At 37.5% G+C, this 54,151-nt stretch overlaps 1 protein-coding gene across 1 annotated transcript; it reads left to right on the top strand.

The window, feature by feature from the left end:
* Positions 1 to 18,030: 18,030 nt before the first annotated feature.
* On the top strand, positions 18,031 to 38,798 carry LOC114491018 (phospholipid scramblase 1-like). Its single transcript, XM_036015836.1, has 6 exons — positions 18,031 to 18,065; positions 18,848 to 19,064; positions 21,244 to 21,405; positions 35,187 to 35,348; positions 37,678 to 37,829; positions 38,687 to 38,798. The coding sequence occupies exons 1-5, from the start codon at positions 18,031 to 18,033 to the stop codon at positions 37,693 to 37,695; spliced, it is 594 nt and encodes a 197-aa protein (XP_035871729.1). The 3' UTR covers positions 37,696 to 37,829; positions 38,687 to 38,798.
* Positions 38,799 to 54,151: the final 15,353 nt, after the last annotated feature.

Here is a 54,151-nt window from a genome sequence, read left to right as displayed (position 1 = left end):
TAACAGCAATACTTTCCAGAGACCAGAAAGGCCAATGGAAGCTAACTTTATGCTCTCCCTATCCAAACACAGGTCACTGATATCCCCAAAATGGAGAGTTTCTGCACATCTGGCATCCCCAGCTTTTGTGGCTACCATCCAGGAGACACATCTATTGATAGCCTGCTTACAGTAGCCAGCAGGGCTTGTATTCATGGATTCAAAGGGAAGGTAGCAAGAACCCTGGCCAGGTAGCTCAATCAAAGCATCATCCTGATGTGTCAAGGTTGTAAGTTCCATCCCTGGCCAGGGCACATATTAATACAAGAAATAACCAATGAATGCATAAATAAGTAAAACAACAAATCTCTTTCTCTCTTTTTTCCCTTTCTCCAAACTCAATCAATTTTTTTACAACTTAAAAGACAGTTACAGAACATTCCATCCAAAAGAGGGGAGGGTTGGGTGGGTGGGCTGGATTGGGAGTAAAAGGGAGAAAACTGTACTTGAACAATGATTAAAATAAAATTTTAAAAAAAGAAACTCTAAGGTAAAAAAAGTAACATAATATGCATTCTTCTCAAACACATGGAACATTCTCCATGAAACAGTATATTTTATGAAACAAAATAATTCATAATAAGTTGCTAATAAGGTCATTGAGTTAGTAATCAAAAATATTTCAACAAACATAAATCCAGGACCAGATGGCTTCACTTGTAAATTCTGCCAAACATTTAAAGATCAATTAATATCTACATTTCTCAACATATTCTAAAAATAAAAGGAAACACTTACAATCTCACTTTATGTGGCCAGCATTACTGTGATGCCAAAACCAAAGGCACTCCAAGAAAAGATAATTACAGTACAATATCCTTGAAAAGCATAGCTGCAAAAATCCTCAACAAACATAAGCAAATGGAATTCAACAATACATTCAAAGAATCATACATTATGATTTAGTGTGATTTATTCCAAGGATGCAAACATGTTTTAAGATCTGCAGATTCACCCATGATCAATAACATGAAGGATAATAATCATATGATCTAAGTAGATGCAAAAAAGTATTTGACAAAAATTGAACATCCAGTCACAATAAAAACTCTCAATAAACTCAGTATAGAGGGAATGTACTTCAACATAATAAAAGCTTGTCGTATATTGACAAGCACACAGTTAACATCATACTCAATGATGAAAAGTGTAAAGCCTTTTCTTTATAACTAGGAATAAGACAAATATGCCACACTAGCTACTTTTATTCAACATGTTACTAAATTCCAGGTCAGAGCAATTAGGCAAAATAAATAAATAAAAGGCATCCAGGTTGTAAAGATAAAAGTAAAAATCTATTTGCAGGTGGCATAGTATTATATAGAAAGCCTTAAAGACTCTTCCAATAAAATATTAGAGCTAATATATAAATTCAGTATAGTGGCAAGTTAAAAAATTAATATACAAAAATCAGGTTTTTTTATTCATTAATGATGAATTATCAGAAAGAGACATTTAAAAAACAATCCCATTTATAATTGCAGCAACAAGAATAAAATACCTAGCAATAAATTTAACCAAAAAGTGAAACACTAAAAGCTGTAAGATATTGATAAAAAAAAATAAAAAACACAAAAAATGGAAAAATTTTCTCACAGACTGAAAGAATCAATATTGTACAAATGTCCATACTGCACAAAGCAATCTACAAATTCAATGCAGTCCCTACCAAAATTCCAATGGTAGTTTTTACTAAAAGAAAATAACAATCGTAAAATTGTACAAAATTGCCAATATCCCAATATCCAAAACAATCTTGAGAAGAACAAAGCTGGAGGCATCACACTACCTGATTTCAAGCTGTATTACAAAGGTACAGTACCTCTAACAGTATGGCATTGGCATCAAAACAGACATACATTATTCTATTCTATTAGGAACGAACTAGGAAGCCCAGAAATAACCCATACATATAAGGTCATTTGATATACGACAAAGAGAAAGAATATACAATGGGAAAGAATAAGCTCTCCAGTAAATGGTATTGGGAAAACTGGACCACTGCATGCAAAAGAATGAAACTGGACCACTATTTTATGCCGTATGGAGAAATCAACGCAAAATGCATTAAAGAGTTGAATGTACAATGTGAAACCACAAAACTCCTAGAAGTAAACATAGAATGGTAAGCTCCTTAATATTGGGCTAAGCCAGGGGTGTCCAACCTTTTGGCATCTCTGGGCCACACTGGAAGAAAAGTTGTCTTGGGCCACACATTAAATGCATTGCAACACGTAATCACCAAAAAAACCCCTCATAATGTTTTAAGTAAATTTACGATTTAATTTGTGTTAAGCCACATTCACAGCCATCCTGGGCCACAGGTTGCAGATTGGATACACCTGGTATAAGAAATGATTCTTTTGGTTACATTACAAAAGCATCGGCAACCAAAACTAAAACAAATGGGACAGCATAAGCTAAATGTTTACAGCACAGAAAAATGAACAAAATGAAAAAACAACTTATGAAATGGGAGAAAATATTTGCAAATCATGTGGCTGCTGAGGGGTTAATATGCAAATTATATAAAGAACTCATACAATTCAATAGGAAAACAACAATTTATTTAAAAAGGTGAGGGGATCTGAATAGATTTTTTTTAAAGAAGACATACAGATGGCCAACAGGTACTTGAACGTGCTCTAACTCAATAATAATCAAGGAAATTTTGGCTGGAATGTACATTGGCACAGCCACTATGGAAAATAGTATGAAGATTTCTCAAAAAATTAAGAATAGACTACCTGTGATTCAGCAGTCCAGTTCTTAGTATTTAACCAGACTAAAAACAAAACAAAAAACCACTATCTTAATAAGATATCTGCACCCTTCCCCATGGTCATTGTAGTGTGTTTATAATAACCTAGACATAGAAATTCAACCTAAGTGTCCATGAACAGATAAATGGATGAATGGATGGACAGATAGATAGATAGGTAGATGGATGATAGATAGATAGATAGTGTAATATTATCAGCCATAAGAAAAGAAGGAGACCCTAATATCTGCAACAACATGGATACATGCATGGACCTTGAGGGCATTATGCTAAGTGAAATAAGACAGACATAGAAAGCAAATGCGGTATGATATCATTTATATATGTGTGAATTTAAAAATATCAAAATCACAGATACAAAGAATAGATTGGTGACTGCCAGAGATGAGGGTGGGGGTGGGGTAGTGGGTTATCAAAATGGGTGAAGGTAGTTAACAGATACAAACTTCCAGTTATAAGATAAATAAGCCCTGTGCATATGATTACAGTATGGTGAATACAATTAATGATATTGTAGTGTATATTTGAAAGTTGCCAAGAGAGTAAATCTTAAATGTCATCAAAGGAAGTTTTTATCTGGGTGTAGTAATAGATATTGAATAAACTTATTGTGGCCAAGACTTCACAGTATATACATGTATTGAATCATTACACTGTACACCTAAAAATTATACAATGTTATATGTCAATTACATTTCAATAAAGTATAGTGTAAAAGTATCATCTCTAAAAATTACTTATTATTGAATGTCAACCCTACTTGAAAAAATTAAAAATTAAATAAATTTTTAAAAATTACTTATACTCCTGGCTGGTGTAGCTCAGTGGATTGAGCGTGGGCTGGGAACCAAAGTGTCCCAGGTTCGATTCCCAGCCAGGGTACATTCCTGGGTTGCAGGCCATAAACCCCAGCAACCGCACATTGATGTTTCTCTCTCTCTCTCTCTCTCTCTCTGTCTCTCTCTCTCTCTCTCCACCCCCTTCCTTCCCTCCCTAAAAAATAAATAAATCAATAAAATCTTTAAAAAAAAATTACTTATACTATATACTGTTAGATAGTTATATGTTCTTGATTTTGTTTAGTTTCTCAAAACAAAATTTTATCTATAAAGGAGCTTTTTGATGTTTAATAATTTGTGTTGTGAATTTTTAAGTGTTTTATTCTAAGACATATATTGAGATTATAAAACCTGAAAGTATGTAGTATATATTTTACAGCCCTCTAATCATGATTTTATAATTAAAAACATTATGTGAAATATATATTTATTATGAAATATAATGTAAGTAGCAAAAATACTACTTCTTAATTCTTCAGTTTTTAAAAATGGATGTTTTGAATCTTTTTTCATTTATCTCTATATGAAAGTCTATATTATATTTTAGTATTAGGACAAGTAGAAAATAATGAAGATTACTCTTTATCTTTATACTTTAACTCAGCATAAGGTGATAAAGGTGCCTGGCTGCCTTCAGGAAGTCAGTGACTAGTGTAAAGGGATAAAGTTTATTTTTAGCATATAAGACTATGACAGGAACGTATACCTTTGCCCAGTTCAAAATTTAATAGACCAGGAAGCCTCTGGAAGTGACATCAAAGGAAGGGCAGCATGAGCTCCTCTTGGTCTCTCCCCTTAAATTATCAACAACTTGAACAGCTGTAATTCAACAAATGATTCACTGGTCAATATACAAACACTTCCGAGAGATCCATGTATTGAAACATCTGAAGTTGGGCAAGTGAGAGCAAACAAGAAAGGTGGGAAAGGAGAAGAACTGAGATGGGCCACAGACACAACCCTGCAGCCAGGGTTCACAGGCTGGAGTGCCCTGCAGTGCTCAGCCAGAGAGGGGAGAAATCAGGTCACTACCTGCATTCCCTTCAGCTGGGAGGAGCAAAGAGAGTCAGTGGTTATTCCTGCAAGAGTGGGCATAAGGAGCTGCATCTGAGTCCACTGACAAAGCACAGAGGTGTGACCTCAGTTATCTGGCAATCAGCATCATAGACAAAGAAACAAAGGCAGGAAGCCTGGCCACCCCCCCTCACTCTCCTAGAGCTCACCTCCTTTAATCCTCTCAGAGCTCATAGCAGACCCCCTGAAGAAGCTGTAGCAATGAGTCTATAAACCCAAGAACTGGTGTTACAAAAACAATTTTTCCCTGAGTGATGGGCACACTCGACAAATAATTCAGGAGTCATGTGGAGACACACAGGAGATGCCCCAGAGGTCTGGCAATCATCATTACTGAGAGAGCAAAGCAACAAAGAAAAAAGCCAAATCCCCCCAGTTCACCCCACTCCTGCACATCATAACTGCACTGCCAGCAGCAGCATCTGCCCACAGGGAACAACACTCAGATTTCACAGATTTGGAACACTACTGCCTGTCAAATCCCCAGTGAGGTTGGTCGCTTGGGACCTAGACCACCAAAACATAAAGGAGACACCCAAATCCCCAGGGAATACAGGATAATTTCCAACATACACACCCCATTTCACCCCAAGATCTGAAAAGCAATAGTAGTACTGAAGAGCTAAAAACCTTGGAGTTCAGCACCACCTACTGGAAAACAATAGAAAGACTTCATTTTATCGATCTACAAAAGTACCACTCATACATAGATGCATATAAAGAAGGAATCCACCAAATACCATGAATATCAATGTAATGAGGCAGTTCACAAAGCTAATAAAAACTTCCAGTTAAGATGATGTCATATGTAAACACGGTCTACCTCCTTGCACAACCACATCAAAGTTACAGCCAAGACTTCCGGCAAGATGGAGGCACAGTTGGACACACCATACCTCCACGCACAACCAAGATTAGAACAACAATTTAGAGGCAGAATAACACCCAGAACTGATAGAGAATTTATCTGAATGGAAGTCAGACAGCCAAGAAGTTGAAGTAGACCCACTCATCCAGACCGGTAGGAGGGGCGGAGAGGAGCAGCTGGACGTGGGCATGGGTCATGGCATGAGGAGAACAGGGAGAACTGGGTGCATAAGGCAACTGGAAGGGAGAGCATAAGGCATCTGGGGCACACAAGATCGCAGCGGGTGGACCCTGAGTACGCAAGCGGCAGCTGGCGGACCCAGTGAGGTGGCGACTGTGGACCAGGGCAGAGCGCCCAACCCAGGATCCCAGAGAAGGGACTGAGGTTCCAGGAGAATGGAGCTACCGCCATTGTTCCCTCCGCCCCCACATACCACGTCACAATCTAGTGACTGGGGTGCCCAGCCCTGGTGAACACCTAAGGCTCCGCTCCTCATATGTAACAGGAGCAACCAGACCAAAACAGAGAGAGAGAGAGAGAGACTTGTCTCAAACAGAAGAACAGCTCAATGCCCCAGGACTCATCCTTTTGAGCCACCAAGAGATAGCCAATTTATCAGATGCACAGTTCAAACCACTGGTGATCAGGAAGCTCACAGAATTGGTTGATTTTGGGCACAAATTAGATGAAAAGATGCAGGTTACCATAAAAGACATGAAGGCAGACGCATGGAGAACCAATAGTGATGGGAAGGAAACTGGGAATCAAAACAATAGAGTGGACCAGAAGGAAGTAAAAAACAACCAAACAGGAAAGAATGGAGAAATAAGAATTCAAAAAAATGAGGAGAAGCTTAGGAACCTCCAGGACATCTTTAAATGTTCCAACATCTGAATTATAGGGGTACCAGAAAGAGAAGAGGAAAAGCAACAGATTGAACACGTATTTGAACAAATAATAAAGGAGAACTTCCCCATTCTGGCAAAGGAAATAGACTTCCAGGAAATCCAGGAAGCTCAGAGAGCCCCAAAGAAGTTGGACCCAAGAAGAAACACACCCAGGCACATCATAACTACATTTCCCAAGGTAAAAATGAAGGAGAGAATCCTAGAAGCAGCAAGAGATAAGGGGAGAGTAACCTACAAACGAGTTCCCATCAGACTGTCAGCTGATTTCTCAAAAGAGACTTCCAGGCAAGAAGGGGCTGGAAAGAAGTATTCCAAGTCATGAAAGACAAGGACCTATATCCCAGATTACTCTATCCAGCCAAGCTTTCATTTAGAATGGAAGGGCAGATAAAGTGCTTCTCAGATAAGGTCAAGTTAAAGGAGTTCATCATCACCAAGCCCTTATTTTATGAAATGTCAACAGGACTTATCTAAGAAAAGAAGATAAAGAAAAAACACGTATAGTAAAAAGACAGCAAACTCACAATTATTAACAACCACACCTAAAGCAAAACCAAAAGAAACTAAGCAAACAACTAGAACAGGAACAGAACCACAGAAATGGAGATCACATGGAGGGTTAGCAACAGGGGAGTGGGAGGAGGAGAGAGGGGGAAACGGTACAGAGAATAAGTAGCATAGATTGTAGGTTGAAAATAGATAGGGGGAGGGTAAGAATAGTATGGGAAATGTAGAAGCTAAAGAACTTATAAGTATGACACATGAACATGACTAAAGGAGGATATGAGTGGGAGAGGATGTACAGCGTGGAGGTGAGTGAAGGGGGGGGGAATGGGACAACTGTAATAGCATAATCAATAAAATATATATTTTTTAAAAAAAGCAGAACAAAAACAAATCATATGAGTTCCAGCCATGATGGAGGCATAGGTGGAAATACTTCACTTCCTCACACAACCAAAAGAAGGATAACAACAAATTTAAAAACAATAAACAACCAGCACTGCCATAAAATCAAACTGCATCAAACCCCAGCAACCAAGGAGTTAAAGAAACATGCAGGCTGGTAGGAGGGGCAGAGACAGGCAGCTGGGCAGAGAGGACCTGCATCAAGGTGGTGGACTGTACAGGCAAGGCAGGACTGGCTAACTGGGAAACTAGAGTCTCAAAACTTCTAGCTGTAAAATACTGTGGGGGTTACAGTGGTGAGAGAAACTCCCAGTCTCACAGGGGAGTTTGTTGGAAAGTACAGCTAGAGCAGAATGAGCAAGTGGCATTGTTCCCTCTCTGACCCCTCCCCCACAGACAGTGCCAAAACACAGCAAAGAGGATTGCCCCTCCCTGGCAAATACCTAAGGCTCATCCCCTTACAACATAATAGGTATGTCAAGAAAAAGAAATATGGTCCAAATGAAAGAACAGAATAAAACCCCAGAAAAAGAGCTAAGCAATGAAGACATAGACAAGCTATCTGATGTAGAGTTCAAAACACTAGTAATCAGGATGCTCACAGAATTGATTAGCTCAGTCGCAAAATGAAGGAAGAAATGAAGGCTATACAAAGTAATATAAAGGAAGAATACAGGGAACCAACAGTGAAAGGAAGGCAGCCAGGACTTAAATCAATGACTTAGAACAAAGAAAGAAATAAACATCCAAGCAGAAGAGAATGAAGAAACAAGAATTCAAAAAAAAAAAAAAATGAGGAGGGGCTTTAGAAAATTATGGGACAGCTTTAAGCATTCCAATGTCTGAATCATAGGGGCGCCAGAAGGAGAAGAGGAAGAGCAAGAAATGCACAACTTATTTGAACAAATAATGTAGGAAAACTCCCCCAGTCTGGTGAAGGATATATACTTCCAGGAAGTCTAGGGAGCCCAGAGACTCGCAAAGAAATTGAACCAAAGAAGGAACACACCAAGGCACATCATAGTTAAGTTACACCAAATTAAAGATAAGGAGAGAATCTTAAAAGCAGCAAGAGAAAAGAAGACAGTTACCTACAAAAGAGTGCCCATAAGACTGTCAGCTGATTTCTCAAAAGAAACGTTGCAGGCAAGAAGGGGCTGGGAAGTATTCAAAGTCATGAAAGACAAGGACCTACATCCAAGATTACTCTATCCAGCAAAGTTAACATTTAGAATGGAAGGGCAGATAAAGTGCTTCCCAGATAAGGTAAAGTTAAAGGAGTTAATCATTACCAAGTCCCTACTATATGAAATGTCAAAGGGGCTTATTTAAGAAATAGAAGCAAATCAAAAACTCTGAACAGTAAAATGACAACAAACTCACAACAATCAACAACTGAACCTAAAAAAAGAAAATTACAGACTAAGCAAACAACTACAACAGAAACAGCATCACAGAAATGGATATCACAGGTAGGATTATCAGTGGGGAGGGGAAAGGGGAGAATGGGGGGAAAGGTACAGGGAATAAGAAGCATAGTTGGTAGGCATAAAATAGACAGGCGGAGGTTAAAAATAGTATAGGAAATAGAAAAGCTAAAGAACTTATATGAACAACCCATGGACATGAACTAAGGGGGCGGAATGCTGGAAGGTAGAGTGGGTGCAGGGAAGAGGGGGGATAAAGGGCAGTAAAAAATTGGTACAACTGTAATAGCATAATAAATAAAATGTACTTTGAAAAAAAAAACAGAGTCATAGATACAGAGAATATTTTGATGGTAGCCAGATGGGAGGGGGTCATGAAGATGGGTGAAAAAGGTGAAGGGATTAAGGAGTACATCACTACCAAATTAGTAGTTACAGAATAGTCATGTGGATGTAAACTACAGGATAGGGAATAACTAGCCAAAGAACATGTATGCAGGATGCATTGACATGGACAACAGTGTACAGATTGTCTGAGGGAGTGGGGGGCTTGCTGTGTGGAAGGGGACAAAGGAGGAAATTTGGGGACGACTGTAATGGTATAAAGAATAAAATATAATTTAAAGTGAAGACAATACAACATCTCCTGAAAATAAACTTAAATACATGGAAAAATGTCATTTAAATGACAAGATTTAAGATTGTGGTTCTGAAAAAAACTCAGTGAGATGAAGAAAACTCAGATGGGCAATTTAACAAACTCAGAAACAAAATCAAAAAACAAAATGAGTACTTTACCAAGGAGATCGAAACTTTAAAAAAGGAACCAAACAGAAATTCTTGAGATAAAGAACTCTGTAAAGGAAAGGGGTACAGGGGTGGCTAGAGGTGGAAAAGGGTATAGGGTAAATAACAAGTCATGGAAAAACTACAATACAAATGAACTATTAAAAAAGCTATCATGTTTTACCAACATTAAAATAATTATAAGATATATAAGGAATTGTAGAGGAAAAAAGAAGTAAAGAATAAACTACCCAGCATAGGAAATAGAGCTGACCATATAGAGGAAAGAATTAGTGATATCAAAGATAGAAATGTAGAAATAATGCAGAGAGAAAAAGAGACACACTTGAGCATAAAAAAAATGAAAGAACTCTCTGAGAACTGACTCCCTCAGAAAGAGCAATATTAGAAGAAGAAATGGAGAAAACAATGAAAAGCCTATTCAAACTGAAAGTTGACAACAACTCCCCAAACCTATGGAAAGAGCTAGATTCTCAAATCCAAGGAGCAAACAGAACAATTACTTCAATTCACAAAAGCCTTCTCCAAGGCACATACTATAAAAACTGTCAAAAATTAATGACAAAGAAAGAATTCTTAAGGTACTCATGGAAAGGAAGAAAGTAACCTGTAGAGTGAATCCCATTAAATTATCATCAGGCTTATCAACAGAAACCCTACAAACTAAAAGAGTAGAAACAAATATTTAAACTACTGAGAGAAATTACCAGCCAAGGATAACATATCCAGCGAAGTTGTTCTCTAGATATGGAAGAAAAGTAAAGACTCCTCTAGATACACAGAAGCTGAGGAAATTTACCACCAGAAAACCTCTATTGCGGGAAACACTCAGGGAAGTTATTCTACTTGAAACAAAGAACAAAAGGTCAAAAAACTATGAGTAAGATCAGCAAACTCACAGTGTAGGTAGGGATAATTTCAGATGACAAAAACATAAAAGGGGATTTTGCAAAAGGGTGGAGATTAGATAAATTCAAAATAAAAAGAGCTATTGTATATATGAAAATTTCTTTTACATAAACCTAATGGTAAACACACCAAAAATTCCAAAGCTGAGACACATAATACATACACAAAAAAAGGAAAGAGGGGAAAGAGTATGAAATACCACTAAACAAAAACAACAAATGGAAACACAATGGAAACAACCAGTGGAGGCACAGAGCTACCAGAAAACAAAAGATAAACTGGCTATAGGAAATCTTCATGCATCAATAACTACCCTAATTGTAAGCTGTAAATGCATTGAATTCAGCAATAAAAAGGCACAGGGTAGTAGATTGGATCAAAACACAAACCTCAACCAGATGCTGCTTTCAGGAGACACATCAAATCTTCAAGGCAAAATATAGACTCACTGAAGGATGGAAAATGATTGCCAAGCAAATGGCATAAACAGAAAAGCACATGCAGCTATACTGATATCTGAAAAAATAGATTTCAGGAAAACAAAGGTAATAAGAGACAAAGGTGGACATTTTATGGTAAAAGGGCCACTACAGCAATAACACTTACTTCTCTCTCCATATGCTTCCAATCGGAGAGCACCAAAATATAAACAGAAATACAAACAAAACTAAATGGAAAAACTGACAAAAACACAATCATAGTATGGGGCCTTAATACTCCATAACAACTCTAGGTAGATCATTCAAACAGAAAACCCATAAAGAAATATTGGCCTAGCCCTGGCTGGCGTAGCTCAGTGGATGGAGTGCGGGCTGGGAACCAAAGTGTCCCAGGTTCGATTCCCAGCCAGGGTACATGCCTGGGTTGCAGGCCATAACCCCCAGCAACTGCACATTGTTTCTCTCTCTCTCTCTCTCTCCCCCTCCCTTCCCTCTCTAAAAATAAATAAAATCTTAAAAAAAAAAAAAGAAATATTGGCCTTAAATGACATATTAGACCAAAAAGACAGAATTGGCATTTATAGAGCCTTTCATACCAAAACATCAGATTACACATTTTTCTCAGGTGCACATGGAAAATTCTAAATGATAGATCATATGTTGGGCCACAAAAGTAGCCTCAACATATTTAAGAAGCCTGAAATCTTACCAAGCATATTCACAACCACATTACTCTGAAATTAGAAATCAACTACAAAAAATACACAAATATGTGGAGATTAAACAACATGATAATAAAAACATGACAGTCAAAAGAGAAATAAAAGGTAAGATCAAAATATATGTAGAGATAAATAAGTACAACAATATGACATATCACAATTTCTGGAATGCAGTGATAAAAGGGAAGTTTACATCATTACAGGCCTATCATCTCAAGAAACCAAAAAATCCCAGAATAAACGATATAACATTATATCTTTAAAAAAAAACAAACCTAGAAAAATAACAAAAGCAGCCCAGGACAGCAAAAGAAAAATAAATATTAGAGCAGAAATGAATGAAACAGAGAACAAAAAGGCAAGCAAAAAATTGATACAATAAAGAGTTGGTTCTTTGAAAAAATTAATAAAGTTGATAAACACCTGGCTAGACTCACTATGAAAAGAACAGAAAAAACTCATATAAACAAAATCATAAATGAAAGAGAAGTTACCTCAGACATCACACACACACACATATATATCAAGGGTCATACTAGAATATTATGAAAGGCTATATGCCACAAAATTCAATAACCTAGAAGACACACTTAAGTTCCTAGAAATATATAACATTCCTAGACTAAATCATAAAGAATTGGAAAATCTAAATAGAGTAATCAACAGTGAAGAAATTGTACCAACCATCAAAAACCTCAAAAAAAAAAAAAAATCTAGGACCAGAGATGTCTTGACTAATGAATCCAACCAAACATTCACATAAGATTCGATACCTGTTCTTCTCAAAGTCTTCAAAAAAATTGAAGAAGAGGTGATGCTTCCTAAAATATTTTATGAGGCCAACATAACCCTGATACAAAAATCAGGCAAGGATAACACTAGAAAAGAAAACTACAGACCAATAGCTCTGATGAATACAGATAAAAAAGTCCTCAACAAAATACAATATTAAAAAGTATATATAAGGTCTGCCCAGAAGGTATCCAGCCATATAATACAAAAAATAGAGATATTTATTTAAGAAAATACAAGAAACATTATACACAGAGCAGTGAAACCTCAGTCCTCTTCAAAGTAGGCACCTTGGGACCTCACACAGTTCTCCCAATAGCCATCAGCTCCCTTGTCATATTTTCCTGAATATCATCAATGATCTGAAATCTCTTCCCTGTCAAAGATGATTTTAGTTTTAGGAAAAACCAGAAGTCACAGGGTGCAAAATCTGGGATGTAGGGAGTCTGGGTCACCTGGATGATTTGATGTTTCACAAAAAAACTCTGCATAAATGTGATGCATGAGTGGACATGTTGTTGTGATGAAGCTGCCAATCACCAGTTTCCCATAGCTGAGGCCTGAATCATCCAAATGGTTTTCACTGAGGAAATGTGGAAACTTAATAATGTGGAATGCTTAACTCAAAATCTGATGTAGATTTGCTGTTCTACTCACTCAGTCATTTTGAATGCTATAGCCACACAGTACACATGCTCACTCAATGGTATCTACTGCTGCCACCGACTAATACCATGAAGTTGTCATTGTTCACCCGTGGGCATTGCAGTGCTCTCCTTGGCTGCCAGGTTACACTGATGTCACAAACCATTTTCATTATGTTAACAATGGCTGGACTTTTTCCAGACAGACCTCATATGCCACGATGGAGTAGGGTTCATTCCAGTGGCACAAGGAAGTTTCAACATATGCAAACTGATCAATGTAACATACCACATGAGCAAAACAAAGGAAAAAAATCATATAATCTTACCAATAGATCAGAAAGAGCATTTAATAAGGTAAAACACCCAGCTGTGATAAAAATACTCAATAAAATAGGAATAGAAGGAAAGTATCTCAACATAATACAGGCCATATATTGACAAACATTCAGCATATCACACTCAATGGTGGAAAACTGAAAGACTTTCCTCTAATATCAGGAACAAGACAAGGATATCCACTCACCACTCTTATTCAACATATTACTGGGTATCCTAGCCAGAGTAATCAGACAGGAGAAAGCAATGAAAGGCATCCAATTTGGGAATTAAGAAGTAAAAGTAGTATTTTTTCAGGTGACTTGATTCTATATATAGAAAACCATAAAGACTCCATCAAAAAGAAAAAAAAACTATCAGAAACAATAAACAAGTGGTAAAGTCGCAGGATACAACATCGATTTATAAAAAACCACTGCATTCCTATATACTAACAATGAAATTTCAGAAAAGGATATTTAAAAAGTCCCTTTTGCAATTACAACAAATAAAATACCTAGGAATAAACTTAACAAAGAATGAGGAGAACCTACATAATGGAAACTCAAAGCATCATTAAAAAGATTTAAAAAGACACAATAAAATGGAAAGATATTCTGTGTTTATGAATTGGAAAAATAAACATAGTCAAAATGTCCATATCACCCAGAGCAATATACAGAATTAATGCAATCCCTATCAAAATCCTAATGGCATTTTTTAAAGAAATAGAACAATAACAAAAAACTTACCACATTCATATGGAACCACAAAAGACCCTAAATAGCCAAAGCAATTCTGATTAAAAAAAAAAAAACCAGAGGTATCATACTCCCAGACTGCAAACTAGACTACAAAGCCACAATAATCAAAACAGGTTGGTATTGGCAGTAAGAAGACATATAGAACAATGAAACAAAATTGAGATCCCAGAAAAATACCCACATACATACAGGCAAATAATTTTTGATAAAGAAGCAAAAATATACAATGGAGAAAAGAAAGACTGTTTAATGAATGATGCTGGGAAAATTAGAAAGCCTCATGCAAAAGATTGAAACTAGATACACTTTGCCCCCATTTACAAAAATTAATTCTAAATGGATCAAAGGCCTAAATATAAGATCTGAAAAAATAAAGTAATAGAAAACATAGGTACTAAGCATGGGTCTTGCTTTTAAAGACTGTGTGACTTTGACTCCAAATGCAAAAAGTAAAGTCAAAAATAAATGAATGGGACTATATCAAGCAAAAAAGCTTCTGCACAGAAAAGGAACCCATCAACACAACAAAAAGGCAACCAACCTAATGGGAGAATATATTTGCAAACAACAGCTCTGACCAGAGGCTAATATCTAAAATATATTAAAAAGTCATACAACTACATGGAAAAAAAACCTACCTAATTCAATTTAAAAATTGAGAGAGGACCTAAACAGACATTTCTCCCAAAAACACATACAAAGGGCCAATGGATATATGAAAAGATGCTCAACTGGACTAGCTACTAAGTAAATGCAAATCAAAATTACAATGAGATACCACTTCACACCTATTAGAATTACCATGTCCCAAAACAGGTAGTAACAATTGTTGAAGAGGTTATGGGGAAAAAGAAACCCTCATTCACTGCTGGTGGGAATGTAAACTGGTGCAACTACTATGGAAAATAGTATGCTGGTTCCTCAAAACATTAAGGATAGAGCCACCATATGACCCAGCAACTCTATTCTGGGTACCTACTTGAAAATATTTATTCTTAAAGTAATATGCACCCCTATGTTCATTGTAGCATTATTCACAGTGGCCAAGACATGGAGACAACCAAAGTGTCCTTCAATAAATGATTGGATAAAGATGCGGTACATGTATACAATTGAATACTACTCAGCCATAAGAAAAGATGAAATATTGCCATTTGCAACAACACTGATGGACCTTGAGCTTACCATGCTATGTGAAATAAGTCAGCCAGAAAAACTTAAGAACCATATGATTTCACTCATATGTGGGATATAAAACAAGAAAAACAAACAAACAAAAAACTCCTACACATACCCAACAGTATGGTGGTTACTAGAGGGAAGGGACATGGAGAGTATAGTAAAGGGTAAAGGGCTTAAAATATATGGTGACAAAAGATGATTTTACTTTGGGTGGTGGGCACACAGTGCAATATGAAGATCATGAATTGTAGAAATGTACACTTGAAACTTATATAATCTTTTTAAAGTATTTTTATTGATTATGCTATTACAGTTTTCCAAATTTTTCCCCCTTTATCCCCCCTCCACCCTGCCATCCCACAACCCTCCAGCCTTAGTTCATGTCTATGGGTTGTACATGTAAGTTCTTTGAGTCCTCTGTTTCCTGTATCATTTTTTTTTATTTCCCCGTGTATTTTATGCCTACTAATTATACTTCTTCCCTGTACCTTTTCCTCCCTATTCCTCCCACTGAACACCCTGTGTAATGTCCATTTCTCTGATTCTGTTCCTGTTCTGGCTGTTTGCTTAGTTTTTGTTTTCATTTTCTTTTCTTTTAGGTTCATTTGTTGATAGGTATGAGTTTGTTGTCATTTTATTGCTCATACTTTTTATCTTCTTTTTTGTTAGATAAGTCCCTTTAACATTTCATCTAGTAAGGGGTTGGTGATGATGAACTCCTTTAACTTTACCTTATCTGGGAAGCACTTTATCTACCCTTCCATTCTAAATGATAGCTTTGTTGGATAAAGTAATCTTGGGTGTAGGTCCTTGCCTTTCATGACTTCAAATACTTCTTTCCAGCCCCTTCTGCCTGTAAGATTTCTTTGAAGAAATCAGCTGATAGCCGTATGGGAACTCCTTTGTAGGAAATTGTCTCATTTTCTCTTGCTGCTCTTGGGATTTTCTCTTTGTTTTTAACTTGGGTAACATAATGATGATGTGTCTTGGTGTGTTCCTCTTTAGTTACAACTTCTTTGGGATTTTCTGAACTTCCTGGACTTCCTGGAAGTCTATTTCCTTCACCAGACTGGGGAACTTTTCCTTCATTATTTGTTCAAATAAGTTTTCAATTTCTTGCTGTTGCTCTTCTCCTTCTGGCACCCCTATAATTCAGATACTGGAACATTTCAGGTTGTCCCAGAGAGTCCTCAGTCTCTTCATTTTTTTGGATTCTTGTTTCTTTGTTCTGATCCAGTTGGATGTTTATTTCTTCCTTTTGTTCCAAATCATTGCTTTGAATCCTGGTTTCCTTCCTTCCACTGTTGGTTCCCTGGATATTTTGCTTTATTTCATTGTGGGTATCTTTCATTTGTTCTTTCATTTTTTCAACCAAGCTCAATCAGTTCTGTGAGCATTTTGATTACCAGGGCTTTAAATTCTCCATCAGTTAGGTTGCCAGTGTCCTCATCGCTTAGTTCTGAGATTTTGCTGTGTTCTTTCATTTGGGCCATATTTCTTTGTCTTGGCACAGCTGATAAGTTATAAGGGGCAGGGCCTTAGGTATTCACCAGGGCCAGGCAACCTCCTCTGCTGCACTGCCTGTGGGGGAGGGGCCAGAGAGGGAGCGATGCAGCTTGCCTGCTCCTCTCTAACGCACTTTCCAACAGACCCTTGAGTCGGACTGGAAGTATCTCCAACCACAGCAACCCCAGTCAGCTCTGAGTCTCAGTTTCCCCCTTAAGTCAGTCCATCCTGAGCAGCTCCAGCCCTCAGCTCCCTCTCCGCTGTTTTTCTGAGTTGACCACCCTGCGTGATTCGCCTTAACTGGTCTGGTGGTCCTGGTTGATTTTTTCTTTAGTCCTTGGTTGTCAGAGTTCCATGCAGTGTGATTTTCTGGTGCTTCTGGTTGTTTATTGGATTTAGATTGGTTGTTATCCTCCTTTTGGTTGTGAGAGGACACGAAGGGTTTCTACCTACACCTCCATGTTGGCCGGAACTCTTCCAAAATTTATATAATCTTATTAATGAAAGTCACAGCAATAAATTTAATTAAAAAGAAAAAATAAAAACTGTGAAAAAATTTAATGGACCATAAAGGTATAGCCATAGAATTGTCTGGGTTTTTTATCTTTTATTTTTTAAGTAACAAAAAATTTAGATATTGTATGAGTCCTTTGATCTCATTTTACAGATAAACAAGAGGATTTGTGATATTTAGCTACTTAATGAAACACTTAGGTAATAAATTCCACTTCATAAATTAGTTTAAAAATTTTTATGAAATATTTGACTGGCATATGTTTAGGTGAAGGGTGATTCTTATAAAAGTCAAGTCCAGGGCCTGTGTGAGTCAGAACAAAGACATTTAGTGGAGATCGTGGTGCTAGAATTTGTTCAGGAAGTCTCTATCTGAATCAAAATCCATCCATATGGATATTAGAGACTATTTTTCATCTTCATATATTTCTTTTAATCACTTTTTATATGAGTGGCTTGTGATATCCTACAACCCAAGTTAATGAGGGCTCTGGTGAGTGGGAACGTGAGTTGCTCCTTCCTGGCTCTGAGTGAGAAGCAGTTTCCAATGTGTGGTTCAGTCTGGGAAGACTTTCATAAGATATCAGATGGGTGTCAGTAGTGAGCATATCTCTTTTCCCAGGTAAAGAGATTAGCCTCCTCTAAGGTACAGAGGTCACTTAGGATGACAGAGGCTGAGATATTCTGTGAGATATGGCCATGGTTGGCCAGGCACCTCCCCACTACTCCCCCACACCTTCAGCTAATACCACCTCCCACCTCTGAACAACTACTGCTGCATTAAACAAGGATCCTCTGGGCCCAGCGTGATGTTCTAACCCACCTTCCACTTTCACGGTCTCCCTTTTTTCATGCATGCAAAGGGAGTAAACACCTTTATTACCTTCCCTCATTCACTGCAAAAAGATAAGCCATTAATGTATTACAAAATCTCAAGACAATGTATTTAATGTACTATGTTTACTTAATACAGCATAAACATGGTAGTCATCCTCTATCCCCTCCCTGATTGAATATCTGAAAACAGCACCATGCAAATGGACATGACACTGTACACACCTAGCACAGCTGTAACCATCTGCAGCACGGCCCATTGCTCAGCAGCAAAGTCGCCTTTTCTGACACGAGTCTGTAGAATTAGGAAGATAAGGATTTTCTTTTCCATGTCTCACAGAGGAACTCTCAATTTTAACTTCACACCCTCTCCTGCTTCCCTTACTTTGCCTTTTTTCTGTGTGGACTCTAGATCATCTCTAAACAGCTTTCCTTTTCATTCTCCCTATGTGACATTAAGTGTCATCTAAGTATTGAGATATTATAAAAAATATTTGATTTTTAGTATTTAGATACATTATATTTTAAAACAATGGTGATTAAGATTTTCTCCTCTTTGTTTTCAGTCATAATAAAAATTGAAACAAATAATAAATATGAAATTAAGAACAGCCTTGGACAGAGGATTTACTTTGCTGTGGAAGATACTGATTGCTGTACTCGAAATTGCAGTGCATCTTTTAGGCCTTCTACAATGAGAATTTTTGATCTTATGAGCCGAGAGGTCATAACTCTGGAGAAACCACAAAGATGTACCAGCTGTTGTTGCCCATGCTGCCTTCAGGAGGTCTGTGAGCTATTACCTGAGTAATTTGTAAAGTAGCTCAACAAGAATTTTCACACTGTCATTGAACCTATATAATCATATGAGATTTTCTAAAAATTGGTCCAGGAGCTGTTGTTTTATACTTGATAGTAATTTGGACAGGAAGGATGGCAGGTGAAAAACAGTGACCAGTTAGCCCCATGTCCCTGAGAAGTTTGTCTTGTGGGATTGAGCATCTGCTCAGAGACCAGACTTCCTAATGTTTGAGGAGAGCTGAGAAGATGAGGCACCTTGGTCAAGTCCCTTACTGGGAGTGACCAGCAGAGAGGCCTGGCCAAAGCCAGAGGAGGGAAACACAGACAGTATCCTAGAATACAGTTCCAGGAGCAAGTGTGCAGAAGAATGAGGACAAGAACATATAGTCATCTCACAATTTTGGCCAACATATTATGGAACATACCTAGGAGAGACCACCTCTAAGAAATCTCAACTTCTGTGCTTTTAAGTTAACCATTTTTAAAAACTAATGTATTTGAGCCTCTGTCACAGAGGTATGGGTACCTTCAGGTCTGGAAAGACCAGATGTCTGTTTCATATTCCTTGTTGTCCCACTGATTTACAATGTGGATTCAGGGGAGACACCAGGGCACAGAGAGTTTCTAGGAAAGTTGGCCTTTGCCTACATCCCCCTGGCCTGAGACCAGCCCTTGCCTGGCTAGTCATTCCAGACAAGCAGCTCTGAGTCCATGATACAGAGGCACAAGCACATAGACATTTGAAGTTTCATGCTGCATTTACTTTAAACAGTTAACTGAAGCTATTCCTACTGAATTCTTTTGTTTTTTATGTCATTTGAGTTAGTACTTGTCCATAGGAGTGTCTGAGGAAAAACAGGGTTTGAGGAAATATGCTCTGAATGTAAAGAGCACATTAGACTATTGATCTTAGAAAACAGTCTAGGAAGGCATCGTTTACAAAAGACTGTACTGTACTCTTTAGGTCACCCAGCTAACAGCAAAGCCAAGATCCTCCTTATTTTCCTTATAGAACCATTGCCACTCATACTGGAAAATTGCACCAGTGATCAGAGCTCTGTTCATACATGTAAACAACTGTTTTCAATCAAGTATTTCAAGAATAGTATCTTATGCTTAGAAGTAGGCAAAGGAGCTGAATAGGCATTTTTCTAAGTAAGACATAAAAATAGACCACAGATATATGAAAACCTATTCCACATAACTAATTATTAAGTAAATTAAAATAAAAACTACAATATGATACCACATTATACTTGTTAGGAATACTGTTATAAAAAAAGACATAATTTGGCAAGTGTGTGGAGAAAATGGAACCCTTGTACACTCTTGGTGGGAATATATATAAATTGTTACTGCCACTGTGGAAAAGAGCATGCAGGTTCATATGATACAGCAATCTCACCTCTGGGTATGTATGCAAAGGAAATGTGACGAGGTCTTCAAAGAGATATCTACCTTCCCATATTAATTGAAGCATTATTCAAAATAATCAAAATATAGAAATAATCTAAGTGTCTGTTGATGGATGAGTGGATAAGAAAATGTAATATAAACATAGGTATGTACAGTGGGATATTATTCAACCAAAGAAAAGAAGAAAACCATGCCATTGAGACAACGTGGATGCACTTAGAGGGCATTACGCTAAGGGAAATAAGTCAGACAGGAGCAGGCAAGTGCTATATGGTATCACTCATATACCAAATATATAAAAAAATATCTAACTCATAGAAAAAAAGATTTGAATAGTAATTGCCAGAGACTGGGAAAGGGAGAATGGGAAAAATGTTGGTCAAATTGTACAAACTTTTAGTTATCACATGAATGAGTTCTGAGTATCAAATGTACAGCATGGTGACTATGCTATATATTTGAAGTTTGCTAAGAAAGATCTCAAGCATCACTATATGAGGTGACAGATGTGTTAACTAACTTGATGACTGTGGTAATCATTTCATAATGTATATGTCATCACGTTGTACACTTTAAAAATATTATAATTATACTTGTCAATTATACATCAATAAAGCTGGAAAGGAAGAATATTGCCACTGCGATAAAAGTACTCATTAAGTGAGAGCTCATATTATTATTATTATGATAACAATAGTGATAAGGACAACAATGATAATTGTGTGTTACATATTCTTTTGCTTTTGTAGATAGAAATCTACTCTCCTCCTGGTACACTAATAGGTTATGTTATTCGGGCTAGGCACCCATATCAGCGTAAAGTTACAATTCAAGATGAGGATAAAAAGGATATGCTCAGAATTATTGGCCCATTTTGTGCATGCAGATGTTTTAAAGATGTTGTTTTTGAGGTAAGAGATGTAATCACTCTAATAGAATTTGATTTACAAATATAAGGAAAATATAATATGGTAACATGTTACAAATATATTAAATAAATATGTGTATCCTAATATCTCACGAGGGAGACAGTGGATTCATATATGTGATGTTGGTCAGAAAGGTACCTATTAATCTCATTGAGCTTCAGTGTTGATTATGATCATGGAAAAAAAGTGAAGCAGAGCCTTATAGTCAATAAATATAAGTAAAACAACTAGCATTTAAATGTGGTGATTTCTGTGTGGCAGTGCTATATATTATGTATTTTAAATACAACATTTACCTTGTCATCAATGTCTGACTGCCAAAGCCAGTGAATCGATCCTTAGTCTTAAACACAGGCTGTTGGTGGCCTCAGCCCTCTTCAGAAGGTCGGACATCTTTGAGTTCCTACAGGAAGCCCAATGAGGCAAAGAGAGTTTTCAGGAAGGTAGTGCAAACTGTGCCACCCAGTTATGCTTCTCTGTGGTCTCTGCTTTATCTTTCTATTAAATTTGATTATTAGAAACCATAATATATCTGTGTACTTACTGTATGAAGCAATTTCATTACTGCAGTTTTCCAACAGATGTTCTGGCTGTAAACCCAAATTACTTAGTTGTAAATGTGTAAAAATCAGGAGACTTTATAAGATAATCTTGGTATTATGATTCTCTTTGAAAATTATAAAATCTGTTAAACTGAGCCCACATTTCCACAGAAAGGGCAAAAGTCTACAACTGAGCAGGGATACCACCCTATAATAAGATGTGAGAATTCTGCCTTTTTCTCAACTTTCTCAGTTTCCCACTCTCCTCTTTATTTTTTAGTTGTATGATTTTCAGTTCCCTAGTTGTATGATTTTCAATTCTTTTACTCCCTGGTTATATAAAGATGAATCATTTCCTTCACATGATTAATAGATTAATGAAAGAGATGGATGATTATAAGAAAACACACATAATGTAAAGAACCTTTATAAAGGCTCTTTTAAAAGGATATAGATAATGTGTATGTTTGTGTGTGTGTGTAATAGGTATGTATAAGAACTTTATATAGGGTTATATATAACAATAGTTCCTCATGTAGGGTATGGCATACTTATCACAGATCCAGAAGAGTGGAAAGATAATTGTTCATTCAGAGAACAATAATAACAGAAGTTTACCTGGCATGTATTATTTTGGAGGAATTGGTTAAAACACTAGGAAAGCATTGTGAAATTATTATATTTAATGCTAACAAATTTAGATTTTATCCAGCAAATTTTCACACTAGTATCCTTGGAGAATTCATCATATGTAATAAACTAACTTCTCTCCTATGTATCCAGAATGGTGATAACTAGGTACCATCTTTCAGAGCTTTGAGAAATAGTCATTCGAATCAATTTGTGATGGCAATAGTGACACTTTAAATTTGGAATTTAGAGTATGAGAGACTGCTATGGAACATGAATTGTGCCATCATTGTGTCAGTAGTTATGGAAACTTGGAGTAGAAAAAAGATAAAAGCCCAAACACAGCGGGAGTCATTTTATAGGAAGAAATAACAGAAATTTTGTAAGTAGACTGAGTGGAGCTGTCTTATGAATATGATGTCCATTGAGAATGAAAGAAAATCTAGAGATGAATCTGATGTCTAAGAATTAAAAAACTGAAATAATGCCTTTCACAAAGATGATAATCTTAAAGGAGAAATAGTTGATTTGTGGGAAGCTAGTGATTTGTATTTGAGTTATGTTGAATTTTACACATGTAAAGTAAAATACTGGGGACTCTTCAGCATACACATGGTAGTTGAGCCTGTGAGAAGATTGTCCCAAATGTGAAACAAAGACACGTAGACTTTCCTCTCTATCCCATGGAGATTATAAGGGCATCTGTCTTCTTCCAGGGAAGAAGAAGTCTACGTGTCTTTGGTAGGGAAAAAAATATGCATACATTAAACTGATATCCCAGGCCCCTCTATGAATATGAAATCTGAATTGTCAAAATCACTATGGTATGTTTAGGAATCTCAAAACATAAAAATAGATGCTGAGTGGTGATACTGATAGCAGGATCAGATGCTAAAGTGTTACAGCACAGACCTGGTCAGGGGGGCGATGAATGATATACTATTACTGAATTGACCACCCTTATGTTCTGGGGATCCCCCACACTATACTAGGTTCGCCTTGCCTGCCACCAGGAAAAGATATCTCTCGATGCCAGAGATTAGTGAAAAGGAAAGGGATTACTTATTTAAAGAGTTATACAAACTTACGAGTAATGACTTAATGTCTTCATTGAGATCCCAAAGTCCTTTAGAATACCTACAAATGCACAGTCCTTCCTCCCCCCTCTTCCCAGTCTGGGGCACTGTATCTCAGAAAAAGAAATAGAAGTCTGTGGTTCTTCTCTGCCCAAGCCGCATGGTCCCAAAAAGACCCCATATGGCCGCTGTGCCTGGGTTTAAATCCCAGCGCCAATCTTCCTCTGCTGCACCATTTCCAACTCCTCCAACAATTGGCCACAGCAGCCAGCATTCCCATATTTCCAGTTTTACTGGGCTGCCATAGTAAGTCCAGGCAGGTGTGGCCCTGTGGTGTGGAGCCAATCATCTCCAAGCTCTTATGCAGGCTCTGTAACCAGGGGGAGTTGCTTCCCAGTTACATCATGGGTTGAAGTCACTCCCATCTCCCTGGCTCAAAGCATCGCCACAGCTGTTTAACATATCTATGAAACCAGTTAAAAGTTATAGAGATGTTAAACGACTGTTCTAGCAATGGCCCTGCTTCATGCATCCCATTCTCCACCTCAGACTTGTGGGATGAAGGCATCCTATATATATTTTTCTAACATTTCCTGGACACCGAGTTCTAGACCCCAGTATAAATCCCTACTGTCCCCTGCCTTGGCTGCACCCTGTTACAAAAGCACACTAGAAGGAGATTAATCACCAAGGGCACCCTCTATTTATACAGGAAAAAAAACCCCTATCTTTACATGAGCATATTCAAAAGTTACATAACTGAACTTCTGGCGAAGTTGGAGGCATAGGTAGATACACTTTGCCTCCTCACACAACCGAAGGATGACAACCACAAATTTAAAAGCAAAAAATAATAACCAAACTGTCAGAAAATTGAACTGTATGGAAGTCCACTACAACCAAGGAGTTAAAAAACATTCATTCAAACTGGTAGGAGAGACAGAGATGGGCAGCCAGAGCTGAGAGGACACTCAGCAAGGCAGTGGCTAGAGGGCCATACGGGTAAGGCAATAGCTGGTGGGTGGGACAGTCCCACATTTGCATGAAGATAAACTAGGAGGAACAACTGGAGAGCAAGACAGACTGTGAAACTCAGAGTTCCAGCGCAGGGAAATAAACCCTCAAAACCCCTGGTGGTAAAAACCTGTGGGTGTTGCAGCAGCAGGAGAAAATCTCAGCCTCACAGGCGAGTTCACTGGAGATATGCACAGGGTCCTAGAATGTACACAAAAGCATCCACCCAGGAATCAGCATCAGAAGGGCCCAATTTGCTTGTGAGTAGTGTGGGAAGTGACTGAAGGACAGTGGAGAGCTGAGCAAGCGGCATTGTTTCCTCTCCGACCCACGCATACAGCACCACAACACAACAACATGGGTTGCCCCTCACTAGTGAATACCTAAGGGCCTGACCCTTATAAGGTAAAAGGTGTGCTGAGACAAAAAAAAAAAAAATGGCTCAAATGAAAGAACAGATCAAAGCTCCAAAAATAAAACTAAGCAATGAAGAGGTAGCCAGGCTATAAGATGCAGAGTTCAAAACACTGGTAATCAAAAAAACAAAACAAAAAAAACCAACAACAACACTGGTAATCAGGATGCTCACAGAAATGGTTGAGTATGGTCTCAAAATAGAGGAAGCAGTGAAGGCCATGCAAAATGAAATGAAGAGAAATGTATAGGGAATCAACAGTGAAGGAAAGGAAACCAGGACTGAAATCTATGATTTGGAGCAGAAGGAAGAAATAAACATTCAACCAGAACAGAATGAAGAAACAAGAATTTAAAAAAATGAGAAGAGGCTGAGGAACCTCTGGGACAACTTTAAATGTCCCAACATCCAGATCAAAGGGGTGTCAGAAGGAGAAGTGGAAGAACGAGAAACTGAAAAGTTATTTGAAAACATAACAAAAGAAAACTTCCCCAAGCTGGCAAAGGAAGTAGACTTCCAGAAAATCCAGGGAGCTCAAAGAGTTCCAAAAAATTTGGTCTCAAGAAAGCATACACCAAGGCACATAATTAAATTACCCAAGATTAAAGAGAAGGAGAGAATCTTAAAAGTAGCAAAAGAAAAGGAGACAGTTACCTACAAAGGAGTACCCATAAGGCTATTAGCTGATTTCTCAAAAGAAACCTTGCAGGCAAGAAGTGGCTGGGAAGAAGTATTTAAAGTCATGAAAGGCAAGGACCTATATCCAAGATTACTCTATCCAGCAAAGCTATCATTTAGAATGGAAGGGGAGATAAAGTGCTTCCCAGATAAGGTCAAGCTAAAGGAGTTCATCATCACCAAGTCCTTATCATATGAAATGTTGAAGAGACCTATCTAAGAAAAAGAAGATGATCAAAACTATGAACAGTAAAATGATAACAAACTCATAAGTCTCAACAAGTGAACCTAAAAAAAAACGAAACAAACAAACTAAGTAAACAACCAGAACAGGAGCAGAATCACAGAAATGCAGATCACATGTAAGGTTACCAGCAGCAGGCAATGTGGCGGGGGGGGGCGTGGAGAATGGGGGAAGAGGTACAGGGAATAAGAAGTATAAATGGTAGGTACAAAATAGACAGGGTAAGGTTAAGAATATTATAGAAAATGGAGAAGCCAAAGAACTTTTAAGTAGGGCCCATGAACATGAACTAAGGGGTGGGGGATTGCTGGTGGGTAGGGAGTGCAGTTCAGAGGAAAATAAAGGGGATAAAATGGAACAACTACATTAGCATAATTAAAATTTTTTAAAGAAAAAAAAGACAAAAGTTACATAACTCTCTAGGAGCTAATCCAAGAACAAACAGCATGTAATGAAATAGCTTGCAATGAGATAAGAAACACCTAAATAAATAGTGAAGAAACTAAACAAAAAAGGGAAGAATAAAACTAATGATAAAGAACAGTATGACTTGAAGACAAGTCAGAAATGAAGAATAGTTATTAATAAACCTCATTGGAAAGGGTAAGCTGCAAATTAGAGATGAAGAGAAAGTTAGTGAACTGGATTATCAATATGTAGAAAATAAACAGGAGGGGAAGAATTAAAAATCTGAAGGAACAAAAGAATTGAAGGGACATGGAACAATAAACTACTCTTGCATATGACAATGAACCACAGTGAAAGGGAAGGCAGAGAATGCACTGAGATGTTATTTCAAAGAGATAAATGACAGATTGTTGCTGACCTGATGCCATGGAACCTCAGATTCATAAAGTAAAAGGAGACCTGATTGGTGTGCCTCAGCTGGTTGAGTCATCCCACAAAGCAAAAGGTCACTGGTTCAATTCCTGGTCAGAGCATATGCCTGGGTTGCAGCCCAGTCTCTGGTTGGGGTTCATCTGAGAGGCAACTGATTGATGTTTCTCTCACACATCAGTGGTTTTCTCCCTCTCTTTCTCCCTCCCTTCACCTCTCTCCAAAAGTGAATAAATAAAATCTTAAAAAAAAAAATAAAGCCCAAGGAATTCTGTCTGTGAAAAAACTTTGACACCTAAATATAGCTTAGGTAAACTGGAAACTTCAAATTAAAAAAGAAAATCTAAAATATGCAAGTTGGAGGGTTCTGCTCAAGATGCCAGCATAGGTAGAAGTGGGACTTGAATCTTCTCACAACCATATCAAAACTACACTAAACTGCAGAAAAACCAGTGTTCAAAACTGCCTGAAATCTAGCTGGACAGAAGTCCAACAACTAAGGCTATAAAGAAGAAACAATATTGAGGCTGGTAGGAGCAGCAGAGACTCAGAACCAACTGATCCTATACCCAGTGTGGTAAATAAAAATCAGAAGGAATATCTCAGATGCAGGGGTCCTCCCTGTGGAATGAGGTGTTCCAGCCCTCTCCCAGCACCCCCAGGCCAAGGTTCCAGTGCCAGGAAGAGAAGTCCACCATAACTTTTAGCTGTGTAAACCAGCAGGGATTGTGGCTGAGTAAGATGGAGGGCTTCTGGGGCCCCAGCTGTTCCTCTTAAAGATGTACATGTACTTACTCAGACTCACTCACTATGATCTCCAGCATTGGAGCACCAGTGACATACAGGGAAGAACTGGGTTGTCTAGCATCAGGATGAGACGTGGAGGGGCAGTTCCTTCCATACAGGGTTCTGACAGAGACCACTGTTCCTTTTCTGGGCCCTCCTCACTCAGAGCCAGCAGGCAGGCAACATATCTGAGCCTCCATCAATTTGGTTAACACCATTCAAACAGTTCTGGTGATTCCATGGAACCACACCCCACCCAATTTGTGGGCCCAGCCCAAGCCATCTGCAGTGGGTTTTTCATAAAAACAGCCTGTTTTAGCTAATGCTTCTGACTTGACTAAAATCTCTCAAACAAGCAGCATATGGCCTCAGCATGCCCCATACCTATCGCTAAGTAGTCCCAGGCCCAGCACTAGTGGCAGCTGACCTTGATGTGTACTTGGGTCTCTCCTGGGCACCTATAGACCCAGCACAAATTGTAGCCAATTTCAGATTGCTTTGTAGCTTATGCCAGGTGGCCTCAGGCAGGGTACAGGTAGCGGCTGAACTTGGCCTGTACCTCCCAGGAGGCCTCAGAGTTGGTTAACCTGGTGGATAGCTTCAGGCCACGTTGAAGCATCATCCAACCACCCCTACAAGTGACACGCTCAGCAGTTACCAAGGTTCTGCTGAAGTAGTTCCTGCTCTATGGTGTCAGTTCCTGCATAGCTGATGCTCCACTGTGGTCATAGCCAGTCCTTGCAGCTGATTGGCCTTGGGGTTAATCCTCCCACTGATGTGTCAACAGCAATCAAAGTTCAACTACAACAAGAGGGTATATGTGGTCACACAGGTGGTGCACCTGGAATGCCAAGCTCAGGTGATCAGTATAGCTCTGCCACTGGATCCTACAGGGCATCTGCTACATAAGGCCACTCTACCAAGCCTGGGAGATGTAGCAGCTCAAATACACAGAAATAGACATATGGTGAGAGGCAAAAAGAGGAGACAAAAGAAATACGTCCCAAATGAAAGAACATAAAACTCCAGAAAACGAACTAACAAAACAGAGATAATCAAATCTACTACATGAAGCATTCAAAACACTGGTAATAAGGATGCTTAATGAACTTAGAAAAAATAGATGAACTTAATGAGAACTCTGACAAAGAGAAAGAAACATAAAAATGGAGATAAAATACAGGAAAAAGAACTGGCTAGAAATGAAGATTGCAGTGGTTGATATGAAGACTACATTACAGGGAATCAATAATAGAGTAAATGAAGCATAGGATCAAATTAGAGATTTGAAAGATAAGATAGTGGAAAACAACCAATGAAAACAGCTAGAAGAATAAAGAATCAAAAAATAAATAAGGATAGTATAAGGAGTCTCTGGGACAACATCAAGTGAGCCAACATCAATCACATCATGGGGGTGCCAGAAGTAGAGGGAGATCAAGGAATTGAAAACCTTTGTGAAAAAAATAATGATGGAAAATGTCCCCAACCTGGTGAAAGAAATAGGCATACATTCAAGAATCAGAATCCCAAACAAGATGAATTCAAAGAGGTATACATCAAAACACATCATAATTAAAATGCCAAAGGTTAAAGATAAAGACAAAATATTTAAAAAACAACAGGAGAAAAGCAGTTAGTTATCTACAAAGGAGCTCCCATAGAGTGTCAGCTGATTTCTCAACAGAAACTTTGCAGGCCAGAAGGGATTGACAAGAAATACTCAAAGTTGTGGAAAACAGGAATTTACAACTAAGATTACTCTATCCATGAAAGCTATTATTTAAAATCAAAGGATAAATAAAGAGCTTTCCAAACAAGAAAAAGCTAAAGGGGTTTTTCACCACCAAACAACTATTACCAGAAATGTTAAAGGGTCTTCTTTAAGAAAGAAAAAAATAAAGATAAAAAACATAAATAATAAAATGGCAATAAATGCATATCTATCAACAATTACTTTAAATGCAAATGCATTAAATGCTTCAGTTAAGATATACAGTAGCTGAATGGATAACAAAACAAAACCCTTACATATGCTGTCTATAAGAGACTCACTTCATATCAAAAGACACAGAGACTGAGGGTAAAAAGATGGAGACAGATATTTCATAAAAAGTGAAACAAGCAAATGAACAAAAGCTGGGATAGCAAAACTTACATCAGACAAAATATATCTAAAAAACAAAAGAAATGAACAAGCATGACAGAAAAAGTTACCATATGGGAAGAGGGTTGGGGGGGATGAGTGAAAAATTTGAGGGGATGAAGACATGCAAATTGGTTATTACAGATAGTCACGGGATGTTAAGTACAGCAATAGGGAATATAGTCAATAATATTGTAATAACTATATATGGTATCAGATGGGTATTAGATTTACTAGGGTGATCACTTAAACTTATGTTGTGTGTAATCACTGAATTGTACACCTGAAACTAATTTAATATTGTATGTCAACTGTAACTAAGAAATAAAAAAAAATATTTCAAAATAAATGAATAATACTGGCTAATGTGGACAGCAGCTCTAGTCGCAATAGCCAAAAAGCAGAAACAAGCCACATGTCCATTGACTAATGAAAAAACAATATGTAGTAATACAAATCAAATACACCAATCAGGAAGGGGGAATCTTATCTCCACTTTAACTAGTAATTCCTTGCCATTACGGATTTGAGCATTTACTTTAAGTTATTGGTTACTTGTATTTACATTTTTTGCCTTGACTATTAATATCCATTACCTATTGTTTACACTTTTCTTGCCAACTTTTAAAACTAATTTGTTTGTTGTAAACAATCTTGCATCTATCCTCTGATTTACATTTCCACAATCTACTCTTTATTTTAGAATATATATACATTCTATAGAATACCATACAATATGGTATAACCATACCATCTGATATGGTCAAGTACATCTATTTTCATTGCTTCTAGTTACCTTAATTATGAAGGTTTCTCCAAACCTTCTATTTTATCTATTTTTCATAATAAAGTTTTAACTCACCAGGAAACTTATTAGTACAAGATAGAAACAAACTTTATTTTCTCGTAATGACTAGAGACAGTTTATCATCAGAATTTATTAAGTATATTATTTATTCCTTGCTAAATTGATTACCATTCTTGCCATATATTAAATTATCCCAAGTAATAAGATGTATTTCTAAATTCTCTCCTTTGTTGACCTGAAAATCCAATATCTGTTTTTACAGCAATGCCTTATGTTATGTTTATGGTGACTTAGTGATAGGTCTTCTGTCACAGCAAAATGATCACTCATTCTTCTCTACATATATTGTTGCTATTAACTTGTTTCCCTTATATAAACATTAAGATTCTTTATTCAATTTTTAGAAGTTAGAATTTAATCAGAATTATGTTAAATCTATTACTTTTAAAATGAACATATTTATGATACTAAACTTGTACCATTCCAGACAGGACCATATAGGTTCATCATATAGTACTTCTGCGTTTTTGTTAAGTTTATTCCTAAGTAATTTATAGTCATTATTACAATAAGGAGGAATATTTATATTTTAGGTGCTTATTACCAGTATTGAGAAAATCCATTTATCTTTCTTTACCTTTTATCTAGCCATATGACATTAATCCAGTACTAAATTTAGGTGTTTGTGCTTCATTTATATGGTTTTTCTAGGTATAAAATCACAGTGCAAATGAGATTATGAAAGCTTTTTTTTGTTTCCATACTAAATGGTTCATTCTTTTCCAGCCTGAACAACAAAAATTATAATGATGATGACAATAGTGGGAATACCTACCAAGCTGATGGTCTCAAAAGAGTAACAAATATTTTATAATTTAGAAAAATATGCTATTCAAATATTTCATAATTTAGGAAGTTTTTTAGCATTTCATGTCATTTTCTTTTCCTACTTGCCTAGAACAAGAATCATCACACCTTTAGTTGTAAGAGGGCCATACAGAAAATATTTAAGGTTTCACGGGGCATATGGTCATTGTCACAACTACTCCACTCTACAGTTGTAGCATGAAAGTAGTCACAGACAATACATAAATGAATGGATATATTTTTGTGCTAATAAAACTTTATTTAAAAAATGGAAAGGAGCAGATTGGCCCAGTAACCATAACTGCTGACTCCCAGCTGAGAATTTTATTCAGAATTGATTACATAACCTTTAAAAAGGATTTCTAGGGGGGAGGAGTTATTAGGGGATTAAATGGTAATGGAAAAAATACAGTAAAGATTAAATAAAAAAGAAGAAAAAAATTGTAAAAAAGAGAATATCATAATGGTTTAGACTACAGACTTTGGAGATAGAATAGCTGGATTTGAAACCCATCTCCACAATTTCTTATCTGTATAATGTTGGACGAAGTACTTACCCTTTCTTTGCTACATTCTTTTTTCTTGTGAAAATTGCACATAATAATATCACGTATTCTGCAAATCGTTATAAGCATCAAAACCTATCAATCATAAAGTTTTGTATATCATGCATATACTAGTTGTATAAATGCTTAATTAGTAAATAGTAACATATCTTTTTGGTAGCCATTGATATGAGCATGTTTTAAATTACATTGATTTTCTAGTGGTTTGTATTTTATTACAGTATATTATTTTTATACTTACCTAAGGATAGTGCTAGTGTTCTATTTTTTCATTATATTTATATTATAGGTGAATCTATAATTTTCATTTTATAATATCTTTAACACATATTAAATTTATGCATTTATAAATTAATTCAAATATAATATACCATAATGGTAGCCACACTTCTGACACAAAATGTATGGAGGGGGGCTGGTTCCCATACCAAACATTTTCAAACACCAACTGTTTGTACTACAACTCAATTCAATTCTGACATGAACTATTTGGAGTTGATGCAGACCCCCACAGGTATTGGGCTCAATCCCACTGACTGCCCTACTTCAGTGGCTAATCACAAGTCCTAGACATCCTGTACTTCTGACTTCCTGCCATAAATCTGGGGAGCTCATGACCCCATCCTCAGATTCAATAATTTGCTAAAATGGATCATAAAGCTCAGAAACATACTTTATTCATGTTTACAGGCTTTCTAAAGGGTATTATAAAGATAAAGATAAACAGCAAGACGAAGAAATATACAGGGCAAGGTCTGGAAGGGTCCTGAGTTCAGGAGCTTCTGTCCTGTGTAGTTAGGTTTACCACCCTCTCAGAACATAGATGCATTCAGCAATCAGGAAACAGTCAAACCCCATTATCTAGGGTTCTTAAAGAGGTCATACATAGGGATGAATGGTTAAATCATTGGCCATTGTTGATCAAGTCAAATGCTAGTCCTTGTCTCCTCCGCAGAGGTCAGGAAAGGGGGTCAAAGTGCAGTCTTTAATCATTGCTTGGACTTTCTGAACAGTCGCCATCCTGAAGCAGCCAGGACCCACAGCTAACAGTCATTTCATTACCTTACAAAAGAATTTATCACTCAGAGAGAAACTAGGTTTTTAGGATCTGTGTGCCAGAAACCTAAGACAAACACCAAGTATTATTTCTTTTTAAAAAGCCTCTTCCTATAATTTTTATCATTTAAAAAGGTAGAAGACTTTTAGATCTTATGTCAGAAACCAAAGAAAAAACTAAGATATATTTCTTATGGTGTCACAAATACCAATTTATATTTTAATGTGTAAATAACTTTATTACATGGATTTCTGTTTAAAAAGGTTATCTAGGAATTTAGCTAAAATTACCTAGTTCTGATAACACTTTAGTTGTCATCATTCACATTTCTGATACTTTCCATTAAAAGAACTGTTTTTTACTTTTTGCTTGAATATTTATGAAGTTTAAAATTTCTTGTTATAAGAATAAAAAAAGGGAAATATTGATAACAGTTAAATCTAGTGTGGTATTTTTGTGCAAAGTTATCTTCTATATTGTACATTTCAAAATATTCCAAATTAAAAATAAATTAAAAAATAAAATAAGATTACTCTACAAGCTATGAATACTTAAATGACAGGTGTTAGCAAATAAAACAATACAGGGTTTGAAAGATTTGTGTTAGTCTATTTTTCCACAATAATGTTACATGACATAAAACCTCCAGAGCTCAGTAGCTTAGACAACAGGCATTTGCTGTCATGCTCATGGGTCAGCTGCTTCTCAGTGGATATTCATAGGCTCAGCTAGGTGGCTCTGATTTAGGCTAGATGTTGGCCCCAGCCCTGCTCCAGGTATGCTCATACTAGAGATGTAGCAAGAACAACTACCTTGATCATGGTTTCCTAATGGCTGATCATTGGAGAGCAAGAGCCAGGCCAGACCACTTAGCCATGTTTAAGGTCTCTGCTCATTGTCATGTATACTAACCTTCCACTGGTCAAACAAGTCACATGGACAACCCTAATTATTAATGTCCAGGGAGGCATACTGGGCCTACAGTGGGAGGGGTGAATGAATATTGATGAACAGTAATCCACACTATCACAGTTTTCAGGCGAAAAGTTTATTTCAGGTTTGTTAATAACTTAACCATTCACAAAGGGCTGAAGGAGTAAACAGTGTTTAATTTTCCCACCTTTGCGTAGCATCTCCCCGCCTAGCTAGGGCTTCACAGGGTGTTGCTGGCACATGTGCTACCTTGTGTACACTTCAGAAAGACGCTTCTCTTCCTGGCATTGACACAACCCTACGTGTACATGCCATGGTGAGTATGGTTACCTACAGCCCCACATGCCCACTAGGTGAGGTGCATTTGTCCAGCTACCATCTTTTCATGATGGGCCATCTTTCACTCTTTCACCCTTTTCACTCAGGGCCATCTTTATGATAGCCTTGGAGTTTCCTCAGGCAGAATTGTGAAATTAGAAAACTTTTACTTTAGCACTTTTTTGCATATGCCCTTCTCTTTTGTTGTTCCCCACGCTCCTGTCATCCAGCCATACCCCAACCCTGGACCATGGGCATCCCATCAAGTTACTTACTGGAAACTTGTCTTCACTCAAAACTTGCCAGTCCTCTTTTCCAGGCCCTTAGTATTCCTGGTTGCCTACTGCCAGTGAGTGTTAATGCCTGTCCCATCAGCCTATGTAAACTCTCTGTGCTTGTCTTAAAACACATGTGTCACATGGGGTTTAGTTTGCCACCCTTCTGATGGCTTGTAGAACTTCAAACTTCATCAAAGAAACATTTTGTGTTTGTGCCTTTTCATGCTTAAACTTTGTTTTAGGTCAGTTCAAATGTTTTATTACCATCTCCCTAAATGTACAAAATGTTAAATATTTCAATAAATCTGTTTTCATACATTTCTCTGTAGCAAAGAAATATTTTTTTCATGTATATTTAAATAAATACAGGAATTTATATGTATCTAATGAGAGATATAATGTTCATAGTTATGTATTTTTATCACACATAAGTTTAATAGTGTATTTGCTTCATTGTGTTCCAACTTTGAAAGTATAATAGATTTATTATTTTCTAGAACTCTTTGCTATTTATAAGAATTAATAATCCTTTATTATTTCCTAAAACTCTAATTTTTTTTCAATTTAGATTAAATCTATTGATGAAGAAAATGTGATTGGCAAGATTTCCAAGCAGTGCACTGGTTTTGTGAGAGAGGCATTAGCAGATTACACTTATTTTGATATTCATTTCCCCTTAGACCTTGACGTGAAAATGAAAGCTGTCATGATTGGCGCGTGTCTCTTCATTGTAAGTCTATTCTTGTTAATCTTGGGTACTTCTCTAGTATCATTCTGTAAAGATTTAGTAAATTATATATTTTTAAATGATCTGCTTAAATTTATAGGTTTTATTCAAAGGGTCCCATTCAATCCTAACTCTGAAATTTCACTTTCTCCTGATAGTCTGGATTCACAGGTGACCAGTTTCTTGGGAAATTCTATTCAGTTTCATACGGCAGTAAAAGGACCTTGTGTGTTACAGAGAGGCCCTGGTCTTTGGGGCTTCTATTTAAAAATTGAAACAGGTGCTTTGGGTAAGACTTCAAACATGAGCTTACATGGAGCACAACTCAGTGAAACAGGGAGATTTCATCCTGATTCATTCTTCAGTTAAACCTTCTACTGCAGGAGGGTGAACTGCAGTAAGAGTATGCATCCGATCAAGCCACCAGATGGAACTGGCAGTTGAAAGGAAACACATAGGATAGACAGTGATCCTGAACTTGTCTTCCATTAAATCACTCAGGGAGAGTTCAAAAACCCCAAGTACTAAATCACACCCTCACTCAAGTAACTCAGAAGTTTGTGAGACTCCCCAGGTGATTCAATATGCAGCCAAAGTCAAGGACTCCTGGGAGAGAGCAACAACTCCTTAAATTGCACAGTAGAAACAGCTTGGGTAGCTTTTCAAACCTCCTGTGTCAAGAGTGCACCCAGATATTGAATCAGAATCTCTGGAGATGGCACCACGCCTGCTAACCATTTAGGTCACTCCCGCATGATTCCAGTGTGCAAGCAAGGTTTGGAACACAAAAGTTGACCAAGGGAGCTAATTTTTTAAAAAGTCAAAGGTGAGAGAGTGTACAGAAAAAGAATAGTTATTTCAGAAAATAAATGTCAGGAAAATAAAAATATAAAAATAAAATGAAAAAGGGACAAACTATCAACATAATAGTTTGTTGGCCATGTTTGGATATTGATTCTAATTAATCAATTTAAAAACATTTACAACACATTTAAAGAAATTTAAACATTGGCAGTTTTCCCTGGTCAGCGTACCTCAGTTGTTTTCACTGTCATTCCATAGACCAAAGGGTCGTGGAATCCATACCTAGTCAGGGTGCATTCCCAGGTTCCATTCTTGGCCCAGGCGAGTAGAAGGCAACCCATCGATGTTTCTTTCTCACATCGATGTTTCTCTCCTCTCTACCCCTTTCTCTCTCTCTAAAGACAGAACGATGTGAAATATATAGTGTCTTCAGGGAAGAGAGAGTATTCTAAAATGTTTAGATCAATGGGAAATGGGGCTGGGGTGATGTTTGGCTTACTCATAAATGACTAAGGGCTTCAGCTAAAGGATCTTCAAAGATCAGGCAACTTTTGCCCTGATTGGGTGGCTTGGATGGAGTGTTTTTCCAGTGCACCAAAAAGGTTGCAGTTTTGATTCCCATTCAGAGAACATACTAGGTTTTGGGTTCAATCCCCAGTGGGATGCGTTTGGGAGACAACTGATCAATGCCTCTCTTTCTGCCCCCCACTGCCCCTCTCTCTAAAAATCACTAAACATATCCTTTGGTAAGGGTAAGGGGAAAAAGATCCAGCAACTTTTTATAGAGAACTGTAATTCATTGAGAATTGTTTCATTTAATGTTGATTTTAAACTAGGTTTAACTATAATAGTTATAAATCAAAATTTTAGAAAGATAAATCCTGGTGTCTATGTGAGGAATAAATCTGAGAAGTAAAATTGCAATAGTTCATTTGCTAGTCATTAGCAATAAGGATAAAATTATTTCTGTTGACAATATAAAGGAAAATGAGTGAAAGAGATAAATTCCATAGGATGTGGCTGAAGTCATAGGGGTAGATGTCTGTATAGACACTGATGAAATCAAACAAACTGGGGGACATAGTGGACAAATTTGGAAGACAAATGAAACCAACACCAAAAAAAACTCTGCTTCTTAAAATGGCTGTCATTCTTATACATTTTTTTAAATTTTAGATGGAACTCAAGTTACAGAAAAAGTTCTATTACTAGACAGGAATGAAAAAGTTGAGTAAGATAGATTGAAAGAGGAAGATTTCTAGGGGACTAGAAGAGGCAAAATATATTGAAATTACCAGATGATAATTAAATTCATGCAGATGTCAACAAATAAATAGAATTATAGGATTTAATTGCTCAAAATGGAAAGCTAAAGTTTATGTAGCTGTAAACTCTTCCCAGATTTACTCAGAGTTTTCTTGTTTAACAGATATATTACTGTTTTCCTCAGAACCTTTAGAATTTCTATATCAGAGAATTGTCTGTTTTGCTGTTGAAAACTCATTTCTGTATTTTTTGTTTTATCTAGGATTTTCATGTTTTTTGAAAATAATTGTTGTCCTAAATATTGTATACACTCCTGAGAGCAATCCTGTGTTAGTGTATTAATGAATGTCGCAGGATTTGAAGCGTCTGTGCTTGGGACATTGAAGTGATTGGGACTGTCTAAAAGGACAATCAGTGTGTTTCTTAAAATAATTATACCATGTTTAAATTACTCTGTGATGCCTTGTAGTCCAGGTATATGATTTCACTTTCAAATCATATAGTTTATTTTCTGTATCATGCTTATAAGTGTTTTTATACATTTTCTCTGAATGTTCATTGTGTATTTGGGAGAAATTACAAAGAACATGTTACCTTAGGAGAAGTTAAATATAGTGAAAATATCTGAATATAAAACATACAAATTTTACCTTTTTTCCTGATAATATGCATATTAGTTAATTATTATTTGAACATAATCATAAAGGAGACTGAAATTATGTTAATATTTAACTATGAATATACAGTATTTGCAGAATACACTAGTTGTTACAGAGGAAGTAAATTATAGCTAGATTTATATATAACATAATAATTTTATGTTATAACTACATTAATTATCTATTTGGGTATAAAAATGTTAAAAATTAGACTATAATTCAAAAACAGTTTGCATGAGACCTGCCCGGTTCCTGTCCCTGTCCCTGCCTATGCCTTAGCTAACTAAATTTCTTAGGCCAACATTCCCGCCACAGACCTTTTCTCTTCCAAGCTGCATCACCACCTATATCTTCATTTCCTCAACTGTCAAGTGGGATAACAGTGTCTACTTTATTAGGTCAAGGTTAGGATTAAATGTTTTAACCTAGTCAAGGCACTTGAGCAGTTTCCTGTGGGAAACCAAAGCAGAAAATGAAAAATGCTTTAGTGTTAATAATGATCATTGGTTTTAAAATGAGAGAGTGGCTCCATCCAACATGCAAAACTTAAGTTAAATTGTATCTCTGTATTGTGGCTTTAAGTGACATATACAAATTATTCTGAACCCACAGATGAAGACTGGTTCCCTTCTTGGAAGAGAAAGGATGTCTTTATATAAAATGCCAAACTGGGGAACCATTCTCATTTCAGAACAGCGTAGAACACCATCTGGGTCCTGAGGCCTTGACTTCCTTTCTTAGCTTCATGGCCTCCAAATATGGTAAGTCATGAAAGAAGGAGGCAAATATCTGTAGCATGAGACCAGATGAAATATTGTTAACTGACAATACAGGATTTGAACTAGAAGTTCTGGATTTATAAGCAGAATAGGCCATAATACCCAACAGTCAATTGGCTATAGACTTGCAAACTTACTTCTCCCTATACTAAGCATGCAAGTTAAACTTCAATCTACCTTTAATTTTATGTAGAATAAAGTTGCTTAATTGTGCTAAGGGATAGCTTGCCAGCTTCCATGGTCATGTGAACCAATTCCTTAAAAACTTACCATTTTCCTCTTTCCCTCCCCCTGTTCCTCTCCCTTATTCTGATTCCCTGGATAGCCCTTATTAATACACTGACTTTATAATGTATCTTTCAGTAAATATTTCTGTACGTGTTTCCTTCTATGCATAAGAAGAGGTTCTCTGGGGCTATTGCTATTATTAGAATTTCAAATTCTAAGGGTATGAACTCCTTCATTGACATGAGAGATTGTAACATTGCTCTGCCAATTGGTTACACCAATTAACTGTTTTAACAGTAGTGTATGTGCATTGCTGTTGTTTTACATACCACCGCATCTTGATATTGTCAAGTTTTGTCAATTGACATCTTTAGTAGGGAATCTCATTGTTGTTGTAATTTGCAATTTATAAGATTTCTAGTGAGACTGAGTATATTTTTGTTCATTCAATGTCCGTATTTCCTCTGTCAATGTAAAATATGTTCAAGTCCCTTACTTGGTTCAAAGCAGTTTACAAATGTCCAAGACTGTCATGCTGTCTATAGGAAAGTTTTGACAGGAAAATAGATTTTATTATACTGGTAAAACATAAATACTATCTAACCAGAAAAATGTGGAAACCAGAGCTCAAAATGGATAAGGTTCAAAACAGTCAACTCATGCAAAAGAAGCTCACATAATTTTCATTCCTTTTAAAGGGCCAATATACACTTTTTAAAGTATTTTATTGATTATGCTATTACAGTTGTCCCATTTTTTCTCTACTTTATCCCTCTCTGCCCTGCACACTCCTCCCACTGTATTCCCCTTCCCCTGTTTAGTTCAAGTCCATTGGTTGTACATACAAGTTCTTTGGCTTCTCCATTTCCCATACTATTCTTAAATTCCCCTTGTCTATGTTGTACCTACCATTTATGCTTCGTATTTCCTGTACCTTTTGCCCCACTCTCCACCCTTCCCTGCGATAACCCTCCATGTGATCTGCATTTCTGTAATTCTGTTCCTGTTCCAGTTGTTTCCTTAGATTGTTTTTTAATATATTGTATTGATTATGCTATTACGGTTGTCCCATCACCCCACTTCATTCCCCTCCACCCTGCACACCCTCTCCCACCCACATTCCCCCCTTTAGCTTATGTCCTTGTGTCATAAGTTCTTTAGCTTCTACTTTTCCCATACTATTCTTGCCCTCCCCCTGTCTATTTCCTACCTACTATCTATGCTACTTATTCTCTGTACCTTTTCCCTCTCTCTCCTCTTCCACTCCCTTGTTGCTAACCCTCCATGTGTTCTCCATTTCTGTGGGTCTGTTCCTGTTCTAGTTGTTTGCTTAGTTTCTTTTGGTTTTGCTTTAGGTGTGGTTGTTAATAATTGTGAGTTTGCTGTCCTTTTACTATACATGTTTTTCTTTATCTTCTTTATTAGATAAGTTCCTTTAACATTTCATAAAATAAGGGCTTGGTGATGATGAACTCCTTTAACTTGACCTTATCTGGGAAACACTTTATCTGCCCTTCCATTCTAAATGAAAGCTTGGCTGGATAGAGCAATCTTGGATGTAGATCCTTGCATTTCATGACTTGGAATACTTCTTTCCAGTCCCTTCTTGCCTGGAAGGTCTCTTCTGAGAAATCAACTGACAGTCTGATGGGAACTCCTTTGTAGGTTACTGTCTCCTTACCTCTTACTGCTTCTAGGATTATCTCCTTCATTTTTACCTTGGCTAATGTAATTATGATGTGCCTTGGTGTGTTCCTTCTTGGGTCCAACTTCTTTGGGACTCTCTGAGCTTCCTGGAAGTGCATTTCCTTTGCCAGATTGGAGAAGTTCTCCTTTATTATTTGTTCAAATAAATTTTCCATTTGTTGCTCTTCCTCTTCTTCTTCTGGTACCCCTATAATTTGGATATTGTAACATTTAAAGATGTCCTGGAGGTTCCTAAGCTTCTCCTCATTTTTTTAAATTCTTATTTCTCCATTATTTTCTGTTGGTTGTTTCTTTCTTCCTTCTGGTCCACTCTACTGTTTTGATTCCCAGTTTCCTTCCCATCACTATTGGTTCCCCATGCATTTTCCCTCATTTCTCTTATCGTAGCCTGCATTTGTTCATCTAATTTGTGACCAAAATCAACCAGTTCTGTGAGCATCCTGATCACCAGTGCTTTGAACTGTGCATCTGATAGGTTGGCTCTCTCAGTCACTTAAAAGTATTGGTTGAGAGGCTTTCAATTCTGTTTCAGCCATCTCCCCCCACCCCTTTGGTCTGGTTGCACCTGTTACATATGAGGAGTGGAGTCTTAGGTGTTCACCAGGGCAGGGCACCCCAGTTGCTGGGTTGTGACACTGTATGTGGGGGCAGGGTCCAAGAGGGAACAATGGCGCTTGCTCTGCTCTCCATTGGACCTCAGTCCCTTCCTCTGCTTCTCCCAAGCAAACTGGGCCCCTCTAGTGCCAATTCCCATGTGGGTGGGCTTGTGCACTCCATGGGACTTTCCAAGGACCTCTCCTGTGAGTCTGGGAGTCTCTCCCTGCACCTCAACTCCCACAGGTGTTTTCAATCAGTGTCCTGAGGCTCTATTTCCCAGCGCTGGGATCCTGGGTTACTCATAGTGCCTTGCTTCACAATTCCCGCATTGCTGGGTCTGCCGTTCGCCACCCCACAGCTGGGGTCTGCCAGCTGCCTCTTACGCACTCTGGGTCCTCCCGCTGTGGTCTTGTGCACCCTTGATGCCTTACTCGCCTGGTCCCAATGCTCTCTGCTCTCCACACCTCAACCTGTGCCCAGCTGCCTGACTCCGCCCCCTGTACTGGTCTGGATAAATGGGTCTATTTTAACTTCTTGGTTGTCCGACTTCCATACAGTTCAATTTCCTGTCAGTTCTGGTTGTTACTCTATTTCTAAATTGTTGTCCCTATCTTGGTTGTGTGAGGAGGCACAGTGTGTCTACCTATGCCTCCATCTGGCCAGAAGCCCTGTTTTTGTTTTGTTTTTTTAGTTTTAGCTGTTGATAGTTGTGAGTTTGTTGTCATTTTACTGTTCATATTTTTGATCATCTTCTTTTTCTTAGATAAGTCCCTTTAACATTTCATATAATAAGGGCTTGATGATGATGAACACCTGTAACCTTGTCTAATCTGAGAAACACTTTATCTGCCCTTCCATTCTAAATGATAGCTTTGGTGGCTAGAGTAATCTTGGATGTAGGCCCTTTCCCTTCATGACTTTGAATACATCTTCCCAGCCTCTTCTTGCCTGAAAGGTTTCTTTGGAGAAATCTGCTTATACTCTTATGAGCACTCCTTTGTGGGAAACTCTCTCCTTTCCACTTGCTGCTTTTAAGATTCTCTTTTTATCTTTAATCTTAGATAATTTAATTATGATGTGTGTTCCTCCTTGGGTCCAATTTCTTTGGGACTCTCTGCGCTGACTGGGCTTCCTGGAAGTCTATTTCTTTTTCCAGGTGGTGGAAGTTTTCCTTCATTATTTGTTCAAATAATTTTTCAATTTCTTGTTCTTCCTCTCCTTCTGGCACCCTTATGATTTGAGTGTTGGAACATTTAAGGTTGTCCCAGATTTTCTCCAGCATCTCCTCATTTTTTGAATTCTTGTGTTTTCTTTCTATTCTGGTTGGATGTTTATTTCTTCCTTTTGTTCCAAACCCGCCAAACAACCCCATTAAAAAATGTGCTAAAGACTGGAACAGACCATTCTCCAAAGAGGATATACAGATGACAAAAAGACATATGAAAAGATGCTCAGTGTCACTAATCATCAGAGACATTCAAATGAAAAACCACTGTGAGATAGCCCCTCACATCTGTCAGAATGGCTATCATCAATAAATCAACAAACCACAAGTGTTGGCAAGGATGCAGAGAAAGGGGAACCCTTGTGCACTGTTGGTGAGAATGCAGACTGGTGTAGCCACTATGGAAGGCAGTATGGGGTTACTACAAAAAAATGAGAAATGAAACTGCCTCATGAATCACAGATTCCACTATTGAAATTTATCCAAAGAAACACAAAACACAAATTCAAAATAAAATTCATGGACAAAGACAACACTGTGTTGTGGGGGAGGGGTGGGTGTAAGTTGAAGAGGGTATGGGGGTATAAATGGTGATGGAAAATAAATAATTAGATCAATATAATATAATTGAATTTTTAATGTTTATTTTTATATATTAATGTCTTTCAAAAATTAACAGAGATGCAAGCAAATAATTATATATAGTCTAGTACATAGCAATGTATATTCTATATGGAAAACTTGAATAAATAGAAAAAAGTTAAAACAACCTAAAATTTAGAGCATGAAATATATTAAACACACTATGAGATATATCTAAAGAAGAACACTAAAGACTCAAGTCTTCAGTAAGTTAACTCTAATGAAATGGATACTCAGGGTATACCAGACAAAGAAAATGGCAGGCTATAAGCATGTTATAATGTCAACTGTGTATTTGTGAGAGGAATTTGAACAAAATATTAATGCTAGATTTTGGCAGGATTTCACATATAACTTTTTTCCTTCTCTAGTGTTACACTTTCCTATATTGAATATCTGACTAAAAATATATAGAAAAAACCAAAATGAGGTAGAATTTGTTTCTGTTCTCTAAAAGACTTTAAATTCAAAATTATTATTTGAGTGCATACAAGGGTAGCAAACAATCATTCTTATGCCCTTAGAAGTTGGATGCTTATTGATATGATCACCAAAATGCTGTTTTAATGTGTTTATAATCATGTTATAATAAACCAGATGCAAAAAGCACTGTCATAACTAAGGTTTGTACCTATTTCTACTATTAGGCCAACCTAATTACATTTATTTTTCATTTCCTTTCTAGGACTACTTGTATTTGAAACCTTGGTAATAAAAATCAGCCCGAAAGAGTATGCCAGAGATAACCAGCATTATGTTCTGACACCTCTAAGCAAAATTAAACCACTTTCATGGAGAATATCTAAATAAACTTTTATTTCAATAAAATTACTTGGATGATTTTTTTCAGCATAATAAAGCACACCAAACTTCAGAACTTAAAATGATCACTTTATTTAGATAAGAATCTTGCTGTAGAGTTCTCCTGGTCAAGACCTGTCTCACCTGTGCATGTCTAGTCAGTAAACAGATTTGCTGGGGACTGTCTTATCCCAGACAGCCTCATTCATAGAAGATTATTGTTGTCTGTGGCAATGGGGGCAACAAACCACAAATCTTTCATTATCTGGGAGGCTAGCCAAAGCTTTTACACACAAAGACTATGTAACAAAAGCAGCAAAAAGGCAAGCTCAAATGTTCAAGTTCATTCCAAGCCTCTGATTTTATTATATGAATTACTGTTCCACTGGCCAAAAGAGGTCAAGATTCAAGGAATGGAAAAAATTTTTAAAAATTCAATTTCTTCATGGGAATTGCTGCAAAACAGTATGACCTTCTCTGCCCTCCCATCCCAATATACTATTGTCCACCCTCTGGTCACAATTATTTCATTCTTCCCACATGTACAACACCCCCAACCCTGTCAGGAATCTCTGGAATCTTTTTTTCAATTATGCATCAGGTTCTGTCTGGTGTTACGTGATCTTCATCTTTTGTGAGTATAAGTTAGGATATTTGGATGCAGCTCCTCTTGACTCAGAGATTTTAGGAATAAAAAGATATACCCAATGTTCAATAGTGAACCAAAGTCAAAGTAACCACAATGAACAAATGGAGTCCTCTTAGCAGTCAACAGTCAACAGCTCTTTCAGGACTGAGATGGGCACATGTTGTCAGTTCTACTCACTCTGGGGACAGAGAAAATTTAGCCCTCTGGCAGAGTCCATCCTTCTCCATGGCTGTGTCTTCTGGCATTTGGGCTCTGCCTTCTGAGACATTTTTGAAATGGCCATATTTTTAATTGAGTAGCTTATAGTTGGAGACAGAAGTCCCTTTTTGTTTTAAATTGTTTTAAATTGTCCCAGTCTCTTTTACTCTGTGTTGGTATAATTCCCTAAAAACTGTGTCACTTTCCATGTATTGGGTTTAGCTCACTCCATTCTAAAAAGCCATACCCACCCTTTTTCTCTGGACAGGCTTCTGTCTCTGGACTTATTCGTAGCTAGCCTAGCTTGATTGTATGATGACTGGCTTCTACAAGCAGCCAGCAAATACACCCTCATGCACAAGCGCTTTTCAATCCTCTGCTTGCATCAAGTTTTTTAATGTCCATTGGGGAAATTCAAGTCACATGGCTAAATCCACATTGAAGGGATATTGAAAGAGATCCTATTCCTTGAAATGAGGTGCTAAAATATTGAGGATATTTTTTACAATCTACCAGGTTGCTTAAAGGTGAGTTTTATTTGTATTTACTCTAGACTAAGTGTTTTTGTCCCCCAAAATTCATGTGTTTAAACCTAATCTCCAATGTGATAATATTTGAAAGTGAGGTCTTTGGGAGATGATTAAGTCATGAGAGAGGGACCCTCGGGAATGGGATGGGTACCCCTTATAAAAGAGACTCCAGAAAGCTCCCTTGCCCTTTCACCACTTGAAGTTATAGCAAGCAGATGACCAATCATAGTCAGGAGGTGGAACCTCACCACACATTTAATCTGCCAGAATGTTGATCTTGGTCTTCCCAGCCTTCAGAACTGTGAGAAATTAATTTCTGTTGTTGATAAACCAAAATGAGTAAGACAGTGTTACCTAAGAAATAGCTTTTAATCTGTGATTTATGTTTCAATTCTATCTCATTGTGTAAATAACTTATAATTATTCATGATGATTTTTAGATATATTTGTTCTCAATAAAAGGTAAGTTCCAATGAACAGGTCATCTACATCAGAACTACAAAGACACTGTCCTAAGAGGACCAAAAACAGATAATGACTCAGTGAACTATATTAAAATAAGGCTTGAATATTTCCACACAAAGGCTACTCTCTCTTCTTACAGAAGTGTCTGAGTAGAGCATCCCTTGGCATACAAGGGCTGCCATTTCATATTCTGGACAAATCTTGTGCTAGTGGCAGAGGTTTCTTTCCACAAAAGAAAATAGTAGGGTTTTGCTTTTGTTTTTGTTGTTTTGCAAAATCTCATGCTTGGAATGCATATGACCTAGAACATATTAGAAAGAAAAACATGTAAGGAGTCAGAAGTGGTTTATTTAAAGAGAGGGGTAGACTTGAGGGATACATTGACAGGGGATGGGGATTGTGAGTAGGTGACCAGTCCAGAGGTAAATGGAACCATGCATATGCCTAAAGGTGTTTATTGGGTGCTTTGGCCTGGGAAATTCATATAATAACCCCAGGTTCTGTCCTACTCTGGAGGATATGGAAGCTTACACCTTCTGAAGGACTACGAGACATTGGCCTACGAAGTTCTCCTGAGTTTTCTATGCTTTCTAATATTCATTAGGAGTCTTTTATGACCTTTAGTAGGAAAATAGCACACACACGCAAAAATATATGAGACTAAAACTCTAGCATATTGGTGAGAAGAGACTTAGAACCAAATTAAACTAAAGAAAAAATTCATAGTATGATTTTTTTCTCCCAAATTTTGTGAAGCAATTTTATTTCCAAATTATATTATTCACGGTTCCTTCTAGGAAACTTATCTGCCTACAGTTCCTGGAAGACACATCCACTTTCCCTCTACATCCAGGTCTGATTAAATAAGGGTTTGGCACCATTGGTACAAAGTACTCAGCTCTTTTACACTGTGTATATGGTAAAGTACTTACTTAAAGTATTGTTTGGAACATAAAATTAGATAACTTTTAGCACAGTGCATGGCACATTCTGAATGCTTAATATATATTAGACAGTGTTTTTATAGCCATATATAATTAAATGTTGATAGTTCAGATATCCACATACGCTCAATGGAATATCATATGGAAAAAGTTGAAACTTGTTCACACACTAGTATCTAGTTAGACTCCATTTATATAAATATCAACATTTTATTTAGAGGACAAAGTTTTGTTTGAAGTTGTTAATAGAATGTGCAAATTGAATGTTTTCTCCTTTTGTCTTGGTCAGGCTTTCAAAGGCTAAGCATAAAACATTAAGATTTCAATGCTTACATTGCAGAACAAGGTAGCAAACCATTTACATGGTATATGTTAGAAAAAATAAATTTATCTACAGCTCACAACTTGTCAAATATGTTTAATGCAATAAAATGATTACAGGAGGAAGAGAAAGATGAAGTGTAAGCTACAGTGTCTGAGTCTCATCCTCTGTGATTTGGGCACTGTGGGCCAGAAGCTGGTACAATTGACCAAGAAGAAATCATGTAAAACAGGTGAAATTGTTCTCAGAACAACATTTAGTCCTACCTCAGTAGATTATTTGATGCTCTTCTAACACACTGACAGCACCTACACCCAACATCCTTGGTACAAAGTTTTTCATAACAGCTCATGGCCCAGGTAAGGTTTCCTCAGATGACACTGGGGAAGGATAAGTGGAAGTAAGAGCAGAAGAAATAGAGAACAACAAGCAATGTGGAACTAAGATAGACTGACTCTTGAAAACACTTGAAATGAAATGCCTTTGAAGTATATTCTCTGGGATGACATGGTGAAATTATGAGGGGAGCATTAGGAGAATAGGGGGGCTCTGCCAAAACCCAGTAGGGAGCTATTGAGCCAGTCAGTATTTGTTGTTATTGTTATTGTTATTAATACTCTAAAGAGTGTTTAATTTCTATCAGTTTTTAAAGATGACTGTACTGGAGTGGTTTTGTGGTTGTTTTATGTTTTGTTTTCTGAATATGAAACTTTCAAGAAACTTTGGGGCCTCTTTTTTCCCCAATTATTGAATATGTGAATATGTGGGTTCACATATGTGCCCAAAATTATCAACCAGTAAATACTTTGGATAGGAAGCAAATGAGATTTTCAAAGTCCTTGCAGAGCCAATCCAATAGAATTTTAGAGCAAGCTAACTAGAATTTTTAAATGTACTTCAACATATGTTACTGTACATAAAAATACATTACATGTAAGTCTCACCAGCTCTGTAAATGGATGTGATATCTTGTTGTAATGGGTAGGTCGGAGGTCGGACTGGAGATTGCTAGAGAACAGGGGAGACCCTGGTCCAGGGGAGCTCCAATCCAGCACAGGAGGCTGCTCCCCATCCCACCAGGAAAAGGAAGGGGGCTGAAAGAGCTGTCACTGTGGCAAATTAAAGTAACCTGCCTCCTCCAAGGCAGGGGCTGCAGAAGAAGACACATTGCCCAAGGCAGACTATTAACAAAGGCAGCCATCAACTGTAAACAGGAGAGCACAAGTTGCCAGGACAACCAAGCAGCCCTTGCCTTCTCAGCAGAGGGGCTGTGGGAGAACTGCCTCATGCAGTATCACTAGGTGTGCAGTTAGCCAGAGAAAAGACAGCCTGGGGTTGCACCAGAAGCTGAAGCTTGATAGCCCACAGCTTGGAGGACCAAACGCGGACACACACTGGTTTAAAAAGTGGACACTCCCACTAGCTTCCTGCCTGTGAGATTTTAAAAGGAATCTTTTAAAAACAGAAAGGCTAGACATAGAGGTGTTTTGGGCTCTAACTTGTTTGCCTTGCATCCCCAGTTGGTGAACCCTATGGGAGCACTTGCAGGACCAGCACAAGCCAGGCCACTGGGCAGGCACTGACCCCGCTTAGGGCTTAGGCCTCACAGGGTCAGAAGCCAACTCCCAGAGGTAAAGTCCCACACTGGGACACGTACCTCGAATGCTGGGAGGCTCCAACCCTTGCGCAGCATGGCAGCCTGGACTGCTTCCATTTTTTCACCCTGAGAGTAGTGCACAGAGGTTGAGAGTAACCTGAGAATGAGCAAAGGTCCTGGGGGCAACAGCAGCTTTGGGTGCTGGGGCTCCATGGATGGAGCCTTTCCTGCACAACCCTGGCTGGATAGAGAGCTCCAGCAGGGCAATGGAGACAGAGAAAGAGAGAGGGAGAGAGAGAGAGAGACAGAGAGAGAGAGAGAGAGAGAGAGAGAGAGAGAGAGAGAGAGAGAGAGAGAGCGAGCTGGAAAATGAGCTCCAAAAGGACAGATAAGCAATAATGGAAAACTTCTGAGTTTGGTTTTGAACTTTAATCTTCCTCAGATTGGCTGGTTTATAGTGCTTTGCAAATGAGGTTGGCTTGAAATGTTTCCAGTCCTCTCAAATCAGGTTTCCTCTTAATAAAAACCTATTTCCTTCCTCACAAATCTTTGTGATATGTGTATACATGGTGACAAGTGGCCAGACCCCATGATGCATGGTTACACTGTCATGCTAATAAAGTAGATTATGCTAGAAAATGTTTTCCAAATCATCCACCAAAATAATTCACTAACAGATGGGTGCTGACATTTTTGGGAAACTTCAAGGTTCCTGGTTATTAATTTTTGGTCATTCATTGAAATAGCATTATTCAAAACTTAGCATGCATCAGAATCACCTAGAGGGATTTTTAAAACACAGAGCACTGCACCCCACCTCTAGTGTATATGATTCAGTACGTCTGGGCTGGGATCTGATAATTTGCATTTCTAACTAGTTCCCAGGTGAAGCTACGCTGATGGGGACCACACTTTCAGAACCTTGGCACTAGAATAAATTCCCAGATTTCAGTCAGAATTCTGAGACCTACTGAAGGGACTGAGTTGAGCAAATCATGAAGGCTTATTAAATTTTTATGGAATCACCAAAATCATCCAAATTGCCCCATCTTCAAACATCATCATTGGGGATCTTCAGGTATATCTACAGAATGTATCATTTATTTAATGACATCATAACAATTATGTTAGCTTATGAGAACTATCACTGGGAACACTTCTCAGAACTGTTCCACACTATCTGTAGGAATAATCATTTCTAGTGCAACTAGCGATAAAATTGGATGTGTTTCAAAGAAGCAGAATAATTTGAGACAATCATCAGTATTCAAACTACTGGATGACCAGAGAAGTTTTGGGTTTGGATTAATTTGGTTGAGATTGGATTCCATAGCCCCAACATCTATTGAATGACTGCCCAAAAATAATTCTTACTTGAAAGCGCTTGTGACAATTCTACACTGCCAGTACTAGACTAAAATGCTTGAAGTGACCATAGCAGACCTTCCTTAATTTCCTGCAAATCTACCAACAAACTCATTTAATTTATATTCATACTTTCTTTTTTTCCTCCTTGTCACAAAGGAAGAAGCACCTGCCTTTCCTTCCATTGAAAAGGCAACTGAATCACTGGTGCTCTAGATGTTTCCATCATCCCAAAGAACCTTTCCTTTACCTTTAACCTCTCTCCCTAGAGCAGAGTATTACTCTAAGTGTGATCTTTGAGTCAACAACATTAATATAATCCAAGAGCTTTTTAAAAAGATAAATTCATGGGCCCCACTGTAGACCTACTAAGTCAGAAACTCTGGGATTGGGGTCAGGAATCTGTGTTTTAACAAACTCAGGAGAATTTTAATCGTCACTAAAGTGTGAGAAGCACTAGAGCAGTGCAGTGGGTCTCAGTTATCTACACATTGGAATCCTCTGGAAACTGAAAGGCTATTGATGTTTTTGTCTGATCCCCTTTAACTGTTTCATTCATCTAAGGTACAGCCTGGGCACTGAATTTTTTTCTTTTTTGAGCCACTGTGTTTAAGTGTTTTTTATTTTATTTATTTATTTTATTCCCATTTTCCCTAAGCCCTCCCCTTTGACAACCATGAGTTTATTTTGTATGCCACTGGGCTTTTTTTGTTTGTTTGTTTTGTTCATGCATTTGTTTTGCTTTTTTAGATTTCATGTATAAGTACAATCATATGGTATTTGTCTTTGTCTGACTTCACTTACTATAATTCCCTTTTGGTCCATCCATGTTGACACAAAAGAAAAGATTTCATTCTGTTTAATTGCTGAATAATATTTCACTCCTGCCATTGCTAATATAACAAGCATGGCTTGCATGATATTGATGTAACCTGGCAGCCAAGGAGGGAAGACTGTTAGGTCAATGTGCATGTGTGAACATGACAACTTCACTGTACTAGTCAGTGGGGGTGGTAGACACTGTTGAGTGAGTACGTGTACTGTGTGGCCTTCACATTCAAAATGACTGAGCAAGTAGAGCAAGAAATCTGCATCAAATTTTGCATGAAGTTTGAACATTCCTCCGTGGAAAGTATTTGGATGATTCAGAAGGTGGCAGCTTGGGCAACTGGTGATTGGCAGCTTCATTATGACAATATACCCAATCATGCATCACATCTAGTGCAGAGTTTTTTGGCAAAACATCAAATCACCCAGGTTACTCAACCCCGTTACAGCCCAGATTTGATGCCCTGAAACTTCTGGCTTTTTCCAAACCTAAAATCACCTTTGAAAAGGAAGAAATTTCAGACCATCAGTGAAATTCAGGAAAATATAACAGGGCAGCTGATGGTGAATCGGAGAACTGTGTGAGGTTCCAAGGTACCTACTTAGTAGGGGACTGAGTCATCATTGTCCTATGTACAATGTTTCTTGTATCTTGTATCTTCTTAAATAAATGTTTTTGTTTTTCATTATTACATAGACAGATATTTTCTGGACAGACCTCATCCATACATACATATATACACACATGTATGTATAGTAATATGTATATATATGTCACATCTTCTTTAATCATCCATCGATTGATGAACATCTAGGTTGCTTCACATCTTAGCTGTTACTATCAATGCTGCAATGAACACAGGAGTGAACATGAATTTTTTTTTAAATAGACTTCTTTTAAGAGCAATTTTGGGTTCAAAGCTCAGAGATTTCCAATATACCCTCTGCCCCCACATACACACATGCCTCGGAAACTTCTACACTCTCCAGGTGATTCTCATGTGCAGACAGGTTTCAGAACCACTCATAAAAATATTTTTCTCATCAATATTTAGACATGTTCTGGATTCTATTATTTTTCCTCTAATATCCTTCAAACACATGTCTACCTCTAGCTCTTTGTTGTTCTTTCATGTCTAACCTTGACTTTTCTCTTCCTTTTTCCACTTCCTCATCTCCTATTTACCACCCAGTTTACTGAGGTTTCTCTTGTACTTTCACCATTCCCTCATTTTCACCAAGGGATCCTTTTAAAGCTTATCTTGCTTGACTTCTCTAGGGCATTTGGAGTTGCTGACAATTCCTTTCAGAATTCTCCTCTTTCACTGATTTCTAGACATCCCATTCCCTGAAGTGGATTCCCCACTTCTTTGCACTTAGTCTCTATTGTTTTTTCTCCTGTGCCCATGCCTTAAAAGCAGATGAGTAAAAAAGCTGTGGTATGTTGCACAATGGAATATTACAATACTTGGCCATGAAAATAAAGGAAATCTTACCTTCTGTGACAGCATGGATGGACCTGGAGAGTATTATGCTAAATGAAATAAGCCAGTCAGAGAAAGACAAATACCATATGATTTCATTTATATGTGGAATCTAATGAACAAAAAAAAAACTAACAAAATAAAAACAGACTCATAGATATAGAGAACAGTCTAAGAGCTGTCAAATGGGAGGGATTTGGCTGGGCTGTGTGAAAAGCTGAAGGGATTAAGCAGTACAAATTCATCACTGCAGAAATGCCACAAAAATGTTGTTTGCAGCATGTCAAGATAGATGGGTATGGGGCCAGGTGGATACTTGGGGCAGCAGGGGACAACTAACTAGAGCACATGGTTTTCTGACCAATTTGCTGTGTATCTGAAACAAGTGGGAAATAGTACTGAATATAAACTGTGGCTGAAAAGTTAAAAAATTAGATTAATTTTTATTTATCAATAAGTAGCATATGAATAGTCTAAAAAGTCAAACACTCCTAAAAGACTTAGGAGTCTCTGGCTACTCCCCTCCACCCATTTTTCACAAAAACAAACAAAAAAGTCTTATTGGAATTTCGTTTGGAATTTTATTGAATCCATAGACCTAACATAAAAATATTGAAACTTCCAATATGAAAGCATGGTATATCTCTCTTTTATGTAGGTCTTTAATTTCTGTCACTTAAGTTTTGTAATTAATACAGTAGAGGTCTTACGTATTTCTCATTACCTTTTTTCTCTACATATTGAATGTTTTGATGCTGTTGTACAGGCATCTTTTATTTTTTTAAAATACTTTATTAATTATGCTATTATGGTTGTCCAGTTTTCCCCTCTTTACTCCCCTCCACCCTGTACACCCTCTCCCACCCACATTCCCCCCTTTAGTTCATATCCATGTGTCATACTTATAAGTTCTTTAGCTTCTACATTTCCCATGCTATTCTTGCCCTCCCCCTGTCTATTTTCTACTGCTATCTATGCTACTTATTCTCTGTACCTTTTCCCTCTCTCTCCTCCTCCCACTCCCCTGCTGCTAACCCTCCATGTGCCCTCCATTTCTGTGGTTCTGTTCCTGTTCTAGTTGTTTGCTTAGTTTCTTTTTGTTTTAGGTATGGTTGTTAATAATTGCAAGTTTGCTGTTCATTTTACTATACATGTTTTTGATCTTCTTTTTCTTAGATAAGTCCATTTAACATTTCATAAAATAAGGGCTTGGTGATGATGAACTCCTTTAACTTGACCTTATCTGGGAAACACTTTATCTGCCCTTCCATTCTAAATGAAAGCTTGGCTGGATAGAGCAATCTTGGATGTAGGTCCTTGCCTTTCATGAGTTGGAGTACTTCTTCCCAGCCCCTTCTTGTCTGCAAGGTCTCTTTTGAGAAATCAACTGACAGTCTGATGGGAACTCTTTTGTAGGTAACTGTTTCCTTATCTCTTGCTGCTTCTAGGATTCTCTCCTTCATTTTTATCTTGGGTAATGTAATTATGATGTGCCTTGGTGTGTTCCTCCTTGGGTCCAACCTCTTTGGGACTCTGAGCTCCCTGGACTTCCTGGAAGTGCATTTCCTTTGCCAGATTGGGGAAGTTCTCCTTTATTATTTGTTCAAATAACTTTTCTACTTTTTGTTCCTCCTCTTCTCCTTCTGTTACCCCTATAATTCAGATGTTGGAATGTTTAAAGATGTCCTGGAAGTTCCTAAGTCTCTCCTCATTTTT

Source organism: Phyllostomus discolor, chromosome 2, assembly GCF_004126475.2.
Source record: "Phyllostomus discolor isolate MPI-MPIP mPhyDis1 chromosome 2, mPhyDis1.pri.v3, whole genome shotgun sequence".
NCBI lineage: Eukaryota > Metazoa > Chordata > Mammalia > Chiroptera > Phyllostomidae > Phyllostomus > Phyllostomus discolor.
Note: the sequence above shows the minus strand (reverse complement) of the source record. Positions and strands in the feature narration are given on the sequence as shown.

Bases quoted from the DNA above. Each gene is read 5' to 3' on its own strand.
- LOC114491018 (XM_036015836.1), top strand. From the start codon at position 18,031: ATGGGTGTCAGTAGTGAGCATATCTCTTTTCCCAG. The intron at 18,066-18,847 runs GTAAAGAGATTA...GTTTTCAGTCAT, and splicing joins GAGCATATCTCTTTTCCCAG to AATAAAAATTGAAACAAATA. The intron at 19,065-21,243 runs GTCTGTGAGCTA...TTGCTTTTGTAG, and splicing joins GCCCATGCTGCCTTCAGGAG to ATAGAAATCTACTCTCCTCC.